At 39.1% G+C, this 60,948-nt stretch overlaps 3 protein-coding genes across 3 annotated transcripts; 2 read left to right on the top strand and 1 right to left on the bottom strand.

Moving 5' to 3' along the window:
• Positions 1-17,442: 17,442 nt before the first annotated feature.
• Positions 17,443-22,598, top strand: CUNH2orf69 (chromosome unknown C2orf69 homolog). Its single transcript, XM_042784319.1, has 2 exons — positions 17,443-17,832; positions 19,173-22,598. Exons 1-2 carry the CDS (start codon positions 17,515-17,517, stop codon positions 20,007-20,009), a joined length of 1,155 nt encoding a protein of 384 aa, XP_042640253.1. The 5' UTR covers positions 17,443-17,514; the 3' UTR covers positions 20,010-22,598.
• Positions 22,599-29,158: 6,560 nt separating this feature from the next.
• TYW5 (tRNA-yW synthesizing protein 5) lies at positions 29,159-38,652 on the bottom strand. The gene is made up of 8 exons (XM_033010829.2): positions 38,519-38,652; positions 37,391-37,545; positions 34,347-34,416; positions 33,476-33,520; positions 32,815-32,952; positions 31,812-31,899; positions 31,265-31,381; positions 29,159-29,552 (listed from the first exon to the last, which is right to left on the bottom strand). Exons 1-8 carry the CDS (start codon positions 38,603-38,605, stop codon positions 29,296-29,298), a joined length of 957 nt encoding a protein of 318 aa, XP_032866720.2. The 5' UTR covers positions 38,606-38,652; the 3' UTR covers positions 29,159-29,295.
• Positions 38,653-38,876: 224 nt separating this feature from the next.
• On the top strand, positions 38,877-45,776 carry MAIP1 (matrix AAA peptidase interacting protein 1). Its single transcript, XM_033010833.2, has 5 exons — positions 38,877-39,228; positions 40,562-40,633; positions 42,399-42,525; positions 43,526-43,676; positions 45,504-45,776. The coding sequence occupies exons 1-5, from the start codon at positions 38,926-38,928 to the stop codon at positions 45,580-45,582; spliced, it is 732 nt and encodes a 243-aa protein (XP_032866724.2). The 5' UTR covers positions 38,877-38,925; the 3' UTR covers positions 45,583-45,776.
• Positions 45,777-60,948: the final 15,172 nt, after the last annotated feature.

Genomic DNA, 60,948 nt, shown 5'->3' with positions numbered 1-60,948 from the left:
ACAAACATAACAGATTAACAGCCTGACTATATGCTTTGGAGGAATGAATGACCTTCTAGCAGTCATTGCTGGCAAACAGAAAACCTGTCTATTTGATAATTGTTATCCTGTTACCTGATATGTTTGACACAACAACTATGCAAAGCCAATATCCAGGTTTCAGTGCACAGTTGGGGATTCCCATTCATACACCCAGACTGATTAATTGGCATGAATCTCATCAGTCCCACTGTCACCGTTACCTGAGTGAAGCCTACTTCATCATGAGCAGTTTGCTGTGTTCCATTCAATAACTCATCTTAAATTATACCAGCATCTTCTTATTCAGAAATCAAACATTAAAAATTGAAAAGCTCTCAGGTGTACAATTTAAATGGACACTTACTCTAAACTGCCATGGGCTTTGAAGCCTCAGTGACTGCTAAATGTGCATGATCTGAAAAATAACACTAATGCAAACCTAATGTCACCCTTGCAGTTCCTTGAGGAATTCAATGTGAAATAGTCCAAGAACAAAGAAAGATCTATATTTCAATTTCATTAGAAATTAAGCATCAAAATAGAATCAACACCAAAACAGCATTAACTGAAGGCAGCATTTCTGAGCATAAGATGAAGTAATAGTTTTCACTGAAGGAGTTATGTTTGAATGTTTGTATGCATACCCATGTGCTTTATATATATACATACACATAAAAAACAAAAGTTCAACTTGTATTACACCACATATTTCATTATATTACAAATCTCGAAGAATACAACCTTACTTATGAAACTATCGGAAAGCTGTATCATACTTTATTTTTAAACTGCATCAGATAAGCATATATTTACTACTGGTAGTCATTAAAACATATAACTGCCTCAGTAACATCATCCTTAGGGAAGGGATAAGGCTTGCATTAGTCATGTAGTAGTACACCAAGTAGCTTATTAAAAAATTAGAATATACCTTATTTCCCTGGTTAAATAACATCTAAAAACCACATAAAAATAGGATCCTGTAATAGGAAAACTGAGAAAAAAAGGTAAAAGAACAAAATATTGCAAACATTAAGTTTTTAAGAAATGTCACGAGGGTCCCTGAAACAGTTGTCCCAGACTTAGAGAATTCCTGTCTCAACTGTATAGTAACTTTTATTCATTAACTTTGAAGGCACTGATTCACTAGTGTATTCTAAAGAACTGAGGGCGAACTGAGGGCTGCATTTAAAAAGTAATTTAGAAAGTTAGACAACTTAATAATACAGTGGCTACCATTAAAAAAAAGAACTTGCAAACTCACCAGGTACTATCCAACAAACCAGAGCTGTTGTCTGTTTCAATTTGGAAAAACTGTTTCAACTGTTACTGTGTGGTAGCTGTTTAAAAAGATTAACAGAAAAGATTTAATGTGACCATTTTATAACACAACGTTGAAGTTGTTAGATAGACGTAAATTTCATATTTACTTCTAACATACACAACATGCACAAAACCGTAAGTCAATGTAAGTTTTACTGTTTACTTCAGCAAAAGCAGAGTTAGATTCAGCCCTCAAACACAGAGCACAAAAGCATTTTAAGCTGATGCTGACAAAAGGAACTAGGAAAGCTCATTTTTTTTCTTTCAAGATGAATGCTTAACACCTTCGGACCCCTCTGAAAATTCGTGTGGTATTTTAAACAAAGTGATTGACCCAGAGACATAAAGAGCCTAGATTTGTTGAGAAACAGGTAGGACTTGGTCCACTGTGCTCAGTGTATGCAGAAGAGAGGCTTTCTACAAAAGCAGGAAGTCTTTGCTTTTCCACATGCTGCAGCCTTCCACATTTTGCCACCAGGTGGCAAAATGATAGCAAAAGGGATTACACTGTATCTGTGCCATTCACCCATTAGTAGCCAGCTGCCACCCTCCAATGTAGCCATGAAAAAAAGCAACAGCTCCTTAAATACTGAGACTCCAGAATGACACACTGCATTTTCTGGGTTTGCAAAACGTTGAGAAGCTGAAAGTAATTAGGGTTCCACATAGCTCTATAAGCCAATTTATAAAATGACTGATAAAGCAGGCAAGGGTTTTGAATTGCAGTCTGTGTTAAAATTGAAGTTACATGCTACTCCATCTTTCTACACATCCTGTAAGTACTCAGGGCTACTTAGTTCTAGAAAAAAACATAACGAGTGAGCAAAATGAAAAGGAGCAGACCCTGGTTTTCATGATCTTAGAAAAATCTAACATACCTAAAAATAACCCAAAGTCTGAGCCAACATTAATTTGCATGAAGATAAATGAGGAGGCATTGAAGTCAATTCAATTACACACATGAAACACAAGAGCAGATAAATGGAAACACAGGTGACAAAACAGAAGCCAAAGTCCAAGATAAAAAAAAAAAAAAATCAGCTTCTCTAATTCTAAAAGCTTACTCCTAGAACGTGGAATTTGACATGAATCCCATATCCATGGGGTGGGATGGGCTCTACTAAGTAAAACAGAAGAAAGGATTTATTGTAATTGTCAAGGAAAGTTTCATCTTTAAAAGAAAAAAATATCTTGTTACTGGAAATTTTTAAGTTATTTTCTTTTAAGAATGATTTGAGGGAATTATTTCAACAAAAAATTCTGTAATACAAAGTTCCTTGTCTAGAGGGCTATATCCCCATCTATTCTTCCACTTCCCAGAACTGTGCAATGTATTATAACAAAAGACTAACTCAAAGACCTCTGCTATGAGTATTGTTCTGTAAGATCTGACTAATTGAGGTCACAAGACCCAAAACATTTACAACAAGTAAATTATATTGTTTCTCAGATGCTTTTATAAAATCTTACCTGTAAACAGGATGGAAGATGGAAGAACAAGGAAAGGATGAATAGATGTAGCCCCTCCAAACAGATGCAAGAGGGCTACTGGCAGTATCGTATTCTTTACTGAAGCAACACAGCATATTGAGAAACATCACTTCAAGTAGTGACCCAGGTCTGATCTCACTTTATAAACCTGCAAAGCAGAAGACAGTTGAGTTGCACTACTGTAACATTGGAATCAAGACTACAATGACAATTTCCATCACAATTCATGATGTGTAGATGAGATTTAAACATATACAAAAGAAAAGAGGATTTGGCAGAGAATCTGAAGAACCATTAAAACTGAGTATCAATAAAAAGAGTGTCTAAACACAAGATTTATTATAACCGAGTATTCTCACTACAATTCCGAGTTAAAAGATGATGTTTAGACTGGGCATATATTTTTCTTCTTCCACTGCTGCCTCTTTAAAAAAAAACCTCTAATTTCTGCAGTTCAGGCTAGATGTACTACATGCAGAGGCCATAGTATTAAAAGTAACCAGCATGCAGAATATGAATGCAACTGGCATTCCTCTTGTTCCTTAAAACCATTTCTTCCATAATGCTAAAGCACTGTTTGCAGTGCAATGTGGTAAACAATTTGCTGCAACAACAGCAAATGAAGGACCATGTTTAATTCAGACATTGTCATTACTTTATTTCCTTTGACCTCTGTGAATCTGCTCCAACTCTTGGTCTAATCAGTATGAAATATTCTAATTATTTCAGAGAGTGCAGGGCTGTGCTCAATGTTTTTCAACTGTTTCTTCCGCACTCCACAAAACTCAAAATTAGTAATCACAGTAATAGGTAGGGTTGCAAATCTGGATGCATCTCATCCTGTGCTGATAAGATACAAATGAGAAAAATAAGCCTTTCCTGAAGGAAAATTAAAGATGTTGTATTGTGTGGAATAAACAGTGAGCCTTTCCACCACAAGGTTTTCCACTTTAGGCCATGTTAGCCCTTCGAGTACTACCACAAACAGAGAGTTCAATATCAAAATACAATAAAATTTCAAGCAAAACCAAGCACCATGGGAAAATGAGTGTTTTTTCTTGTACACATATGGTAGAAAATAAAAATCTGCAGCACTTCGCCATGTTCTCAGGCAATCCATCACACAATGGAGCCACACTCCAGAAATTGCTTGTATGACTGGATTTCACTAGGAGGGTCATCATGAGATGACGACTTTCCATCCTCTTCTGCTCAGATGTAAAAGTGTCAGAAGGTACCCATCTCTGCCTTAATAAAATGGAAACATTAGTCTAATTTGGTTTTCAGTGGCAAAATGACCTGCAAATTCCATGATTCTAAAGTTTACCATACAGATGAAAACAGAGCAATGTTTAACAGTATTTCAACAAAAAATGCAGTTTGGGTCATGGTATCCTTGCTAATACTGCATCCAGCTTGTTTGATTCACTGTAATCCCTCTCTAGTTTAGAGGACTACTAAACACAGGATTATTTCTAACAATTTTTTTGTCCATCAGTACATTCCATACCATTCACTGCAATAGCTAAATGACATCACCACAACGTAGATTGTCCAAAACAAAGCCATATTCTACATGTAATTCTAGGCAAATAAGATTTTTGAAAGAACTTCAGGTCATACAGGGCCTACTTCCACAGATATTTGTATAGAATTCAAAGCTTAATTTTTAGACAGCAACTTGAATTTGCTGTGCAGCAGAGAAATCTGCACTGGTACATAAACTGTAAATAAAGAAGGGTCAGAAACATCTCCAAAAAGCATGGATTTAATGCACTGACTGACAATCTTACATCCCACAAAGCAAATCATCAAATGAGCATATTTGCAGTAGGCGTAACATATGCCTTGCTTTAGAAGTCTTGCTTCAGATAGCCAGAAGAAATGATAAATTCCTTACAAATCTGCTTTATGAACTCTTCCTGGCCACTGATTCCAATTCCAAGACATTAAACCAATTTTTGTTAGTCAAGGCATTCTATTCATGGCAGGAATAACAAAAATCTCCTTTTAATATACATAGATTTTCATTTTGTTAACTTATGGTGATGTTTATTTCCTTCTTAAGTATCAATAAGAAATACCAGTTTTCTTTCAGATTTACTTGCCTTCAAATTTATCGCTTTCACTTCCTTTTCTCTTCCTGTCATCTAAAATAAAAACAAAACCCAAACCAGAAAATCCTAAAAAAGTTACTTACACAAAGAAAGCTCATTGCAGAAAAAATATATACACAGTATTTCAGTTCTGTTGACTGCCTCAGTCACTGGTGAGAACACCATTCTGTAGACTGATCTGGAAAAAATTAGGTAAAAAGAAGAATTGGGAGTCAGGAAATCTGAATGCTCTTGACTACTGACACACTGCTAATATATCTTGAGCAGGTCAATTAACTTCACTGTGTATATTTCTAAAAGGATATATTAATTTTATCCATCTTTGGATACTATTCATCATTAATAACATCTCATGCCTTCAGAGCTGTTCCAATAAGGACTGTGCTCTTATTTGTTACTAAAGCCAAAAGATCATCAGATAGGGGTAGATAAATCCTGATATTCTATGGCAATATGTGACACAGTTCCCTAATTAAACCATTGGAACAAAGCACAGTCATTAACATGAAATGATTCCAGGTTCACACTATTCATTTATGCTTCCCCAAATAGAGCAAGTTCGGATTATTGAAGTTCACTTACTTCATCAATTCAATACAGCAAAGTTTTTCAATGCCGAGATTTAATATACATATGTTTAAGATATATGATTATACATATATACATCTTATAAAATAATATGGAAATTCTTCTAAAATTATCCAGTGCCTTTCATTAATGCACACAATGCACAATGCTTACAGTCTTCTGGAGTGGTTCCAACTAGTGCCATCCCAGAAGTCTTCCTTCCATGGTCATGGGCCAATTCTTTAAAGCATGCCTCTGTTGATTGAGGACAGGCATACAAGAAATATTCTCAATAACATAGTATTAAATATATTCAGTCTTCATGCAAAGTCGGCGTATTGTCATTTTATGTCTAAAGCTTTTTACACCACAAGTTAGTTCAGTTTGCACACTGCGAGGAAAAGTCATCATCCACAGATCCTTCAAACCACTTGTACTGCTGTCTTGTACAGCACTTGCTATTTCTCTTTGTGTTGCCAAGTCTTGAGTGTCCATAGTCACACTGCACCTCATTACACATGAGCTGGCTCCAATACCTATAATCATCAGAAAAACAGATCTGTCAGAACAAAAATCCTCACTTCTACATGTTTTCATATTTATAAAAAACCCCTAAGATTGGGTTCTAGCTTTTCCAAGCCTATCCTGCTGGCATCCCATCTGACTCAGGTAAGAGTTCCTAGACTGATAATACCTCCACTTGTCTCATTAGTATTTATTTTAAGTTCAGTTTGTCTTCATTTCTCATTGTCTACATGTGACTTCTTAATCATAAATATCCACTATGTACACACTCAATTTCCTTTTACTTTTGTATTTCTTCTGTTCCTATATTTCAGTGTGCTAAAAATAAAGGTATTTTGCATGTACAGAGAAAGTAATTTACTGAAAACAGATAAGATATATTTCATTCGTCCCCTTTTATCCACTATCAGCTTCATTGTCCATACTATAAAGTAACATCTAAATGATAATTAATTTTCCAAAGATGGTCCTCCCAGTCTTTCTGTTGAATGTTCTGCATGAAAGAGCAAGAAAAAAAAAATGAGCTGATTTCATAAATACTAAACTTCTTTCCACTATTCAAAAACAGAGCATAAGATATATCTACCCAAATTCCGGTCAGAGGTAATAATTGGTATATACTTTTGTCCAGTCAAGATCAACAATAAATTGATGTATCATTGTATTTTAGAAAGAATCATGAACATGGATTCTGTTTTGATCAATCTCCAAAACTTTAAAGTACAATTAATTAGCACTTAGATAAGTCACCAATGTTTGCTGCCCAAGAAAGATCTTAAAGTTCAGTCTGCTAGACTTCACACTGCAGAAAAAAAGAAACTATTTCTATGGCTTTGGCACAATAGCACATTTAACAAAACTTTCCTAGCTGCAAACTAAATGAAAACATCTTGCATGTAACAGTCCTTTAGCCAACAAGAATCTCTAGTTTATAATCAAACTTGTAACTGAAAGAATGAATGCTAACTCCCATTTATATGAAAAGGGGAACAAGTCAACCAAATCTAAATCTTCTGTTCACTGCCAGCTATATCAGATTAATATTCTCAGTTAAATATATTACAAAGTAATTTAAAATAATTTCAACCATTTACAATACCAACATAAAACAAAATGCTAGTATGTTACAAGACCAGATTTTAAAATGAGAAACAAGTGTATTTATATAGGCCCGAAAATAGCACAGTGAAGTTTTACTTTGTTCAGTCATACAATTTGCAAATACTTGGAATCTCAGGTAACAACATTCCTGGTTTACTAGCCAGAATTCTATTGATAAACAAATTTATAATTCAATTGGCACACAATTGTTCATAGGTTTAAATGATATTTCTTTTATTCTGAACAGTGATTTGATCAGAATCCTTGCTGGATGTTCTGTGAGCACTCCCTAGCACCTAATTCATAATAGGCCCAATTATATTCTTGTTTCTACAAATGAGATCTGACCAAGCTCCTCTACAAGTAATAGAATTTTCTTTGTGACGTTTCTTATCTCCTCTAACATATAAAGAATTTTTGTTTATAGTTCTTTGCAAAGAATAAATGTCTTTACATGAGTTTACTCATGCTGAAGTTCAGCACCTCCCATACCTTACAAGACAGAAATAATTATGATGTAATTCTAGTGATCCATCAGAGAATGATGAACCACAACAGCTTTCAACAACTGATCAGCAATCCAAAGCCTGAATGACCTACATACTTTTTGCAAGTTTTAAAGCTTATCACTAGAAACGTGCTTAAAAATGCCAAGTGGACAGTTCTATTGTGACAGACTAACACTCAATCCATACTCCTAAGAGCTGACAAACCACTCATCATTTGTCTGTTCAGGAACAGGAACACAAAAAGAGGTTATAGTGCAGATCACAGTAATTCTAATCTCTGCTCTAATGCTCAGCCTGCTCAGTCATACTGAATCCCATCAAGAAACCCAAAAAAATGTTTGCAAACAGTCTGAAAATAGATCAACTAATTTTAGTTAAACATTCAATACAAAAGCCTCTCCTAGTATTTTTCTTACAGATAAAGGAATCATACAAAGCTTCAAGTTTCCCTGGCAATTCTGCCATTTAAAAACAACAAGCAAAAAAATGGACAAAACCCCCACCAATGCAAACCATACAGCTGGTGATCCTCATAGTTAAAGACATACAGTTAACTGATAGTGATGTAAGCTCTCTGTGCCAGATTGTTTAAGCACAGAAGAAAGCACAAATGCACATAATTAAGATCTGATGTTTGCTTTTTTCTCCAAACACAAATGCAGTATTTGTGTTTGAGCACTGGCAGTAACAACTGTGAACTATGCTATTAATGTCTGATTTAAAAATGCTTGTGGTAGAATCCCGTCTGGAGGAACAAAAATAAAAATGTATTCAGACAAAACAGCAATGAAAAGTGCATTAAGAAAATTAAAAGCAGTGATTACAGAAGAAAACTATCTATTCTTCTCTCAGAAAGTTACCCACATAGAACTTTTCTTAAAACGGATCCAAACATTGCTAACATTGCTATTCTCAATAAAACTCTAAGTTTCTGAAAGGATATGTTTTTAAAGTATATGAAGTATATGCAAATCCTTGGTTTATTTAAAGGGAGAAAGATAGTTCAGTACCATTTTTGCTTATTTTCCCTGAATATTTTTCAGGTTAAATAAATTGGTACTAAATGGGCTGAGGAGTCTAGCTACATTAATGGCTTCATTTATTAACTTGCATTTAAAAATTTATATCTTTAAAAATCATAGAATTTGGGCTTCTCAATTTCAGTAAGGGATGCAATGAAAATTGCTGGCATTTTAGAGAAGCTGTTCACACCAACCTGGCATGAGGCATCCATTTGCTAGACTGTTTCCTAAATTGATTTCTGGCTCTAAGTCAACATCTGGAAGTGCATCCTTTCACTGACTGTCCATGGAATTTAACTGCCTATTATAAGAGGTTAAAGTAGAGCAGTATGAATTTGTTTTTTTGCCTGTTCCCATTAAGACATACTGTATTGTCTGCTAATGCTATGTAAAACCAGCCCTACCAATTGGTCTTTTTTTGAGATACACACACATAGAAACATTCCGGTGATTATTGCTCCCCATTTTTAAGGACATACAAGACTGAACAGAGCCAAACACAAGGCTTTGGGACACCCATGATCCAGGTATGCAGAAAATATCTATCCTGTTGTCATCTTGTTGTATGGGGGTTTCTGGCAGCACTTCTGGCAAAGCATTCCGACAAAATCTGTCTATTCATATTGCTCCCAGTCACACTGCTTCCACCATTAGATTTAACAAGACTCTCAACAATACACTAGAAATATCTGACTTCTTCTAAAGTGATTTTAACTCATTTGAAACTACTGCACTGCAAAATGATGCTCTTAGCTTTGGATATTTGGGTAATGAGTTCAGTGAGTTTGTTTGAAGTAAAGGTCTAGTTGCTCCACAAAAGGGGAATTTTAATTCCAACATACGAGTGAGATAATGCAGAGTTTGTGAAGTCTCATCATTCATGCAAACATCTTCCATCAAGTTTAATGTTATCATTAAGTATTACCCACTTTGATTAAAAAACATTTGTTTAACACTTCTTACAAAATTATCAGAAGGACTCCTAACTCCTCATTTATTCAGTAAATCTCTGCTCAGGTGTGCAAATGTATGGACAATGTCAAAGGTGTCCAAGAAAGATAAGAAAAAAATAAACCTATCATTAAGTTTGAATTCAATACAGAACAGTTAGTACTTGCAATACCAAAGCTCTGCAGATGGAAAAAGTGAAAACCAATGGCAGATAAATCAGACAAGTGGGAAATAAACCCCATCATCTAGTCAGAAGTTCCTTTTGGGACAAGTGTTAAAAGGGGTTTAGGAACATTAAAAAAAAAAAAAAAAAAGAGAGATCTTCTTACCTAACATATCAACAGGAGTTGCTTTGACTAAGACTGTTATAGGCATTATCTGGAGATGTATTTTGCTACTTGACTACATTCTGCCCAGGGAAGATAAAATTTCAAGATTTCAAGTATGCAGCAAAAACTTCAATTCTCCACATCACACAAGAGTATATATAACTTCCTGCCTGCACTTACTTAAAGACAAGTCCTTCGACATAACTGAACAAAAGCATGTGCTTAAATGCTTTGTTAATGATTTATTAGAGATATTTTTATTTACAGTCTCTTATTACATGTGCTGAAATATTCTGAGTCTATTTGCAAATAAAATGGATATTCCTCATCCACATTATGCACTGACTGCAACAGGATTTGCATTAAAGAGGAATAAAGAAAGGAATGAAAAATTCTCTTTATTGGCCTGATGCTGTAAATTCACACATGTTGCCTGTTGCACTTTCCATTATCATTGACTATTGGAACATATTACTAGACGCTGAAGAATCTGTATCCACTTGAAGTCACACAACTGAACCTATCCCTCACTTCATATAACTGTATTCCACTGAGTAATACCTTTTTAGATCAGCATCCCATAAACAAATGAAGTAGCACAGAGTACTGAGCTTTTGCAGTACTCCACCTAAGAAAATACTGTTATCTGATAAATAACTGATTTCAAATTGAGGACCTATTTCCTTCCCATTTTGTAATGTACCATGCAAGCAGTGTCTCAAAACACTTCTGGAAAGAAAAACTAGAGCAGAGGATGTGGTATGAATTCCAGAATCCCATGGTGCAAAGATACTGTTTGAGGCCAAATTCTGACCTCATTTTTGTGCATGCAGCAATCAAAGTTAATAAATGGGATGGCAGAAGTTAGTCTCATGTTGAACACATTGCAGTACCCGTCCACAAAGCCAGAATATTCTAAGAAAAAGAAAGAGAAGGGAAATTGAGATACAAGCACACAGAAGTCAAATTTTCATAATTCACTGCCAGACAAACCTCAGACTGCAGAAATGGTTAGGGGGCTGAGCTTTGGTCCATCTTTTTTAAGCAAGAAAATCCCCTTCTATTCCACTTCCTGGGCTACTGTGTGTTCATTTAAATCCCAAATAGATTTCCCTAATTATATTGATTTATACCAGACAGCATAGAGCTTCCTTAAGCCACAAGTTTTTCTGGTATGCTTAGACAAACTGCAAAGCACAGAAACTTTCCTTGTCATTTAACTATGTGTTCCATGAACAGCAGAACGACCAAAGCTTTTATGGACTCATGTCCTTTGTTCTTAACTTTTCTATTAAAGTAATTCCAGCCCTTCCTACCCACCATGTCCTCTGTGAATTGGACCAGGACAGAAACAGCACATGCTAGCTCCCATATGCAGAGACAACACATACTGAATTTTCAGTCTATTGCTTTCAAACATGATGTATAAAGGCTGAATTCTCTCCACCTCTCCTTCAGTAGGGGCATTCGTTTGAGTCATCCCAATCTATTAATTCAGCAGTTTTCCCAATACTCCCAGATCCTTTGCTCTGCAACGCCTACTCTTCTCTTAAAGCAGCCAGTAGTGACATTGGAAAGGACTGACAGGTAGAGTACATGATTAAACAAAACCAATTTCCACACAAAAACAGCAGAAAAGAAAAATGTATTTTATACAGTAGCAGTAGTTCCAAATTCTTCATACATCCTAATTTTTCAGCAATAAAAAAAAAAAACAGAAATGAGATCACATATCCTGTTATTTTAGCAGCTTCTCCACATAGCTGACAGAAAAAGAACATGGATTTATTTTTCATGCTGAAAAGCTTTTATTCTCACTTTCACACAACTCAGTAAATTGCTGAGAGTAATTTATTCTCCCCTATGCTCTCCTGAATATCCATACACGCACAAAAGATGGATGCTGGCAGGCAGAGCTGTCAGTAGGAATTTCAGCAGAAGTAAATTGTTTAGTACTTATAATGGAGCATAATAGTTGTAATTTCATTTGAACTTTTGCCATTAATAAGCTAATAAAACTACAAGTCAAGACCCAGTCATTCATCGCTGTGTGGCCGCTGGGAATTTCTCTGTGCACACTTCACCACAGAGACAGGTAACTCAGTCCTTTAAGTGTTGCTATACCTGAAAGAATGATGAGCCAGGCCTGGCACTTTCTCTCAATAGTGAAAGACACAGCTGCTTATCAACTGCAAAGGAGTTTCCTATCATTATTTAACAGGTGTTTCCACAGTTATTCCAATCCTCTGCCAAAATGCAAACTAGCAATTTGAATGCATATGAAGCTGAAAAATGTTTAAAGGGAAATTTAAATATAAAATATAATACGCAAATATGCACACTGCACCTTAATTGGGCAGGAAGCATGTTTTTTTGAAGAGCACTGAAGTACCATGAAATATTACAGTTGCTACATATGAACAGATAGAAATTCATATATATTAGATACTTGGCCAAAGATATTATTGTCACATCACCAGACGGTTGCTCTTCACCTACAATTTCGGTGAAGCATCTTAAATTTAAATGGTATGATTAAAACAAACTACAGCATATTTTATTGGTCTGAGAAAATACACACAACCAGAACTATGTCATATTCTGTGCTGTTTGTGTATGCTCTCAAAGTACAGTATTAGTATACAAGCTATAAAGGCAATGAAACAGTTGATTCCAGGAAAAGGTGCTTTGATTGTAAAACATTACATTTGCAGTGACACCATTTCTACTTAGAAACTGCAGATACAGTTGCTTCTGATAGATTAAACTAATTAACCACTCTGCAGGCTGCCACAAAGGTCTATATGGGAGCTCAGAGAGACTCAAGTGGTGAATAAGCCATTAGTTCTCTCCAGAGGAATTAATTTTGATATGCATGTCTTTTATCACTGCTAATCAACCATGATACACAGTCTTTCTGCCAAACTCCCTGAGATACATGGGCAGACTTCTGCAGAGTCATGAAAAAACATAATGTACTTTGTCTCCCTGTCCAAGTAGGCAGCAAAAGTGAGCAGTGAACTGCACACCACCAGCATGCAGGACAGGCTAGCAACTTGGTGGTTGGCTCATGACTCATTCAGTATATGAGAACAGTGAGGACTGCTGTAGGGAAAGAAGAGCAGACGTGGTAAGAAGAGGAGAATGTAAAAAGAAAAGGTATTTCCTTTTACAATGATAGAGAGCATAGCAAGCAAAAACTTGTAAAGAATAAGAAAATAGAAAAATGGAGGAATGAAGCATCACAGAACAGGACAAACATGAAGGCTGACAAAGGCCCCTGAAAATATAGTATTTCAGGCCTACATCGCGTGATATTTGTAAGAAATGATTCACTCAAGTTTATTGAATCTGCTTACCTATTGCAATAGCCACATGACAACGATTAGAGGCAAGCTCAGAGCAAACACCGCACCATTAAAATTTAGAGTATGCCATGGAAGATTTCTCATATCTTCTTGAAAGCAGGAATAGGTTGGTGCTTTCTATTTTAAGTGGGAAAACCATATTATATATACCATTATTTCCTATAACCAAGAAAGGCCATTTCATTATTTTGGTAGTTGTGTGTATCTGAATTTTGGCTAAGATGTGGACTTATCTTCATGTTCTCCCATAAGGCTCATGTAGCATCTGGGATGAAGGTGAAAGCCTGTGTACCATCTTATATATTAGCTTTAATTATCCAGTAACAGTTGCATCATAGAATAATTTCTAAAATGGACACTTGCATTCGCCTAACCACTTCTCTTAGATATATCCTTAGTAATTCAGCTATCATTAAACATAACAGAGCTCTGCCTGTGTAAACTAACCTTGGCAATCAAGGTCTAAGCAACTAGATTTTCAGAGCACAGGCATTATATTTATGATACTTTTGTGGGCATTTTTTTTTTAAAATATCCACTTCATATGAGAAAAGCAGACCACTTTTTTTTTTTTTCTTATGCTTATATATTTAGTATGTTTTAGCATTTCTTTAGCACAGTGCCTAATAGGGAACAGAAGTGACAAGGTTTCATTTGCCCTTCTAATTAAAAATTTTAGTGTCAGCACAGACCAGAACTGCTCAAAATTTGATTAAGAAAATTAAATAAACAGTTGTATGAGGGAGCTGGAGATTTTTTCCTTAATTTTACTTCATTAGCAGAGGCATTGTGAAAGTTTTCACTAAGATTACAGCCCTAGGGCATGCTCACAGAGAAAAATCTAGAAAACATTCTACAACTATACCTCAAAAACTCTAACCAGAAGGGAAATGAAGATTTGCTTATGGAAATGCCAAATTGAACACCTGAATATTTCTAGCTGGCCCCAGGCACAATAAGATGCACTCCCAACAAATGCAAGTGCCTCACAAGAATTTTTGTAACGTCAGCCCTAACTTCTTTCCTAAATGAATCTTTCTTCCATACAGAGCCCCACTAACTCCAGTGCAGCCCTACCTATCTGCAGGCAATGCTGCTCCAGTCTCTGCCGAACCAAGGGTGAAGTAGGGTCCCACACTTCCATACATTTATTTGATGTGTTTATTATCAATCTTTACTACTGCTGCACCAGATAGTCAAGCTAAGTATCTTTCTATGTGACAGATTTCATAGTTTGATTTCTAATATATACAGGTAGCATGTTAAATAACTCAAAACTTCTTCAGAAAATCAAACTACTGGGTTATGTGCCTAACTTTAGGAGCCAATTCAGGCACCCATTTTTACCTTTTTTTCCATCAAACATAGTCTGAAATTTCATCAGAAAATGTTGTAAGTTCTTATACTCGACTTATTCTTTGGCTCTTCTAAGCACATATTTGGAGTCTGTTATCCTGGTGGCTGTGCAAACAGATTAAACATTGAGATTTCCTACATAATATATGCTACAGGAAAGTGATAAACATGCAATGTAAGTGATAAATATACAAGGCACAACATGTGACGTGCCCTTGCGGCAAAGAAGGCCAACAGCATCCTGTGCTGTGTTAAAAAAAGCTTCACTAGCCCGTCAAGAGAGATGGTGCTTTCCCTCTGCTCAGATGTGGCATCACAGGTGCTGCAGTGCTGTGTCCAGTTCTGCACTTTCCAACACACAGGACATGGACACACTGGAGCAAGTCCAGTGAAAAGTTGACAACATGATTAAGAGACAGGAACATCTGTCATCCAAAGAGAGGTTGAGAGAGCTAGGACTGTTTAGCCTAGAGAACAGAAAGCTCCAGGGGATGTTATCAATATGTATGAACAACTGATGAGGTGAGTAAAGATGACAGAGCCAGACTTCTCAGTGGTGTCCAGTAACAGAACCTGAAGCATTGGGCACAAGTTGAAATACCAGAAAGTGTTTAATCATCAACAAAGCACCTTTCTTCCTGTGAGGGTGACTGAAAACTGGAATAGGATATTCAGAAGTCCAGCTAGAAACAGTCCTGTGCAACCTGCTCTAGCAGACCCTGTTTTGAGCAAGTGAGTTGGTCTAGACCATCTCCAGAGGCATCTTCCAGCCTCAGTCACTCCACACGTCTAAACTGCCCAGAGTTTTAAACTCCTGGGAGCACAGGTAGGAATTACCAGAGGAATTCCAGTTCCAAAGGTAAGACAGTGGAACTGACCAGTAGCTTTGCTGTAAAGGTATTAGAAATATTGCCTATATTGATCAGCTGCTAAACAAACGAAAGCATTGTTGAAATGCACCTCTAATATCAGGCTCCCAAGACATGAAAGCAATTTCAAGCAGGTGGCTGCTCTGATACAGATTCTTCAAACCACACTGCACAGCACCATCTTCTGGTGATCTGAAGTTGGATTTTTTTTTCTTTCAGGCTTTGAGAAAAAAGCACTAACCGTATCAAAGATAACATTACCAGTTCTTGTATGAAAATTAAGTTTTAAAATATGCAATTTAAAATAAACAACATGTTTGGTGACTTCCATGTTTTATATATTTTTTAACCCGTTATCCCTAGAAACACACAAGTGAAAAAAATATACTTTAAAATGTCTTACCCTCTTCATCAAGAAGACCAGGCATCAACCTTGTTCTGATTTCTGAAAGTAAATAAAAATACATACTGCTCACATAATAAGCAATGAAATATCAAAGTATATATCACAATGCAATTTTCTTCTGAGATTGTATGTGGACTCTCAGCAACAAGGTGAAGGTCTGCTTTCTGGAAGAGCCTTTGGATGAGCTTTAGAATATGGGAAGTAAGAACTGTTGAGCTTGCTCTGGCACAAGCGCAAAGGCATACCCATGAAAAATACAAATGTGCTGAGTAGATCATGGACACATTGCTTTAACTGAATCTCTGTGAGCAGGCTGAACAAAAACACGCAAGCTAGAATTTATACTTGGAAAATAAGCCACTCTGAAGTACTCTGCTTATTAGCTTGCTACACCAACAAATAACCTTACTATCATGACATTTCCTTTTTATTTGTTGAACTTTCCATCAAGATGAAACCAGTCAAGAATTTGACACCAGTTACTTGATTATGCAATCACTTTTCAATTACCTCTGCTTTCTTGCAGAACTGACTTAACCAGTAAAAGTCAGACTTAGTATCTGGTCATTTCCCAGATTGGCACACAAGCATTTTTAACTAGACTCTGAAAACAGAACAAAGGAATAAATACACGAAATAGGAAAATTCTAGACAACAGAACCATGAATGCTTTGGAATATAGGAAAGGTTCTAACTTGCTTTGCCATGTAAAATGCAGTTTCTCACAATGGTACATGTGAAAGCTTTCTTTCCAATGTAGTAGCACTAGTGTAACCAAAGTAAAGTCAGTATATCTAAGCTGCTTTTTTTAATACAACCAACACCTTTAGAAAAGAAATGAATCCACATACCTCTTTGTTTTGAAATTAACTGCTCTATGGGGAGTGTGAGATACCCCATAGTGCTGTAACCATGCTACCGCAACACTCTGGGGTTTTACTGCTCTGCAGGAGGCCTTCTGCAGTCACTATCACATTCAGAGGCACCAACTGGCCTAGCTTTCCTCAGGATTTACCAGCCCGGCACTATTTTCAAGCTAAGGCACCACAGACAGAAGACGAGCTGAGCACCGCCGCCTCAACTTTGCTATAGCAAGAGCAGGGTGAGGCGGGTGGGGGGGGGGGGGGCGGCAGCTGCGCAGGCTGCCCTGGGGCGCCGCACGAACCGAGGACGGAAGAGCCTCCGGGCGCCCCGGAGCCCGCCAGCAGCCGAGCCCGCCTCACGGAGCGCCGGCCCCTGAAGGCACGGCCAGAGAAGGCGTGAGGAGGCTTCGAGGAGAGCCCTGAGGGAGGGAGGGAGGGGCGCGTGGGAGCGCGCGCCCACCCCGCCTCCGCCTAACGGCTCCCCGCTTCCCGCCGCCCGCCTTTTAAAGGCTTCGGTGACGTCACGCTGGCGCGGGCGGTCGTTAGACGCGCGACGCCCCCTGCCGGGCCTCTGAAGGGGGGCGGGTGGAGGGCGGGGGCGGCGCGCAGGCGCAGTGCGGGGGCGGGGCGGGGCTGGCGGCGGTCGCCGGTCGCCGGTGGCGCGAGGTCGGGTCCGGGGCCCGGGCCGGTTTCCCCATGAGCAGGCGCTGCCCGCCGGCCGCCGCCTCGCTGCTGCGGGGGCTCGGCGGCTCTGCCGCGCTCTGTCTGGGCAGGAGCATGAGTCTTTGCGGGGCGCCGGCCGCCTGCGCCGCGGGGCCTGCGGGCGGCGGTGGCGGCGGCGCGGGCTCCTCCTCGGCGCGGCTGAGCCCGCCGTGGCTGCGGCTGCCGGACGTGCCGGGCGCGGAGCCGCACCGGGCCAACGACCTCCTCCTGCTGCTGCCGCCGCCGCCACCGGCCCCGCGCGGCCCGGCCCCGCCGCAGCATCACGTTGTCTACTTCCCGGGGGACGTGCAGGTACGGCGGGGCGGGCGGCCGAGGGTGATAGGCGATGGCGGGCGGGGGCGGGAGCGGGGAAGCGGCGGGGACCGCACCGGTTCTCCCTGAGGTGAGGGGCGGCCGGGACCCCGGCGGGGCGAGTCGGAGCTCCGCCCTGGGGGAAGCATCTCCTGGGCGCTCTCTGCCCGTTACCGCCCGGTAAACGTGGGGGGAATGGGCCGTTCTTGAAACCTGACCTGCAGCAGCAGCAGTGGAAGGGGTAGTCCTCTTCTGCAGTACCGCCCGAGGTTGACGTTTCTGGCGGGGACGGCAGTATCTGACACGGTATAAGAGAGTGTCTGTGGAGAGAAGACGACGACATCCTAAAATGGCAAGTTGGCCTCGTCAGGCTTAGCACCGTGTCTCTGTGCAGGTGTACAGACATCCCAGACACCGTCCTGCAGGTCTTTCCCAGGCGCTGACGCTTTCTCGGTGTGTCCTGAAGGCACATCTTGTCTCTGAGGTGACAAGAAACTGAAAAAAGACTCTGAAGTGCTGTCTCTAAGCATGTGGTCGACCTCTGCAGCGTTACCTACTCTGGTGCTCTGGGTAGTCGGCTCATCTCAAAAGCAGGGGTCGTCTTGTTCTAAGCAAAAGGCTTTCCTGTGTGGTAAAGATGCAGCACTTGGTGGAGTTTCATTTTAAGGATTAGGGTGGCCTAAGAAAACCTTTCTGATTACCATTCCTGGGTATGGCTTTATTATTCCTTAATAAAGCTAATTAGTATTCTCTGCTATTCTCTGCCATCATGAATTCAGGGGTGAGGATCATTCATGACTTGGGGGTTAATTTTTTTCCATCTGTGCCCCATATGGATGTGAACAAGTAGAATAAAGACTCCCTGCAGCTGAATGAGAGGGAATCTTTTTATTCCTCTATAAAAGATAGAAAAGTTATTACAAAGTTTTAAGTCTACTGTTGGTTTGTAATAAGATAATCAGTATTTCCACAGATGGAGATGATACAGGGAAATAATGTATTCTGTGTCATACGAAGTTGAGTAATACTGTAATCCTCTCTTGGAGTGCAGTCAACAAAAATTATGAATACCTCCATGTGCTTATTTTTATTGTACTAATTTTGGGGGTATTAAAAATGTGTGATAGAAATATTAAAGTAGAATAAATACATTTAAATATGCCAGTTTCTTTAATGTGTTTGTTGTTTTGGAAGCCTAGCAAGTGAGCACCTCTTTAATGCATCTCTGTTAGTTACAGTCCTTTCTTATGAATGTAAGTACACGAGACAGAGCTGAAACCTTTTCACAATGTAGTAATGGATCTTTTCTATTTTTTTTTTTTCATTTTTTGTTTTTCCAGAACTATCATGACATCATGTCTTGCCACCCAGAAAACTTTCAGTGGGAGCAGTGGAGTTTTGAAAATGTTGCTACCATACTTGCTCGCCGGTTCCCTAATAGCTTTATTTGGGTTGTAAAGTGTTCTCGAATGCACCTGCACAAATTCAGTTGTTATGACAACTTTGTGGCGAGCAACATGTTTGGAGCACCAGAGCACAGCACTGACTTTGGAGCTTTCAAGCATCTCCATGCACTGCTAGTTAATGCATTCAGACTCTCTCAGAATATTCTGCCATCCCAGAAAAGTGTGCATGGTGTCAGCAAGGATGCAAAAATAGCTGCTGGTAAATCACAGCCACAGTCTGTTCCTACAACAAATGGCTGCTCATCCACAGAAGAGAGAGATTACGAATGCTCTAATCATTCTGCTATGAACTTCATTATACCGTCTGCTGTAGGTGCAGTGTCATTTACTTTGATTGGCTTCAGTAAAGGTTGTGTGGTTTTGAACCAGCTCCTTTATGAGCTGAAGGAAGCCAAAAAAGACAAGAATACAGATGCCTTCTTAAAAAACATAAAAGCAATTTACTGGTTGGATGGTGGTCACTCAGGAGGAAGCAATACTTGGGTTACTTACCCTGAAGTGCTGAAGGAACTTTCAGAGACAGGAATTGAAGTTCATGCTCATGTTACACCATACCAAGTGTTTGACACAATGAGGTCATGGATTGGGAGAGAGCATGAGAAATTTGTACAGATACTTGAAGAATTTGGTGTGGAAATAAATGATCAAATACATTTTGCTGATGACGTTCCATCCTTAGATAACCATTTCAGAGTTCATGAAGTATTTTGAGACTGTATGTATCTGAATAGTATATTGATTGTAGAAGCACTTTTAACACTGTAAACGTTGTAATCTAGATTTACAACTTTGAGCAGAGGCTTTCTGAAGAGTATACTAATTCAGTCCTGCATTGCTAATAGATACTATATATAAATTTCAGTAGTTTAAGAAGGAGGATTGGGACCGCATACCTACAACAGATGTTATCAATTTGATTCCTGGAAAACAGTGTTATGAAGAACTGTCCTATACATGTTTTTTTTGTTAAATGTGGACGTTTATTCTCAAACTGCTGGCAAAATGTCTACTGTCGTATACTGCCTTTAATGGGAGTTTAAAGGACTCTAGACTTTCAAATGCCTGGATACTTCAATTTAGTAGCTTCCAGGGCTAAAAGCTTTGATCTTTGTCAGTAACAGAGAGAAGGATGGGTTTTTTTCGCTCAAGGAAAGTGATGATTGTTAGAACAATCTTAGTTATATATTTTGGTGAAAACTGGTTTAGTTAGTTAACTAAATATTCCATTTTTGCAACACTTCTCCTAATTGAAACAAAGTCACAAATACTTACCTTTGGAATAACAGTGCCCATCCATTTTTCTTCCTGTGTGCACCTTGCCTTTTCTGTTTCTGTAAAGTTTCATTAATTCATTGTAAAGTATCAGCTAGTGAATAGCCATTTCACCTGGGGCTTGAAAATTTTGACATAGCTATGTTAAGTGACCAAGAATATTGAGGAGGGTGTAGCTTACTGCTGTTTTAACATAGCTTGCTATTGCTTTGACTAACTTTTATAAGGACCAGCACTAATATCTGTATTTTCAAATCAAGAGGTATTTTTGTCCCTACCTTGGACTGGTGAGGTCAAAATGCTTCAGTTTTTAAAACTATTATCGCCTTTAAATATATTGCAGTAGTGGCTTCTAGAGCTGCCCAAAAAGCTATTTTCAGAGCCTAATTTTTCATACAGAAAAACACATACTCCCAGTTAAATATGAAGCTGGACAAATCAGCTGCAACAGATGTAGTCTAGTTCAGGCCCCAAACCTGAATGTTCTTCTGAAGGAAGTATTACTGAAAGATGGACAAATGAGGGTATTAGTGGAACTTTTCTACGGTTGTAAGTAACTTCCCATTTATCTACAAATAAATCTTAGAATTACTCTTAAAGACAACTTTAGCTATTAACAGTGAACCAGTAGCTTAAAATGGTTTTGGATTTCCTGGAAGTACAGGAATACAAAAGCAAATTAGCAAACCACTGTGAAGATTACACAAAAGATGTGGCTCAGCTCTGAAAAAAGGCATTTTATTCAATTTTGTTTGTATGTTTGATGGTGTAGCAACATCTTCCCCCTGCTTCTTGCTTCCTGTGACTCTTACACTGTGGAAGGAATGTCTTGGGTCATGTTTCTGCTATTGGCATCATTAAAACTTACAAGGTTCACTGGAAACAGTATTTTCACAGCTCTTGCAGAGGTTGTGCATGTGTTAATGATCACTGAAGGATAAGAAAAGTGTCTTGGACTCGTAAGAAAATTTTCTTAAAACATTAAAGGTAGTAGAAAAGATTATGCATATAGTGTGCACCTTGTAATGTGAAAGTGAACTGTATCGCTAATAATAATTAGGCTAATGTACCTGGTTAATCAAAAGGGGGAATAATCTATTTTAATTGATGGAGAAAAGTGCAACATGCAAACCAACTCTAACATTTTATAAACAATCTGAAATATTATTCTGACTGCCATGTGCTTTTTTTTAAAGCTCTTTCTTGGAGACTTTGTTCACCCCTATTTATCAATTACCTTCTTAATGGTGTTGGTATAACTTAAAGGTTATAAGTCCTTAATGGGCTTATAACAACTTGTTTATGTGTTCCAGGGAAGCCTATTTCCCTTCTTTGTCCTTTTGATAATGTGGAATATGCAGTGACTTTTTTCTGTAAAGGAAATATGGGTCATGTAACAAAGTGATTTTAATAGAAGGCCTACAAATTGCTTGAAATACCTTTAACTATTACAAAATAAAGTTTAAAAAAATAAACAAAAAAACCCAAAATGCACCACTGATCTTGCTCCCTCTCAGTTTCATACTGACCAGGCTAACTGGGATATGCTAAAACTTGCCCTATCCACTAACACTGCTGATCACAGACCAATTTCTAAACAATTCTGTGCCAGCCAAAACAGCAGGAGTAGGTTGTTGGAAAAATCTTTTGGAAACAGCTATTAAAATACTGACGTTGTCTTCAGAAGTTTCTGGATGGCTGTCCTATGAAAGTAACATTAACCTGTTTCATGGAGGCTGCTTACAATAGCTTAAATAAAATAGGCTCAAGTGTTGCTGTATGAATTTGAAGAATAAGCACTTTGTTGTAAAACTAATCTTGTTGTGAGACCTCATGTTGTGGAGGGAAAACGGACTGGTTGTTTTTCATTCTCTAAACAGTTGTAGTACTCTGTTGGAATGTGTCTCTGTCATTCAGTACAATGCATGCTAAAAATAAATTTTGCAAACTATGTAGAAAATAAAATATTTCTAATGGGTGAAACCACTTTGTGAATGTAAAACTATTAAACAAGGAATGTGAAGTTAAGTTCTGTGGATTAAGCTTTATCAGGTGTTTGTGGAGACCTACTTTTAAAAAATCAGATTTATTTGATAGCTTTTCTTCACGGAGGCTTTGCATTTGTGTAGTTGGCATCTTTAATTCTAAAACAGCTTACTAGCATATCACATACATGGAAAAGCTGGCACGGAGCACCCAAGGGTGTGAACATTTTTATGTTAGGATGAAATGGGTCATAGTTAGTATATGCCTGTTTTTCAATGATAACTGTAAAGGCAGTTTTTAATAAGCTTTAATGCAAATACCTAAAGTTAAGTGATTCTCATGCTTACAGTGGTTTAGTTCAAGACATCTCATTTTTTAATAGAGTGAGCAACTTTACAGTATCCTTAGTTCAACATAGTATGCAATAGCTGGTATTCTTTATATTACGTTCTTGTTTCTTGTATAATAGACAAGACATTCTTCAGATTTTGAGAAATGCTAAAATGTTTTCATCTGTACCGGTTAAATTCCTTTAAAACAAGGCCTGATTCTGTGAAATTGTCCAGATTCTGTATGACTTGAATGATTTTATTTTGTGTGCATCTTAGAAACTTTGGTAGCCTTCTTCCTACCTAGGACTAATTTAATTGTTTCTCTGTAAATGTTGCTGCATAAATCAGTATTGGCCCCTAATTCTGAAAGGTGATTAAGGGTCCAAGTCTTAACACGCTGTTGAAAGGAGCAATCATTTCTGTCCTCCCATTGATAACATCCTACTACCTCCCTTACGTTAGCACAAGCAATTTATGGTGAGTTGTTCTATCTTACTCTCTTAACATTATTGCTGATAGAGATACCTGACAGGAGTGCTATGTATTTAAATAGTCATAGAAATTACTTCGAATAAGACTGCTAAGTCAGTTCAGGAGTTTGGATGTTACAGCTGTGGATATTCACAGATAAAAGTGATTGTGCATGATCATGTGCTCAAGTTTTCCTGACTGGTTCTTTTTGAGCGATTTGCAGAAAGAAAACATCACCTGTTTTTCCTTCCTTCTTACAGTGCTTCTTAAAATGCTGCCTTTCCTAAGCTAACAGTTACTTCATGTCTGCAGATAAACAATATTTGTTGTCTCATATAGACTGAAAGTTGAAGCACTGAGGTTAAAGTATACTCATCTATTGACCTTGAATGCTTATTTTAAATTACATGGCGTCTTACCAGTTAATATAAGAGAGAATTTAAAGAAGAGTGAAAATTTTGGAATATGTGTGCTCTGTTGTGAGCCACATTTTTAGGTACATCACTGCCCAGCAGAATCCACATAAATGAATTGTGTCTGGTGTCCCTGTGCAATATGAAAGCAAAAGTGGATGTCTCAGATTGCAATCCACAAGAGATAGACTCTTCAAGTCACCTTTGGAGTTACTTTTTCACAATCTTTTGAATCTTATATTGGAATCTCATTTCACTTTTGTAAGGAAGGTAGATTAAAGGGAAAAAAAAATTTACTGGTGCTCATAACCTGATGAAAATTTAGACAGATTTAAATATTGCTGATGGAGACCCTGGCTGGCTTTCTTTTGGTCTTACTGATCTCTTAACTCTGTTCAGATGCAAGGTGACCGGTTTCAACTCAAAAAAAAAAAAAAAAAAATTAAGTCATTAAGCCAGCAATGCAAGATCGTATAACACCTACGTGGCAGACAGGCACTGCTTCTCCCAGTGCCAGACATACTGTTCCTGACTAAATTCATTCTATCAGTATTAGCATAATTCACTCTTCCACTGACAAAAAACACTTGCACAGGATTAGCTGTTCCACATCACTGTGGAAACCATGGAAAATTGATTCAGGCAGTCATTTTGCATATAGTGTAGTGTGGGTTATAAACTCTTGATGGCTTTGTCCTCGTTTCCTGTCTTTAGGGCTTCATTACATGTTTTCAAGTAACCCAAGAAGTGCCAAATTCTACTTAAGCAAATGACCAGAAAAACGTCTGGTGGAACAAAAGGGAAAAATAAGTTCTTACCTATTTTTTCTTCATGTATATAAACATATCATGTACTTGAAAAGGAGCAGAATGTTATTACTTCAAGGTTCAGAATAAATTTTCCTTCTTTTAGTAAGCTTTCAGAGAGCACTTTCAGTCACGTTTCCTTTGTTAAACTTGGCACTTCAAAGCTGAGTTGTTTCTAAAGAAAGCACTGCTGCAAGACACAGAAAACAATCAAGGGACGTGCCACTGCTGAAGTGCAAAACAAGGCTCTTCACATCTCCCACACCAGTTTACCCTCTCAGCAATACTCCTAAGCCTGGGTGTCAGATAAATCTACAGCATCCCTTACAGGATATCTGCATAGCTCTTCCTTCCCATTCCCCATTATGAGAAATACATTGATTTTGTGTGATGGAAGTTTTAAGCAATTCGTGTTGGTTGACCACTGAAATACAAATGTTTTCACAGCAAAAATTGTCCATTACTGTGATCTGTGTTATTATTACAAGCAGTAGCTTCTAAGCATTTTTGTACGAACAGAGCATTGCACGGGGAGCTGCATGATTTACATGGTTGAGCAGTTCTTTTAATGCTTTCAGTCTGCTCTTAAAAATGTTGACTAGGAACAGATTTGAACAACTGGAAAGAAATTAATCTGCTCTTGTTGCTCTCAGGAATCACCACTTAAAAGAGATCATTACTCTCAGGAATTACCACGTACACAGCTCAGAATCTATCCCCACTCCCACAATCTGACTCAAACCAACACAGGAAATCTTAACATGTGACTTCACCACAAATTTAGATAACTGTCCCTCCCAAATTTAAAATTTCATCTGTCCTTCTAGTAACACTGGAATCTTTAGTTATTGAGTGATGCTACCTTATAGAGACCTTTGTAAAAGCTACTGCTTCAGAACGTGTACCTTCAACATCTGTGCTGTCGTCATGGAAGCACCTAAATGTCTCAGGTTTGGGAAGATACATTTTGGCTAGAAGAAAAAGAATCAAGCCTGTACAGGAATCTTTTTGCAGCAGTGAAGTAATGAATCCTGGCATCACACCATATGTAATGTAACCTCTACTATGGTAAAATCATCCTCACGTTAGTCAAGTTAGTAGTCCAGTTGTGAGACTAGCAGCGTGAATGAGGAAAACAGTTTATTCCTGCATATTTAAAAAGGATTGCAAATACATTGCTGATCCCTGCTGATCAAGCCAAACTGTTTCACATTGGGCATTTAACTTGACACTTGTATTAAGAACCTAAAGCCTGTATAGCTCCCAGAGAGAAACATGTTCTTAGGTTAGGTACAACAAATCCTCAGCACATACATGATAGGCAGATTTTAAATGACATGTTTAATAGTTTAACAAGCGAATATTTTGACATCAATTTTTAAATTCGATTCTTTCAACAGCAACCACGTTAAGAAAAATCTATAAAACATTTACCTTCTGAAATTTGACATCCTTTGTATTTCATATGACAAAGAATAATTATTTCCAGGTGTTGATTTGCAATGAATTTACATTTTAAAGCCTCACCAAATTTTTAAGAGTAATTCAAAATTTGGGGTGGGCCACATTTAAACTGCTGATTTCAGATACTGTCTATAAGTATCTTAACTCATCTTTCAGTCCTGGGCAGTCTGTATCACCAAACTCCTCTGTTGAGTCCACTGTTTGAAGTGGCTGTTTTGAATGCTTAAGATGGTCAGTGTTTATTTTTCTAATACCTGTTACCACAACTTCATCTGTTTTACTGTGGCATGATCCCATTTTTCTTTAGGTCACTAAAGGACAAACTTCCACAAAATGTCAGTGGCTCTAATTCTTTGTGTTATTTCAGTAATGGATTTTTAAGTGTGGCTACATATATGTTAGCTGGAAGTTATTCCTTTAATGCTTTCACCATTCATTCATCACTTTATTGCCTGTTTCACACCATGTAGCACAGTGGTTAGAAAGCACCAAGTGTTTTGTTTTGTTTTTTTTTTTTTTTAAACACAGTAACTTCAACATTTTTATCACTAGTTACATGATGCTCAAATTAAGAAAATACATTTTAAAACCGATCGGTTCTTTCTATTAACAGCATTTCAGAACAACAATTTTATAGAAGTTATTACATAAGAAATTGAAGAAACTGGTTCAAATTGAAAAAAGGGTGGCACTGACAGAACAATTGCTGTGCTGGTCTTCCCACTAATCTACATAGAGTATTTTTTGTTGATCTTTCTTGAATATGCACTTACATCACACCTGGTGGGGTTTACTGACAGTCTTAGAGAAGTGAAAATAAAAGCGGTCATGGGGAGGGAAAAAATCCCACCACTGTCATTGCAGAGATTTCTCCCAGAGCACTGGAAGAGAAGCACGAGCAGGGCTGGGTTATCCACCAGCTGATCAGGGTGTGATAACCTCATTTGCTGACATATAAAAATAAAATAAAGGCTTAATTTTAAAGTGAGTAGCGTGCAGAAGGAATAGTTGCACTTGGGCTCACATTTCCTTCAGCATGACCCTCTCTTCCCAGCCAGGTATACGCTTTCCAATCCAAACTTCATGTTAGCCTGAACCAGTGAATTATTGCAGCTTTCCTGCTGGGCTGCCTCAGCACTAGTAACTGCAACTGAGGGATGCAAGGGTTTCATGGGGCCTAAGGTGTTTAGATTAATAATCTAATAGCCTTCCTTAGAAAACAAAAAGCGGGATTGAAAAAATACTCAAAATGACATTCTGAATACTTGTGGCTTAACAGATCGTTCTCATGCTTTTTACATACATACTATGAAACAAGTATTACTGAAAATCTTAGTATCACCATTAGATGGCACAGCAGCGAATGCCTTTGACCCACAGTATTTTCCTCTTACTTTCTCCTCTCCCTGAGAGCCCCAAATGGCTCCCACCCTCCCCCCAGAGCACAGCAGGCACTTCTCACAAGCTGAGACGTAAGCAGATCGCTCATACACCGATTGCTGCTCCGTGAAGCTTTCCTTATTTATGCTTGAGTGTTGAGGAGGCCTGAGAACACCAAGCTAGCACCAGTCTTTTGAGAATGGAGAATCGAGAAATGGCAGAATGAGAGATCATGACAGTACTTCTCTGTACTAGTGTATTGAAAAACTGCTGGTGGCTAGAGCTAGAAGCGATAGCTGTGCAGGCACAATGCTGGAACACAGCTCTGTGTAGCCCTGCAGGCGCTCTGAGCCTCTCCATTTAGTCCTAACACACAAAGAATATACTCTGTACACCTCTGCAATTCAGATAGGGCCCTCAACATTACCAGTCCAACAAAGCCAAGAGGCTTTCCCAGCCTAACAGACAGAGATTCTGTCTCAGCAGTACGTACAAACAACCCTTGTTCGTTTTCAAACAAAAATTTTGGGAGACCTATTTGTGATCCCGAATTTAAATTCTACCCTCAGAAAGTACAATGATGCCCATCAGAAGTGCTTGGCTGGTTCCATTCATGCCTATTCATTAAGATGGCCAGATGCCCATTCACATGGTAGCAGACTTTTTTCACTGTATTGAACTGCCAAGAAGAACAGGTTTAGAAGAATAATGTGCAGTGTTGCGGTCTCCTGCTCTTCTGGAGAAAGTTTTTTCCAGCACTTTATTAACACTACATATCTACCTAGTCTAAGAGCTTTTGACAAGTTACAGTTCTCAAAAAACACTGCTATAAGTAACAGACTGACCTAAGTCAGATAAATGGTGCATTCCCTAAACAGAACAAGTGATAACACCAGAGGGATGTCAAAGGGACAGTGACAACCTACCTTTTCTGTGAGATGCCCATCTTTATTTAACAAGGCTTTTGTAAGCACCACAATCTGCTGAAAATTAACCATCTACAATGCCTGTACCACAGGCTCCATCCCAAAAGGTGCAATGCTACCCCCTTTCACATGGTAACATATGAAAGGTAACATGCATCTCAGATACTGCTCCCAATATATTCTACATCCACTCCAGAACTATGAACTTCATTTCAGAGTCTAGGACTGTAGGTGAATGCATTTGTGGGCACATTAGTTGCAAGTGTTTCACAGCTGCAGAAACAGCAATGCTGCTCGGCTGCACCGGGACAGTGGCAAACGGGGTTTCCTGCACAACACATTATTCAGGAAAGGGGTAAATCATTTACCTTGCTGTCAAGCTGCTGAGCAATTTTAAGCTCAACCTTGCACGATTAGCTTTTGCTTTTTTCCTATGCCCACTCAGTTTAACCGCAAGGAGGAGCAGAAACTCCCCACGCTTATTACTGGGATATTATTCAAAAAGAAACCAGGACTGTACAACCACCACCAGTGGCTCTTCTGGGTCTCCTCAGAAACCACTATGGCTTTCCTGAACTTCAGTAAACGAGCTAGCATTCAGAAAAACGTACAGTTACTTCTAAGCATACATGCTGCAAGCCCAGCCGTAGATATCAAAACTTCTGTTCAGAAAAATTTTAGAACAGAAGATCTGTAAGTGCAGGCACAGCAAATGTATGCCTCATTGTAGAAGAGAGACCATCTCCACATCAAGCAGACTGTACACTCACTGCACATGAAGAAAAACAAGAAAAAAATCTACAAAATAAATTTTGTTATAGATGAATGTTCATCAACATAGTTTTTATTAGTCTTACAGAAAGTGTATGTATGTATACATGGCCAGTTTCCATACTAACATACATTTTCTACTTTCACGGGAGCTTGCTGAATTACAGTGTGTTATTTTATCTATTATCATTCCTATAGGCTTTTTCTTGGATGCGTAACACCATCCTCCGAGCATAAAAATCCCTATATTCCTCAGGCAGTTCTTCAAGTGTTTTCAAGGCCCTGTCCAAGATCTGTATAGCTCTAGAGGCTGCTGTGGGATCTTTATTTCCATAAGTGTCACTCTTATCATAGCACTCAGCAGGAAGGTGCTTCCAAAAGACATTCAATGCCACTCCAAATTCCTCAGAAATTACATTGTGGAACCACAGAGCTGTAGAAAGAAGAATGTCTAAAATGAAAATTACTTTATGAAACTTCCACATGACTCATACCAAGTGTCAGAATTGCCCAAACTAAATCTAGTTGAGGAAAAGCCTCAACTACTGTATTTTTTATTTATAAATATTCATGGCTAAATATATCACACTGTGACAAATTTAAGAAGTTCTTCAAGACATGTACATTGACCCATAACTTCACACAAAAGTAACAATTGCTGAAGTATAAAGAAATGCTCAAATGTAAGCAAACATGTAAGATGAAAATAAGACATCTTCCCTGTTCACCTCACTCAACTCTACTCTGAATGCAGATACCTATTTCTAGAGATTTAGTCCCTAATCTTGCATAGGTTGTCCAAGCATTAACGTAAACCACCAGTGTCAACCAGGTCACCCATGCAAGTTGCTAATCTTTTCATAGTAAAGTCATGAGGCTTTTCAATTGAATCACCATGGCTGTGGTAAAGAAGCAAAGACATTTTTGCCTCATCTAGTAAGTTTTAAAAATAAATTTAATATATTTACCCTATTTACATTTTAAACAAAAAGACTAAATGCTGTGTTTATTGCAGCTTAGTTGTGTGTATGTGCTGAAGACACAGAAAAGCTTATTCTGAAAAATGAACAAGAAGTTTCAGGCTAGGAAGAGGGGCTGCTTCTACCTTCTCCATAATAACCACACACAAATCTCTAAGAATATCTCCTTTTTTCAGTTATATGCATTCCAGAATGCTGACAAAGCTAGCATCATTCTCTGGACTCAAAAATCCATATACTCCCCAGTCATTCTTAAGTGCTGAGTGTGTCCTAAGTTTGGACCAGTACACCTACTGGCAAAGACAAACTAGTTTCTGTACTACATAGAACAAAAAGGAAATTATGTATGCTGACATTAGCAACAGTGTGACATACCTTTCCCTAACTGTAACCAAAGTTTCTTTAGAAAGAAACACAAATGGTAAGTTCAAAATTAAGTAAAGAGTCCAAAGCTAAGAATCTATTGTAAAACTTTCTAACAACCTACTGCCTTCTTGCTTACTGGCCTCTTTATATTGCCCAGTTAATATGTAAAGCAATATAATAACTATCTGCCACAAGCTCATGATTAATTAAAATAAAAGATTAGTAACAAGTAGTAGTAGTTCAATAGGAGTAATTCAAAGAGTAATTCAAATGCCTTTCCCTGATCACCAGAATTTTGTCATCTCAGCCCAGGAAGAAGCTTTATATTTTCAGCTTGTGCAGAAAAATTATTAGAACTTGTCTTTCCATTCCCCAAAGGTGATTACACATTTCTAGAAGGTCTAATAACTGTACCATCCGTAATTCTCATCAAATCACATGCCTCACAGTTCTTAAGTGCCAGAGCTGCAGAAGAACAGAAATGGTACTTCACTTAAACTCTGTCATTAGAAAACTTGGGTCGCTGAAACTAATTTCAGATTTCACAAGCTGATTTTATAGTGCTAATCTATTAAGATACAAATTCAGAAGCACATAGTGCAGTCTTGAGAGATGGTAAGATTTGTAGGTAGATATAATGCCTTTTACGATGAAGTAGACAAGTTTTGCCAATGTCTTTAGGTGCTCCTACTTACAAACACTGAAATGCTTTAGTAACCTCTTACCACCCCTAGAAATGAGCAATTACAAACAAAACTGTTTAAAAACACAACATGGTCAGGAACTATTTGTTACTTACCTGGAATAAATAACACATCTCCTGCTTCCAGAAAACACTCATAGCGTTTGGCTTTCACAAAAAGGGGATATTTCTCTAAGTCAGGGTTATCCACATCCAGCACCTCTGACTTAGTACCTAGGGAAGTTTTCAGAAGTAATGAATAAAAAACGTTCCTACTCTTCTGACAGTAATAAAGCATTATCACATTGCTGGAAATGGCAGTTCCTGAATCAAATTTAATACTGGTTTATTGTTCTGTAACTCTTCTAAAAACCAGGGAAACCTGATGGCACTCCTCATTTACCAGAAAGAACACTGCACTCCTCCAGTTAGGTGCTGAAAACAGAACCAGGCAAAGCTGCTGTGCTCCTTTGCAAATTTCCTAACCCACCCCACTAAAATTATTAACCTTGACTAAAGAAAACAGGATCAGAGTTAAGGGACCAAACAACTTCTTTTACATCAAGACATCTGTTAGTGATTTTTTTCTACATTGCAACACTTGTCAGCTGGAAAGGCAACTATGATCACCAAACTCTGAACTAGATATATATGACATGCATACCTGATAAATACAAATATGGTGCATCTCGAGGACTATACAAAAAAACCCGTTTTTTCCCAGTTACTTGGATTAAGAAGTTATCCATTACCTGGAATAAGCATAGTAAGAGAGATGTCAGCGAAGAGTTAAGAATGAATACATAGCCTTCAACTCATCTAAAATATTATCACCTTAAAGAGGGAATTATTAAAACCTTCACATATTAAGAATTAGCTAAAAGAGCTTCCACATATAGTTAATCTAAAATACTCAAACAATGTGAGTTACTTTACCCCTTAGCTGCACATTCTTGACAAATACGTATCTGAAAACACAATATTGCTTTCCAACAACTTTGTGGTTTTCCTTAAATAGCAATCAAGTTCTTTCATCTTAAAACACAAGGACATACCATACTTTAGACATAGAAACCAGCAATTTATAATACAAAATATATTTGGGATTCCTTTTCTTTTTCAGTGTTACCCCTACCTCATTTTGCCGACTTTCTATTGATAAAGGATTCTTTTTCCTAATTATAATGCAAAAATATATTTTTCTTATTAAGAAATTTATTCAGAATTACACTGCACAATGTTAGAAGACAATCTTATTTGGAATCTACCACATTGCAACAAGAAACTACCATGGTCATTGTAAAATTACCAACAGTCCGGCCATTAGAATAAAAAAACGAAGGTAATCTTGAAGATAAAAATATTGAAAGTTACTGTGCTTCAGATTTTTAACTGAAACTCAAAACAGTGGAAAAAAAAAAAGGGGAACAAAAAATCAAACATAATTTAATCTTACAACTGTGGAATTAGACATAAAAGCAGTGAGATATTATGCCCACACAATACATCTATTTAAAATTCACTGTAACATTGAATGTGATTCATTTCACTATTTCAAAATCTGTGCAGTTTGTCATTAGCTGATCATTGTCGGAGATTCGAACCTCAATATCTCAACTCCATAATGCCATCTGCAGCATTTTATGCTAAACAGGTGTATTACCTACATCATAATGTGTCCATAACTGTAATCCAGCCGAACTGATGCGGAAGACGCTAGAGAAAAACTGTTCCTTCTCAAAATACTCTGGAATCTGAACATCTTCTGCCAAAACAGGAAACTGCTTTCTGATATCTGCAATATCCTGAAGCAAGAAGTACGTAACTCTTAGAGAACCATATATGAGCATTAAAACAAGGGAGGGCTTCACTATCATTTCCCATCATACAAAACACAGGGCTAGGACTTCAGCATTGGCAAATAGCTGAAAAGAGCAATGCTTTTTGGTGGTCATCCTTTCAGCCTTGACTTGATCAACAATATTACTAAGAACAGACGGAGAGCTGCTTTGAATCATGGCTGCTAGAAATCACACTAAAGAATCAAGAAATCACCAGAAATCCTTTAATATTAGTTTACAATAAAAGCTAAAGAATGGGAGGTGAAGAATGTACTCTGCAGGCATTGGCTAAACTCTTGTATAACAGCAACTATTTTAGACACTTAGGTTTAAATATTCTGACCTAAATCCAGCCAGATTCACAGGCCAAGCGACCACAAACAAGTTGTATGCCTGTACTACACAGCCAGCAGATGACAGCAGGCTTTTAAAAGTATTCATAAACTGCAACTTTACAATATTAGAACTGTAATCTCAAGTAACTCACCTTCCTAGCATCTTCACCCACTGATCGCAAATAGTACTTTTCATCCTGAAGAGAACATGAAAATGTAATTGTTTTGTTTTTTTGATAAGAATGCAGGGCTCCATTAAAATATGGTACAAATAAATGGCATTTACAAATTCAGCTACTTCATTACACTGCCTTTACTCTACTGCTCCCTGCTGTTCACCTCAAGAAATGGGAAAAATATGTTAGCTGAGAGTGGAAGAGTAAAACTGTGGGAGACGTGTCAACTGCTTCAGCATTGCTGTTACGGAACAGATTCAAAGCAAGTGCAGATTCAGAACACTGATGCAGGAAGCTATTTCAGTTGGCTTCAAAACTTGCAGCACAAGAGGTGAAAAGTATGTCTGCATTCAAAACTGCTTCCTAATCACAGTTATCTGAAAAATTCCTAGTTTGGACACTGGTATATAAAGATAGCCACACATCTGCTACTCACAAATTGTGTTACAATAAACCTGTATTTGTATTTTGATGGCAGATGTAATCAAACTCTAAAATATCTTAAATAGCTTCATGACATTTTCTTGCAAAACACGTAAATGATCCAGTTATTATTCTAAAGGAAGGTTTGATTTCTAAATTTTATGCTGGGAATTTTGCTCATGTAAGCAGTCTTTATTAACAGAAGCAGGATGACTGAAGTTAACCACACTCTACACACGCAAAACAACTTCTGAGAAAAATTACTTCTCCCCACATTTTTTCCCTTGGCTCTAAGCCACACAAAACAGTTAAATGTAAGATCAAGTGCTTTACTGGAGTAAGAGTTTAAATTACAATTCATCATTTTCCCCTCCATGTACTGGCAAAATAACAACAGAAGAAACTGTGACACTAAAGAAATTACCTCAGAAAGAAAGTACTCCTTGTGTTTGACTTCAGCTGCTCTTTGTACAAATACATCAAAAGGCAGAGTTCTGAAATACAAATATTTAAATTTATATAATGAATCAATGTAACAACACATGGTCTAAATGCCAGGTTTAAACTCGTAAGCTCCCTTACCATATCTAGTATAACTGAAGATGCAATATGCTGCTTTTTTTCCTTTTTTTTTTTTTTTCATCCAATTTAACATGGTGACTAATCAGTGTTTGCAGTGGATGTCTGAAGAGCTCTACCAAGACAGAAATCCTAGACTTGCAAACCTCTCTGCTTTAGTACATTGTTCCAATGTATATCCAGATAGAATCATGTCATTGCTGAGGCTGGAAGGCACCTCTGGAGATCATCCAGTCCAACCCCCTTGCCACGAGCAGAGTCAACTACAGCAAAATGCCCAGGACAGCATCCAGTAGGGTTCTGCATATCTCCAAGGATGGAGACTCCATAACCTCTCTGGGCAACCTGTTCAATTATTTAACCACCCTCACTGTAAAAAGGGTTATTTTAAAATAGTTTAACAGAATTTCCTGGATTTCAACTTGTGCCCGTTGCCTCTTGTCCTGTGACCACGAACCACTGAGAAGCTCCATCTTCTTTATTCCCTCCATCAGCTGTTTATATCCACTTTGCTGAGATCCCCTCCTGAGCTTAAGAGGTCTGAATGGTTTGAGTCACAGTGCAAGAAATTTCTTTACAACCAAATTAGACTCAATCTGTGGCCAAAACCTGACAACACTTGCATAGACTGTTTCTCTAACAGTGTGTCGTTTTTAGGCTTGTTTACTGTACATTTTTATAAATGTGCAGAAAAGCTCAGCATTAAGAAAACTACTGCAGTTGATACACATATGTTTATATCTGTGCATTTTTTGCTATTTGTGCACAAACACAGGTATCAATCTTCATTTGTAGATATCTAAAATTTATTTCAGTTACCTAATTTTCTTTACAGCTTTCCTTTAATTTATTGCACACAACTTCAGAAGATTCAAAAAGAATCACTGGGCACTAGAGCCTGTCCCTCTGAAGTCAGTAAGTGTGTTACATATTTATTTACGTAGTGGGAGCTTTTCATATGGAATACAGAGTTTGGCATCAGTCTATAGCTGAATGGCAAACCAAGAACAAGTAGTAATAGCACATGTATTAATTGTTCTGAATATTGTCTTATGAATTCAATGTTATGTTCATTCAACTCACCATCTCACATTGTCACTGGATAATGAATATATTGCATGTAAACATCAAATTTCAGAGCAACCACCAAGTACCCCAGGGTTAAGAAGAAACTATCCTCAAGCAAAATCTTTCATGATCATGTTATCACTTCTACCAGAACGTGACCTGCATCTGATAGTACTTAGACCACTTCTCTAAACATTTTAGGCTTGTTTTTAATAGTCAAATACAACAACCACGGAAGTCAATGGAAAACCAAACAAAACCCAACTGACTTCAGTTGAACTGTTGTATCAAGCCCATTTACATTTGCTACTGAAGCAAGTGAGAGCACAGCTCCACAACAGCTTAGACTGATGCATGCTGGTGCTGCCACAGCTCTGCCCTTGCAGTCCACCCTAATCACCCCGTCTCCTCCCTTACGCTAGCACCAGCACTCATCTGACCTCATGGCGAACCTGCTTGCAAAGCTAAAAGAGCAGGAAAACATTCAGATTTCTGCAGCACATCACAGTGTGGCTGAATGAGTTCCAGAACCAACACAAAGACAGGGGTAGAACAATGCAACTTACAGCAGGACTGCAGTACTACTCACGTGCATCAGTTTGAACTCACGGAAGTGCATGTTAAGGCCTCAGTGGTTTTATTCTTTTGGTTCTACTTATTCTCCCTTCATACTAGAATGGGGGTGCTTGCTGTGGAAAAGGTCAAAGCTTCCTGAATTTCAAGTGAAGTGGGTGAAAGTCCTAACACCTGCTATAATGAAGCATCATCAGAACACCTCCATATGGCTGTCTACAAACCTGCCAAAACTAGCATACGAGATCAACTGTATGTGAACTCACAGTAAGAGATATTCTAATAAGAAACAAAATAGAGTGGGGAAAAGGAAACATGGAGATAAGGCAAAGTCATTCAAGTACAACCGGACTTCAAATATCCACAAGTTCCTTATGCAGTGAGCAGAATACAGCATGACTATCAGGTGTTTTTTCTCCTGAACAACAGGCTCCACTCACAGAGACTTATAGCTTGTTTACACTTACAGCATATGCTTCAGCCTTCTTAAAAGTTTAACAGACTGAACACATCTTGTTCCCACTTAGGGAAAACAAACGACAACTAAAATAAAGGCATTTACTCTTGAAGAACAACACAGTGACTGAGATTAGATTAACTCTGAAAAAATGTTCTGGCAGCTACAAAAGAGGAACTTCAGGGGAGATCAAGAGTTTACGTGACCCACATCAAAGATTAAAGAGTTGGTGAAACGTGTGATATCCAGTAGTTTGAACATTCTGAGAACTGCACATGCTCACTTTGAAAGGAGCTTGGTTTTAATTAGTAACATCCCTCTAGAGTAGAAAAGCATGCCTACCACATGCCAGCATTCAGAGAGATTCAGACACATGGTGAGTCATAAACTAGCACTTTTCAGTAATAATGCTAGGAGAAAAAGACGCACCATATAATTACAACAAAATAGCATATCATCTAATATCCAGGGAGTTTTGTTTTTATTAATGTCATCAAATGCCAGGCATAAATTTCCTACGAGTGCTCTGTCAAAATATCTTTACAACACTTCTTCATGCTACCACTTTTAAGGCCCTGTTTGGCCCCTCCTTTCACCCTTGTAATATTCATTCAGGGTGCTGATATTTGTGGAATGAAAAGAGGAGGGGGAAATCAAGGACATCACTTTGATATGTAAGGTTTTCACAAAGTATCTTTATATTCTCACCCTCAACTTCAAACAGATGCACTGTATGTCTGAAAGTTACAAGCACGTGCCTTTAAAATACAAGACACCTTGAAATGAAGTACCTATACAGAAAGTTCTTACTGAGGAAATCCATCTGTGGCACTGCAGAAACATGAATCTTTACTTCTTTAGATCCTTCAGCTTGACTCAAGTAATCTACTGTCCATTTGGTTGTGCAAGTGCCCAGTTCCATTCCTTTCAGCACTACTGGCTCCCTCTAAGGAACAAAAGAAAAAAAAAAAAAAAAAAAAAAAAAGTTGAAATGATCATAGCATCCAGTAAGAAAAAATCAGAATTATTTTTTCAAATAAAGGATATGCAAACAAGTCAGTTGAATACCATGACCCACTACCAAAAGTCACACCTAATCTGTGCACAAACAAACAATGTGAATCAGAATGCAGAATGCCGAAACAAAATGCAGTCAATCATGGGCCTGTTTCCCTATTTATTATATCCTCTTTCCTAGCGGGGTAAGGAAAAATAGGGAGACACATTAACACTCACTTTGTGCTGGAGCCATTGAAGAATCTAGCCAGACTGAGGACTAGCTTAAGTCATTCTAGCCAGAGCTTAGCAGAAAACAGACAGAAGACCACACAGTTATGGTGCAGCCTGTGAGCTACAGTGGTGCTGTGTGCTCTCAGGAAAGCAACTCTTTCCACCTATAGTAATGCCCCTTGATGCTGACAATCACGAACAGGTTTGATCCGGCGCACACACAGAAAATCAGTAGAAAGACACTTTCGCTTTGAATCAGGACCTTGGAGGAAAAAAAAAAAAAAAAAAAAAGAAGAAAAAAAAAAAAAGGAAGCAAAAGGAAGCAGCAACGACACAGCAACTCAACCAGCAACCACACCAATTTCAACCACTGCCAAAGAAAATGAAGGCGCAGAGAGATCAGCTGTCAGAGCTTTTCAGCAGCTCAGAAGGGATTTTGCCTGTGGAAGCTCTTTGCCCTTAAACTCAACTTTTCGTGGGTCACGGTACCTCTCAGAAAACACGTAAACCCCAAACTCGCGGTTTCTCCGCGGTAGCCCTGCCAGGTGAGGGGGTGCCTCGGGAAACCCTCTGTCCTGCCTCGCCCCCCCTCCCCGCACCCGGCCGGGCCGCCGCCCCCCCCCCCCCCCCCCGCCCCAGGCGGCTGCGGAGCGGCTCCAGCCGCGCGGGCGCGGGAGGCAGAGCCGTACCCGGGGGTAGATGTCGCGCAGGAACCGCTCCCGCGTGGCCCCGGCCACCCGCGCCACCGGCACCGCCGCCTGCTCCCGCCGCTCCATGGCCGCTCCCGCGCACCGTATCCCGCTCCCGCCGCTCAAACCACCCCCCCGGGAAAGAAGAGCCGGCGCAGAAACGTTCCCCTCATCTTCCCGCCAGGCGAGGGCCGGGGAACGAGCCAATTCCTCCCTTCTCCGGGAGACGGCTCCCCCGCGGTGGCTGCGCGGTCCTCGGAGCCGCCGGTCACCGCGATCTCCGCCGCGCCTCGGAGGACGCCCTGCCGTGAGGGAACCGGCGGCGGCGACTCCGTTTCCCGCGGAGCGGCACCTGCGGTCGGACGGGGCAGGGCCGGGAAGGCGGCGGGGCGGGGACAGCGGCCATCATGGCGCTGCGCGGCGCCGCCGGCCGCTGCCGCTGGCTCGGCCGCACACTGGCCGTGCCGGGGCCAGCCCGGCTCCCGCCGCCGCCGCCTCCTCCCGCCTCAGCCCTGCCGCTGCGCCCCGCCGCGCGGTTCGCCAGCACCGCCGGGCAGGGTCCGGAGGCCGAGGGCCCGCCGCGTCGGGTGGTGGTGGTGAGGATCACCAGCCCCTTCGCCTGGCTCCGCACCCGCTTCTGCTACCTCCTCATCCGCCTCTACTTCGACCCGGAGTTCCGCACCGAGGAGTTCACGCGGGGCGCCAAGCAGGTGAGGGAGGGATGAGCGGGCGGCGGGGCCCGGCGCGGTGCCTGGAGGAGGCGGGAGCGGCCCCTCGGCCCGCCCGAGGGAGGGGTGCCCGGGTCTACCGCCCGCCGAGCCCCCCGAGGGGGCTGCCCCTGCCCGGCCGTCGCCTCACCCGCGGGGTCGGAGCGCCCGACCGCTCCCCGGGTGTAAAACAGATGGAAACTACGTTTGTCTCGGCGCCGGGTGCCGCACTGCCGAGGGTGACAGCAACCGGGCGGTCGCTTCTCTCCCGGCTTTTCTCGTTTTCTCTTCCCAGATTCCGCAGTTAAAATGAGCTGGCGTAGCCATTCCCCGAAATAGGATGAAGGAAGGTGCTTCCGGATGTTTTAGAGACCTTAAGGGGAAATGTGTCATTTCTTAGCTGGTTTGCCGAAAATGACAACGCTTAGGCAGGCACAAAGCTGGTGCCTATATTTGTTTCTCCAAGTTTATGAACCTAATAAGTTTTGTCAGCAAAATGTGCCAAAGAGGTAGTGATCTCAAAACTAATCATGTAAAAATTACAGTTACCTGCTGTGAAACTTCAGTTGTTGTATTTAATTAAAAAAAAAAAACCAAACCAGCAAACAAAAAACCAGCTCAAAAAAACACACCGGGTGGTAGGGGACAGAACATTAAAATGCTTAAGATCAATTGAAGAAAGACCAAAAAACCCCACACCAAATTAGTTGCCATGTGTGCAAAAGCACCTGTTTTACCTTGCTACTTTTTTTTTTGTTTGTTTTTACATGCTGTAGAGTCCTAAACACTCTGCCTTTCACAAGTACGCTATTTGAGTATGTAGAGGCATTATTGTATGTAAATCTGCCTGCAAAATTGAGGGGAAAATGGGAGTTGAGTTTCCTGATGTTTATAAAAGTTATGAAGTTTTTAAATTTATAAAGAAATTTTATAAACTGCAGCTTCTGTTTTGACTGAAACCAGAAGATGAGCTGGGAAAAGAAGCAGGGGAACAAAATATCTACAGGGAAAGACATAGAATTATCAAAAAGAGAGTATATAGATTACTATAATGCTTATTTTTGTTAGCAGGCTGTGCATTCACTTGCCCGTTATCAAAAGGTTTGATGTGTTAAATGAGAGACTGAAAAGAAACCTTATGTTTTCATCAGTTCATGGAATCACTTTTTTAATTCTGGAGGCCTTCTGTTTGGATGATGATACACTTTGCAAACACTGAAATCTTAAATCATGGAATATTTGGGTAGCTTGTCCCATAATGATGGAGTTGTCTGAAAAATAAGCCAACCTAATGTTATTTGTTCATGTATTTCTCTTTTTTCTTTTTTTTTGGTAGGCCTTTTCTGTTGTTTCAAAGCTGCTGTCTCAGCGTAAACTTGACCTCCTGGATGAACTTGTATCAGCAGAGGTAAATGCTTTCCATCTCTTATTCTAGCGGTTGATTTTACTTTATGAAGTAACATACATTCAGCCTGTCATTATCTACAAATACTGCCAGTTTGTTTTAATTTGGAAACAACAGCATAATGCAGAACAGAGCAATTGTTTGTCTTGCAGCTTTATGTTTAATTTCAAGGCATGAAACTTAAAGTAACTGTATTGAAAAAAAAAAAAAATTCGTGCCACTGAGAATAAGGACCAATTGCCAAAAAGGTTGCTGGTGTACCAGAAAGGATGGAAAGGTTTCGGGTTCTGGATGGCAGGCAGACTTGTGTACTTCTGTTGGCATAGGCAGATAGCTGACTCTTTTGGTCTGTGAGCCAGAGTCCACATGAAGAAAGGAACTGGTTTGTGCTCATCCGTGCTGCACTAATACATTCCCACTCCCAAGCAGATCGTACAGCCAGTTACTGGTTTCGTCTGGAAGGCCTCAGTCTTGTGTCATGGTCTCAGGGATATGGCTGGCCTGACTAGTAAACGTTAGTGCAGTGTGTTCTGTGTTTTTATAAAGTTTTAATTGCTGAAGTTGTCTTGGCATTCCCAGCGGACGGAGGTAGCAGATGCATCAAAGTCAAGTCGAGGAGATACTTCAAGTCTATGTCTGCCTTGTTACTGGATGTCAGCTTGGCCTGCCCTATTGCCACCCATGCCTTTGCAGCAAAAATTTTGGTGCTGTTCTAGTGCATCCCCACTGGACAATCTTGCCTCCTCTCTCTGAGCAGAGATAGCAGTAAAATGTGAGTCTGTTTCTTATAGTTGTTTTGAAAGAGCATCTCTTCTTCCTCTGCTCATCTTAAATTCTTCAGGTGATCGGGTTAACACTGGTCCTGAGACCTCATGTAACCAGAGCATGTAGTGGATGAGGCTGTGATACCACACTACTTTGTTGTTGCTTTGGCCACTGAATTTTATACCTGTAAAACATACTAGAAACCAATGTCTTCTAGTGAAGATCACCTCTTGCTTCCATGTGACCTCTGGATTTGTTTGTTAGTCAAAAATGCCAATTCAAGTTAGGCTAAAAACTGAGTATGAGTTAAAAATAAGTGTTGCACAGCTTCATCCTTCCTTGTGATATGTCTTTCTCAAGTGGTGTTCGACGTGATGCCTCTGTTCAGTTTGTGCACCACACCCTTTTCTACTTAACACAGCTGTGTAGGTCTTAAAACACACAAATAGTATGGATGTGAGTGCAGTATGGAACTTAAGTCCCAGAGCAGTGATTTTTTCCAGTCTTTTCTGATTTGCAAGTGTTTAAACTTTTTCTAATGGGAGTGTGGATCACCAAATGGCAAAGATAAACTTAGTGCTAATGGGACTGATTTTCAAATAAATTTGTGAAAGATAACTAAGAAATAATTGAACGAAAAGCTGAGGAATATACACATAGGAAGAAATCATCAGTGAGAAGGCAGAGTGTATGATTGTGGAAGCAAGCTTAATTGGTATTTTCTGGGCTTACATGCCTTGCTTTGCAACTTCTGTTTTGACAGTATCTTTTCTAAACATTTTTTAAAATACTTGGTTTTCATTGGTTTGAGTAAATGGATCTTCTTTAATATCACTGAATTAGGGTTTGGGACTGCCTAAACTTCCTAGTACTTTTTCACTTCTACTGTTGTATATGTTATACAAATGTCTTGGTGATACAGCTCATTTTATTAACTGCAGTAGAAAAGTTTGCTACTCCAGTTTCCTGGTGAAAAATTAAGTGATGTTTTTTCTGAATTTAGGTACTTCAGGTGCTGAAGGAAAAGATTTCTTTGCTCCCTGACAACCACAGGGATGCTTTAGCAGCTGACATTGATGCAATCATGTACACAACAGAAGGAGATGTTCGCATTTACTATGATGATGATGGTATGTTTAGAATTCAAAAACATTTCAGCAGTGGGCAGTCTTATTTCCCGGTTTTGCGACTGAGCAGGCATTTTCCTTATAGATGTGTTTGAGTACTGTTTCTCATTCCTTGTTTTTCTGTTTACAGTTCATCTATATATAATTCCCCGATTTCCTTTTAATCCAGACACTGAGAGATAATTGTTAATAAGTCATGGTACAATTTTGAGTTCTGTTTAGGTTTTGCTCATTACTCTTCTTTTGGAATTTCAGATTTTTACATTATTAGTCTTTAGCAATCTCAAACCACTTAAAAACAATTATTCTACTATATGCAGAAAGCTGTTTGCTTCAGCAATGAAAATATATCTTCCAAGAAGAATAGTGAAGGCTGGATAATGACATAAATTTTGCTGTCTTCACTTTGTTTTCATGGAATATACTTTGTTCTAGGACTTATTGATTTTTTTATTTTTATTTTTTTGTAAGCTAGTCATGAGATCAAACAAGTTTTTTCTTTTGGTTGAAAACCAGCATTATGTGCTGGGTTTATTATCAGACACAGTTGAAATGGTTTGTAGTCTAACCATGGGTCTTCCAATAAGCATTTCAAATTGTTAGACCCATTGAGCTTTTTTCCTGTTTTGGGAGATAGGGATTTTTTTTTTTTTCTTAGATTGCTCCAGAGTTTCAACTACTCTGCGTACTTCTGTAGTGTCAGTAGTTGGCTTTGGACCTTGTGGTAACCATCTCTTTTTCATACAGTTTGGTTATGTACAATGTCATGAAACACTCATGATAAAATACATACCTTTCTACAGAGTATATTTTTTATTGATGCTAAACACCATGAATATGGCTTTAAACAGCTTTATCGTTCATTATTCTATCATGCATTCTTTATGGCGGAACTCAGCTGCCCTTCCAGGGTCTCACTAGAATATATTCTAGGTAGGAAACAGGAGTATTTGACCAATGAGAAACATGATATCTACATTATGCTTTGATTTATTTCCAACAGGAAGAAAATTTGTTAGCATCCTGATGCGTTTCTGGTATCTGAATGGTGCTAACCTACCTGATGAAGTACCAGGTGAAACCAAAGTTTTCCAGATTGTATTTGGAGATGAAAGCACAAAAGAAAAGAGGCATCTTTTAACAGCAAACTATGAGTAAGTTTAGTTGTCCCTTTTTTCCTCTGTGTATGTGGGCTAGCTGTGTGGAAAACAGTTTGGGAACTGAAAGCATTCACACTGTGGCAGTGCAGAACTCCATATGTTTTAATTTACCTTGACTCTAATCTATATTAGTTCTCATCCAGCTTTCCGGTTTTGATTCTCGGGCGAAATTTTTTAAATACCCCTTAAAGTCATTATGTTGTTACCTTGTTTCTGAGTTGAGATCAATAGGAACTCTTTATCAGGGAGAACAACAGTTGGAGCGTTGAATGATGTTTCTGATCCTTCCCTATACTGCTCCTGCAGCTTCGGGAAATAGGCCAGTATCAGTTCTTGTTTCCCATTTCTTGTAGCACAGCTAACAGCAATGCAGTCAAGCCAAGCAGTCAAGTGTGGTACTGTTGACTTGTCACTTCCCGCACAAAAATCAGAACTACAATTAGCTGAAAAAGTAGCTTATAAGAGAGGAAGTTATTTAGCCAAATGCTTTCTGCAGAAAGGCAGAACAAATCAAGCATCACCTGGTGTTCAGATAATTCATGCCACTGTGATTCAAGCCGTCAAAGCACACATTAAGTAGATGGATTTTCATAGGAATGCTTATAAATAACATTTGTGTTACTGTACTGATGTCAGAGCATTGCAGAAATACCTGCACAGTTGGCAAAATGTACTGAAAATAACATCCTCTGAAGTTGGGAACAGTGAGAATTTTTGTGTGAGAAATACAGTATAATCAATGACTTCTACACTCGCATTTGAAATGGAGAGACTATGGGGTCTAGTTGATGTGGAGCTCTAAAACAAAGGAAACACTCCGAGGGCACCAGTGTGTTTTGCCTGGATGGATTTTCCTGTATCCATCCCCTAGGTGAATTCAGCATCATCCTTAGTGTTGGAGGCTTCCGAGGCTCCATTAACCTCAAGAGCCTCTCTTTAAAGGCCTAAATATCTTCCTAATCCCCAGCAGAGAGATCTTTGCAAGTAAGTGTTCCTTCTGCTATTTACGGTGCTGACCTGAGTTCAAATGGGCAAAGATATTACAGGCATTGGAAGCCTGATGTTAAGTATTTGGGTGTTTGGAGAAGAGAGTTTCCAGGAGTGAATTTGCATGTGGTTGCAAGCAGTGAGGTTATTCTGCTCTTGTCCACAATGTGCAGGTTACTCAGGAGTGTGAATATTCAGCTTGAAGCTCAGATTTATCTTTAGATGGCAAGCAGTCAAAACTGACATGAAGGAAGGCTTTAATGACTACAAAAGGAAGAAGAAGACTTTTGAAAATAGGGGTGGATGTTTTCATTTTCCTATCAACAACTACAGAATTTTCTTTCAGGGAGATTCAGTACTACTGTTAGCTTGATCTTTGATGTATTTCTGACAGTATATTACTTTTTAAAGTATAGTTGAGTAAAAATTAAAATTTTCAGGTAGAATGCGTAGCATGTGATTTCCCTCCACGATGCAGTTACCATCCCATTAAATGAAATCCTTTATTTAGAGATGAAGATCTGCCACAAAGCTATATTCATAGTTACTGCTATGAAAACTGAGTGCTTTTTTGATATGAGGGTCTTTACTGTGGCTGCTTGATCCTGTCTGTGGGATCTGAACCAAAACACTCTGAAGTCAGTGCACTTTGTATCTTACTATAGAATTGATTTTGATCTTCTGTTTTGGGGCATAAGCATCAGAATCTAAGGAGCTTTTCCAGGAATAACTTTCAAGTAAAATATTTCTTCATGATTTCTTGTTATTATTATTAGTTCTTTAAGGATCAAATTAGTTTTAAAAACTCTTCACTTACTGTCTTTCCTTTTCCAGGTTCCAAAGAGAATTTACAGAAGGAGCAAAACCAGACTGGACAATAACACGGATTGAACATCCAAGGCTATTGGAATAAATGCCCTCTACAGTCTTTTTGTGTACCACTGTATATGTTCTGATGTAACAGATATCAGGCTTTTTCTGGTCTCTTTTTTTTCCTTTCCTTCCTTCTCATCCAAAGGAGGAATGAATTTTATATGTTTGATCTCCAAAAATTGTTTCTGAAACTTACACTATGCTGCAGCATTACAATAAAGCCTTTTCCCTGGAGCAGGCTAGTACGAGTTCAATCGGTACTAATGTTCATCCAATGCATTTACACAGCAGTTTCGTGCAGGCTGGTATTATGGGTATGTCGACTCCCCTTACATTCTGAGAAGAAATGGTGCTACTTGAAGATTAACAACACTGTCATGGCTGGTGGCCCTTCTGAGTTCTTCTCCTATGTTTCTTTTTTCCCTAGGGACTGTACAATATATAATGAATAATACGCACGATGAAATAGAGTAGATGGACTACTTAGATTGTCTAGCTTCAGCAGTTCATTTTGAGGTAATCCTGCTTTTCAATATATTTGAGATTAAGAAGGTTAGAGCTATTATTAATATTTGGTATTGGACTGGAGTAAGAAAAAACTACTAGCATTGCACTGGGAAAATGGATCAAAGAGATGTGTTCATATATATATATTTTGGAAAATGAAAACAACATTCCTTTCAATTCAGTAACATACAGACAATTGCAAGTTTAGAGGTTTATGAAAGAAAAATCAGTCAAAAACATGATTTTAAAAGAGGACCTGACAGTGAAGCTAAATGAAGTCCTCTGAAATGCTTGTTGAAGTAATGAGCAAATCATTAAAGTTAGATGTTGTAACTGAACAATTTTCCAATTCTCAGATCATATCTGTTTCAGGAACGTGAGAGTCCTGGTGTAAGTAACTTGACATTTTTACGTGCAGATCAATGGGAGATCATCATAACAGATTTTTTTAATCCCCTATCTCAAATTTAAAGTTAACTTTCTACCCAAGCATGTTGTAGAGATTCGTGCAGTGTTTTGGAAGTGCAAAGTATAATTACTGTGATTCCCAGTAGTTGTGATTGAAAGGTATAATTTACATTTTCCGTAGTTCAGCTCTTTTGATGCAGTGATTTAAAGAGTAGAATGTTTAAAGCTTATTAACATGTTTTTTACGTCAAATCTTGGCAAAATAGTTACGGTAATTTGTTCTGCCTTAGCAGCAGCAGCCGCCTGGTCTTATAATGGTGAATTTCTGATTTGTCCTCTGGACAAAGTTCAGTGATGACAGAGAGCCTTGACTTCAGGGGAGAAAAAAAAAAATCTGTATTTAAAATTATATATATCCATTTTGTAAGCAGTCAATCAGTAAAAGTTGATGCAAAGTGAAAAATTTTTGTTATTCTCTGGGCCATTTACTGGAATGATGCTAAATGGTAGCGTGTCCAGTTTGGCCACTGAATGATGTACTGCAAGAAGGTGCAATCAAACGTATTTGACATAGTACGAGGAGAAGCAAGGAGGACAGTAGTGAAGTGTGCAGATGCACTTCTAAAAGAAGTCGTTATTATGGAGCAAAAGAAGACAAAAGCCAGTGAAGCCATCTTTATGTTCAGGAGTATTTGCTTTCACATTTAAGTAACAGGGGTCTATCTAGAAATGCTGGCCTATCTCCATTTTTAGGTTGGGTTACTCTATTAGTATCTTCTTTGTTTGATTGGATATATCAGAATGTAAGTGTCATGACTGATGAGGGATTACCCTTTTACTAGTGAATGCTCCATTTTTAGAAGTAAAGACAGAGTAGACTCTTCTGTATAACTAATAATGAAATTTTTAGTTGGTTTTTTTTCACTATAAAATTATGACTTGATATGAACATGCTCCAAATTGGTGATAACACAGTTTTGCTGGGGAAAAAGAAAATGTCATTGGAAATTTACATGCACTATTTTCTTCTTTTAAAGTTGTGTTTGTCTTGTGGGTTGTGGGGGGAGCAGCTGCTGGATGTGCGGGGTTTTTTCTTCTCTAATCTTCATTTTTAAAATGATCCTGGAGACTATACATCTCCCTCAGGTGCAGAACTACACATGGCCTCATTGCACCATAAGTAAATTGGAAAGGCATGTAAACTACTAAGTTTATTGTACTGGAAAGTAGTTTGCTTTCCACAGTGAATAAAACAGGTGTAATTATACTGGATTTACAGTCCAATATTGGCTTCAGAAAAAAAAAACACCAACAGCCCCCCACTCCACCCAACACACACCCCCCCACCCCCCCCAAGCAATCCCAAACCCAACTTGAAAGGAATGGACAAATATACATCTATCTTATAAAAGAGGACGTGGAAGTTTTCAGGAAGCTTTGACTCCTTTTTAATTGCTGTCCATAAATTCTGTCATAAATCTGATTATCATAGCAATTAATCAGTCTGAAGTGAATGTCAGTGGAGGGCGTTTTTCATCTTATAGCATCCACATTTTCTCTTGTGGAAATACTTTTCTTTCGTGTCACTTGTTCAGGCAAAACGGAATTTCTGGTTTCTACATCACCAGCCAAAAGTATCTACCCAAACCCCCTGTTACCTAAGATAAATGTATTTAGTGTCTTCAAGCTAACTCCTAGTAAATACATTTCTATATACTATCAAGGTTGTCCCAAATTCTCATGGGAAAAAGGATGAATAAAGCGATAAGTTTGCTTCATGTTGATCTAAGACAAAGATGAAGGAGAATATTGTCTTGTAATTCAGGGATTTCCAGTGCTGACATTCGAACACCTTACTCTGAAAAATCATAATATTAACTTAAGTGTTACAGAATTTTAAAAAAGAGCTAAAGGAAGTGTTTTATTAGAAACATCTTCATGATTTGGGAATAATGATGCTGAACAGAGAACAGTAGAACAATGTGGGGATCTCTGTGTCACAGCATGCTAGTGCTCCCAAATTCTCTTGTTGATTTGTCTCAGACATCACCTTAGAAATTACAGTGTGTAAGGATTTGAGTGTGCTTAATTTCCCTTCTATCTCCTTGCCTGATGTCTACTGCTGTTGCTTTAAGTCAGGAGGAGGAGTACGACTGTAATTATGGTGTACAGCCTGTAAATCCCCATACATACCCATCTACAATATTTGCAGTTTTAGCCTACAAACTTCTTCATTCAGACCCCAGTAATTCTTGAAAACAATGTTACCAGGTTTGATAGTGATTTTTAGGGTAAAACTAGTATCTCTACTAGCAGCACTGACATTTCTGATTCTTTTTATACAGAACATTGAGGTCACAAAGTGTCTGGACCACACTTGAACTGGGGATGGATACTCGGAGTACAACATTCTTCTCGTGTGGGCGAAATCATGTTTCTTTAGGTTCACATGAAGTTTGGGATGCCTTTATTTATTTGTTTGTTCATCTGAAACTGTGGTCATGTTTACTATTTACTGACAGATGCTTGGCACAATTTCAGTGTATGTGTGTAAATCCTGACAAGCACTAATTAAATCTGGTCAACAAAAACCACATTAATTTGCACACCCCACTCACCAGTAGATGGCCTTGGTCACAAAGCTATTGTGGCTGGGAAGTGACTGGCATTAATGAGAGTGTAAGAGGGGTAAAAAATAAAATGATAGAAGCGTTGATTCTCATTTAAGTACTATTTAAATCATTTAGGCTTGCCTTATTAAAAAGTCTGGATATTCTTAGTGGCTTTCATCCTGAGTCAGTGATAGTGTCTTGTGTTCTCTCTGGTGTGTACCAATTCTCACTTGGTAATTTAACAGCATTTTTAACATGAGAAAGGTGAGTTGTACATGTGAATTCACACGTGCATCTCAGTGTCTGACAGTAGCAAACATTAGTTTTATATTCACGTTCTAAAGTACATTTATTGTGTTGATTGTGGATCCTTTCCCTCTTGTCCCAGCATTGTCTGATTAATTCGGAGGCCACATTCAATTTTCTCCAATTTTTAAGGCATGTTTGAGCTTGACCTTACCTTTCCTTCAGGTTATGTTTAGTTAAATATTTTCAGATCTTATGACTGGAAAACTGTTTAGTAGTAAAAGTCATATTATTTGTGACAATAGTGATCATACTCTTTCAAAATTTCACAAGTCCTGTGCTTCTCTTTCTAGTTGGGTGGTTAAACTTGGTTTCTGCCCCATGTGCCTTATTGGCTTCAGGTGGGGCCTTTGTGATTCCTTGCAGGCTGTAGTCACATGATGGCTCCCAGCTTATATGAGGTGGGATACAAGTGTTTGTATTGGGAAGGGTTTTCAGCTTTGTTCTTCTTTTATATGTGGATGTGATAGTTGATCTCTAAGCATTGGGTCCTGAGCAGACCTAGGAAGAGGTACTTAGCTGTTAAAAAACCCCAAGCATTGCCTGTAGAGTTGTGAATTTGTTCTTTGGAGGGAAATGTAGCTGAGCCAAATGAGGCTGCACAGTGAGTACTGACCACAGTAAGGGGTTTCCATCCTTGTCTTTTACCTTGTTTTCCCATTGCTAATGTGGTATTCTTTTGGGTTTTTGCAGTCCTGTCAAATAGGATGGAGGTTGAGTAAGTCACTCTGTATATCTACAGCACTGTTGAAAACAAGCCCTTTGTCACGTCTCTGTCTCTTACGTGTGTTTTGCCTGAACTTATTGATACGTGCTTTTCCTAATATAAGGTCCTGCTATTGAAGTTGATGGGGAAACTGTCATGCATTTTAATGGGAGCAGACTGCAGCTTTTTTGTTGCTTTTGAACTTAGTCTGTTAGAAATAGAGGCAAGCTAAAATTAGACTTGCTGTAGTTTCTCTTGCGTGTTATTTCCTCCCTCCTCTGTTGCCACAGAACAAGACTTTTGATGGTGAGCTTGGTACTGTAGTGCTCGGGATCTGTGAGGGAAAGGAATAGGACAAGCAAAGCAAAGTGCGTGTGTAAGCAAGGTTAGATCACAGTAGCGTCAGGCTGTGAAGATAAGATTGTCCATGTGGAAGAATCTGTCTTTTTGGCTTTGGAAATCATCTATTCCCAGTTTGCTGCTGTTGCATCTGGCAGAAGAGGTGGCATTTCACCAAGGATGCAGCCCTTTGCCTTAAAGATATGGGAGATTTGGTGCATATAGGGAAACAAATGGTTACTTGTATGTTCCTCTAAGTTATATTTTGAGGTTGACAGAAACCCACATAACAAGCTATATTTCTACTCTGATTTGTGTATGAGGGAAGAATCTGAGTTGTCAAGATTAGAGATGAAATCCAACCTTAAGTTTGCAGAGATTTCACAGCCTCACTGGGGAGGCATGGGAGAGGCTGCCCAGATAAAGCTATGGTAAATCAGGGCAGCTACAGGCTGTCTCTGCCTTACACTAGTTAGCAGCTGGCACATCCCGAGAAATCAAGAATGGAGAAGGGGAAATGGCTTAATAATCCTTCTCTTCTGAACTTTCTGGAAGCACTTGGCAAGTGTAGCACCCATACTTCAGTTTCCACGCTTTGGCAGCTGGTACTTAAGTTTCAGTGGTGCAGTGAGATTAAGTGGGTAGCCTTGTTAAAGCCCACAGGTCCGTGAGAACATCAAGTTTCTGTGCTTGCTGGTTGCGTTATTCTGTTTGAGGACCTTTATGTTTTCAGTATAGCCAAACAAGGTTATACTTATGATACTATATTTTTTAGTGTGGGTATCATTTTATGAACTGAGAACTAATGAATAAAAATAATCGTTTGGGGCATTTTTGAATATACTTTCAGGGGCAATGCGGTTGAGGGACTGCAGTATAAAGTGAAGAGCAAGCTAATGAGAATGAATTTCTGTAGTCCATAACTCATGTCATGAAAGGCATTGACCGTTAAACAGGTGAACATCTAATCACTGCTGGCTTGATTGGGGTGGAAATTAAGTCATGAAGAGATCTACCTTGGATTGGCAGCTGCCTGACATTTCTCATTTCTTGTTTGTTCAAAGTACATATATTATTAAAATCTGTAATGAGCTTAGTCAGGCACTCTATCCTTTTTAATTACCAGTGGACTGACTGTCCCTTATGTCTACCTCAGGTTCAACCCCCTATAGCAGTAGCTCTGAGCTGTTAGCCTGTTCCCTATGTTTTTGTTATTAGTGTCATTAAGTCACCTTTTTTCTCTAAGATAAGATGTATTCTTCATAAGGTAGAGCAATAGAGAAATCACTGATTCTCTTTGGTGCAGTGTGCACTGCTTTTTGGTATAGGTTAGGATTTCCATTATTAATACACAGAATTCTGTATGGACTTCTGCTGAGAAGTGCTTTGAGAAGGCATGATTTCTGCTGTTGTAGTTCAATCTCTGCCTGTGAAAGCATGGTGCAACCCAGTGGTGAGGGAATTAAACTGTGTGATTTCACTCTTGTCGTAAGGTTCCAGCCCTGTAAGAGGATAGTAAAACATTTGTACAGGTACTTGTAAAGATGGTACACTCATCATGGCTTGGAATATAAACTATTAGATGGTGTATCTACTTACACGTTTCAAAAGCAGATCAACATATCATATTTTGAGTCTGAATTTATATAAGCCTTCAGCTGCATGAAAACAGTAATTATAGTAAAATCTTAGGTAGCATGATTTCTGCTGTGGGTAAAGGAGGGCTTTTTTCAATTATCATTTACATTATTCTGTGGTGGTTTTTGTTTGTTTTGTATTTTGTTTTTTATCCTCTCTTAAACACCAGCAGTTAGTCAGGGCTGAAGAAAGTGTTCCTTTCCTGAGAGATAGTATAGACATCTAAGGGAAAAGCGGATTCTTTATCTGGTCAGTCATTGTTACTTGTTTGATATTCTACTTTCAGATTCTGGATTGGAAAGAGGGGTTTTTTTGAATGCCAGATGGGTAAGGTTCACTACCTTTCTATGCAGCAGAGTCTGTCATTTCCTGATGGAATCATCTGCATGTATTTTGCCCAGTTTTTCTGCCAGTCCAGTGTCCCTGGGTAGATCTTGAGCTGCAGGGTCTCTTGTAGTGTACAATTTAGTCTCTTGTTTTCATTTCACAGAAGTATATGGTTTCATCATGGTAGCTGAGTGAAAGTTAGTGCTTGCTGGAGATCTGCTTAAGTGATACAATAGCTCCTTCTGGCAAAATCTGTGAAATTATAATAGCAGAAGTAGAGAGAGGAAGGGGAGTGAAGGTGGATGGTAATGCAAGATTCATATAAAGAGGAAGCTGTATGTATTCTGACTCTAGAGCAGAAGCTGTAACAGCCCTGAAATGGAAGTAAGTTTAGAAAAACTCAGCAAAATAAAAACATTGTGAGAAGGTCAGTGTTCTGACTGGATGTTGTTCTCTAGCTTCTCATCTCTGCTGAAAGGTAGGTATTATTTTTTCTCAGAAATTCTAGTGTTGTTCTTGTCAGAACACCACCTCAGAATCCTACAAGAAATTCTCTTTCCCACTGGCATATTGGCAACCTAAATAGGCAATAAAATTTGTCTTGGTTGTATGATAAAAATAGGATAATCTCTGCGTTATCAGGAAGAAACTAAATCTAGAGGGTTTACAGTGACTTGTCTCTGTTACGAGGGAAGACTTCAGAAAACTTTAAAATGTGAAGGCACATCTGCTGAAGCCTTCATTTGCAAGATGCCTGGTTACTTCTGTTTAGCAGCAGTCAGTGCCTTCTCATGAGACTGTCTGATATATTCAGTCTGCAGTCAAATGCCCTTCTTGCTTTTCTACTTATTTAATTTCATACAACCCTCTTCTTTCCTAACCTTCTTGCAGATCAAGCATTTGTACAGCAGCTAATTCAGGAGGTTAGCTGGTGATATTTTTTTGCAGATGCATCAATCTCATTGGAATCTCAGAATCATTTGATTGTCTTTTCTCAAACATCTAAGTGTCTCTAATAGCCTAACCAGAGTTGAGCATACCACTGCAGATGAGCCTGCTGTATTTATCTGATGTTGGAATAATTTCCTCTAATTTCATACTTTTGTTTATGTATTCTCAAGCTTGGTTTGCAGGATCTCATTTCTCCTGTTAAGCATAGTAGCAGAGAGTACTTGAGATTTGTCCCTAGTGTTATTTCTGACCCTGGGTGTGACCAGTAAGGATTTCTTTCCTTGTTTCATTGGAGTTTTTTTCATCCAATGACACATTACCACCATAGTCTCTTTTCACTTTGTTTCTAACCCTATGTGTTCCTAGTCTTTACACGATATTCAGTATGCTCTTCTTTCTTGTTTCTTTTTCTTTGTGATGCATTGATGATTTCTTTCATCCTGTGCCCAGAAAAAAAATTATAAAATCTGTTTTTCAAAGATTATGCCCAGAGTTACTTAAAAAAAATAAAAAAAGGATTTGCTGATTCAGACACTCAAAAACTGCTAGAGGAAGGCTAGCATTAGTTTCCTGTTCTCTGATTTTCATGAGCTCTTATCCTGCTACTTTTCTGCATGACTCTGCTGTGTCACCTGAAGTCAAGGCCTATCTGGGTACAGGTGCAAGTGCAAGAAAATTGACTGGAGTACCATGTCACAGTGCATGTTCCTCCTACACAGTCTCTAGTCTTGCTCTTCTTATATAAATACATATCCTAACTCTCAATATGGTTTATTTGATATGTCAAATTTAACATCAAATTAATACAGGAATTTCTGTGTCCACTCAAGCACTAATCCAGCTAATCGTTTGAGCACAAAAGACCTAATTGTTTGCTTTAGCTTATGTGCTCTTAACTAAGACAATGCCCCTATAACTTGTGTTTACATGATCTTTCCTTATTGCTAAAATTTTTCTTGAACTTTCATTAGACAACTACTTAAAGAAGCCCCCCTGTACAGTTTGAGTGTAGAATGAGCTACAAAGCAAATAGGATTTTTCAAGTAATTAATTAGATATGTGTTGCTTGCTTGCTTCTTAGCTGATTTGCTGGACTTTGTGGTTTTCAAGAGCTGTCATGGGGGAGTTTTGAATCGCTTTCTCATCTCTTTTTGACTTCTTGCTTGCATTCACAACAGGCTGCCTGTTTCAGTAGTCTTCTGTATTCTCCCTAGTGGACCGTATTTCCTGTTTTCTTTGTGAACAGCACCATCTGTAATTGTTTTACCATTCTTGCTTTCTTCCTGAATGATTTGGGAACTATTTTTGAGCTTTTATCCAGATACACATCCCTCTTCCAAGTGTGTCAGCTCTCCATGTTCCCAAGTTAGTCCTGAACAAGACTGGTTTGAAATCCACATACAGACTTCCATATATTTCCACTTTCCTTGCCCACTTTTTTGTTGCATTTCTTTGTGAAGTCTTGACAGGACTACGGCAGTGTGCCTTTATCGACTCCACAGCAATTTCAAAGACACAGGCATCTGAGGGAAGTGGCTTGATGCTGTGACTTCAGGTGTTTTTAAACTGGTAGTCCTGATTATCAATGAAGACCACATCTAGACAGGTGGTCTTTGTGTGTCTTGTTTGGGTTATTGTTTTTTGGATTTTGTTTTTGTTTTTCTTCTCCCAAATGCTGCTTCCAGCATAATGTTTCATAAAGTAAATCACTGAATAAATTTGTAGCTTCTGTCATTAGAGCCCTAAATGCCTGAGGTGCTTCCTGTTTCATATTCACAGGGCTGAGGTTTCACATAATTAAAATCCTGTCATTTAAGCATGAATTATTTTATTGAGTCATATTTTATTCACATGCCTTTTCTCATTCAAGGTTCTCTGGTATGCATCAAACACTTGCACATTAGTCTTACAGTCTGCTGTGGCGGATTAGATTAATTTCATATGCTCCTTAGTTTGTGAACCAGCTCTGGTTTTGAGTTTTAGTTTCTGTGTTTTCCACACTTTCTCCACTTCTTGGGGGTTTTTTGTATTTTTTTTTTTCTTTGTTTTTCTTCCCCCTAGAAATTATCCAGAAAGATTGTATTTTCAGTGGATATTTGAATGCCTGTGCCTAAACGCATATCAGAGATCCTAAATAGGAAACACTGTATGTGTTCAAGGGATTTAAATGTAGCATGATTATTATCATTTGTTCAAATAGCTTTTTGTAATTTCCATCCCATTATTCTCAATGCCTTATTCCATCCTCATATTCCTAATGGTGATTTCCACTCATGAAGACAAGAGCAACACCAAATAAATGTGGAGGAAAAGTCACTTAGGGAATACAGTTGTGTTGTCCCTGAGGAGAGAGATGGATTTGTAATTCTTCCCGTTTTGGTTTGTCTTCCCAGGCAAGAGCAGACTGTGCTGCATGGAGTTTCTTCAGACCATGTGCAAGCTACTACATGATTAATGTACTCAGATGGGTCTGCCAAAATTCTTATAGCATGCACTGTAGGGCTCTGTGGGGGCATCCACAGGCAGCTTTTTAAATAAAAGGCACCAAAGGAAGTCCCCATGTGGCATAAGGCATAAACACTTCAGAGGGATCAGAAGACACGTGTAAATATATGACATGCTGGCAAAATAATCCTGGTGTTTAAATTATTGTTTCCTTTTTGCTCGCCTTCCTCATGCTTAGTTCTCAGGTGCAATGAAATTCCTAAAGAACAACTCTCCTTTATGCTTGCTACACTGCTTCAGATTTTCCTGGGTATGTGTCTGTTTAACCAGCTCACAATCAGTGGTTTAACTGTGCATATCATGTACTAACCTATCAGTGTGTTGGTAATAAGGGTAAGGTACAGAAATCTAAGCTATGTATCACTCCTAAAAAGTCGCTGTATACATACAGAAAGGCTAATGTATGTGTGCCCTATAAGCCAACCATTGTAACTCTTCTTTCTAAATCACCGAGAATTGAAAAACCCATTTTGCATGCAGTGTTCAGAGCATTTTACTTAATATGTTCATTTACAGATGGATGGAGGGTGAGTAGAGGAGGTCTTGAATATCCAGGCTCACTTGCTGAGCTGATGAAAGAACGCAGTTCTCCAGTCTCAGCCTAGTGCAGTTTCTGTCAGGTCACAGCCTACCTCCGCTATTTGTGCTTCTTGAGCATGTGCTTTTAAAGCATGTGTTTTGCTTGCTTGAGGCCTGATGGCTCTATTTTTCCAAAGGCCTGGGTAGCTAGGGTTTTTCAGTGGCTCAGTAAGTGGTATTAGGCAGTTGCACTGCTGAAGTCAGCTCACATGATGTGACTCAAAACTTGTTCAGTCTTACACATTACTCGCTTTGATTTCAGTGTGCTTCAGAATAGGCTGCGAATCACTGATGAGCATGGGCACTCAAGAATAAACAATATAAGATGCTGCTGAGTACAGTAGCCCCAGTCCTACCAAATATTTCACAGAAGTACCATGAATCGCATAGTTTTAGTCTCGCTTTTTAAGTTTTGTGGATTTCTATGAATTTTGGTTTGTGGGTTGCTTGTTTGTTTTCAGAATTATGACCAGAGTGCACATCACACTGCAGACTTTATCATTTCAGTTGTAGATTCCTTTTCTAAATCTGACTCTCAGTTTCCTACTTTGTTGAGTTTTCTTAAGAACTACATGTAACATGTTCTTCAGTCTTACTGTGTGTGTTGCTTTGTCACAGAGCAGGAGCAGTGACTTCCGTCACCTCACTGAGTGCAGTCCAAAGGCCAGCTTTGCATGAAACCAGAACTGTTATACCCTAGCATGGGCTTGGAACAGTAAAATAATCTCTATGGTGTGATGTGGGGGACAGCCTGGCTGCCCAGAGCAGCTATATGCTGCTTTCCTCGGAGCAGCAGAGCTCTCTGAGCCAGCCCTCACCATGAATTAAATTGCCCAGTGTTTGTGCTTCAAATACTTCCCTGACCTATATACCAGACTAAAGCTTCCTGTTCTAATATTGATTTAAGACTTAAGTATCAGAGGCTTATTTTCATACATTATAATTCTCTTTCCTATTTAACAGTCCTCTGGGATATGCAGAGGGCCAAAGTCAGACCTTCCTGGCAGCCAAGAGGAAGGAGGGGAAAGGATGTGCAGGACACTTATGAAAAGAGACAGAGCTTGAATTACAGCGCAACACATAGAGTATTTTGGTTCAGCAATCAAATTGTGTCCTGTACTACTTGCCAAAATAGAGGAAACACAGGTCTCATTCTCTTGCCAGCTCTCTCCTGTGTATGTTAGCTTACCTTAAAGCTTCATTTCATAAATAAGCTCTGACCCAGACTTTTCATTAGCTGTTCTTGAAACACTAGAAAAATAAAGTAGAAGGTAATTCCTGCTTCATGTAGCTCTGTGGTTAACAGCTGTGCCTCTTGGAGAAAAAAGAACATAGCCAGTGGTGATAAAAACTCACCCTCATGAGTAAAGAATATTGCCACAGCATGTGCTGCTTCTCCCCAGGATCCTCATATGGCAGCAGTTGACACAATGCTCTAAAGTGTTCCACACTGCAAACAATTTAATTGTGGGCAAAGAAAGGTTTACTCTTTTCCTTTCCCCACGGTGGCTACCTATCCCCTCTGCTACTTCTCTGCTGGTTTTAATTTTTAAGAAAACTGTCCTGGACTGGGCTCCCAAAGGAGTACAGACTCCTCAGAAGTCACTGGGTTCTTTGCTCAGCTATCAGCCTGGTCCAACAGTTGTGAGCTTTGTGAAAGTGTGGGAAATCATTTCTATTCCATATTTGGATCTGATCAGCCCTGCAATACTGGGTTGCAGGGTTGTGCTTTCTGTCAGCAGCAGTTCTCCCTTGTGGAGCTTAGTCTCTGCAGCTGAACCAGTGCTTGGGGCAGCACACTGTCCCCAAATGAACCTTGTTACGTTAGACCATCATCTGCATAGTTGTTGGCATCCTGGTATTACATACTAATCTTCCCTCTTCTGGTCCTATATTGCTTACCACAAGCAGTCAAAAGTGACAGCAGTGGCTTAATATTTGTAAAACAAACTAAACTCTCAGATCTGATTGCTTTTGGTTTGTTTTATAGTGGCTTTCTGAGATTGAATGCTCGTTATAGGCATATTTTGTGAAGCTTTTCTCTGACATTGAAGACTAGGAGTGTGTATCTTCCAGTGCTACCGAGACTGTCCCCAGCTCACACGTCTCTAGAAAATGGGGGTTTAGAATCCATGTGAGGCATAAGTCACAGGAGTTAATAAATAACAGTGCTTACTCATGTTTGCAGGAGACGATACACGAGCATGAGCTAGTTGACCAGCCCTGCCCCTGAAAACAAAGAAGGACTTTAGATCTCCTTATCTATGTGTTGGCATCTGAGATTCTCTTTTCCTTTTCATAAGTGGCATATATCTTTAAGGATATTTTCAGTCCTATTTAGGAAGGGAAATAATTTCTAATTCTCCCAACCCAGAAGAATTTAATTGCACTGGGAACACTGACAGTCTCTCAGTATTCCTCTTCAATATGTATTTCATATATATGTAGCTATTAACAAAACTTCCCAGTGCTTACTAAAACTACATCTTCCGTAAGGCCAGGATTTGTAATAGCCCCTTGGATATAAGCAGGATCAGCACCTGGCCATTGCTTTTTCTGGTAGGAAGCTCAGAATGCAGGAGACTGTTCGTGTGTGGCAAAAGGTTCCTAAAGCTGTTTGATGTATGTGCAGAGGGGAAAAAAAAAAGATGCCTTTCTATTTAAATTACCCAGTTTGGATTCTTCTATCTAGAACATTACAGACAATTTTTGTAATCAGTAGAGAATTTACTTCTCGCTAGACAAAAAATTAGGCTACGCAATGAAACCGGATCACTTTTTCAATGAACAGAAAATCCTCTTGACCACTTTAGTTCCTGCACTAGAGTAAAATCTGTATGATTCACCTCTATTCATGCATGTATATACTTACACACATCTGTGGAAGGTTGGAGGACTCAACAAAGATTCTGAAGCAATACAGGGAATTTTTAAGAATAAATACCTAACCCTCGGCCTGCCTGTTACCTGGAATTTGTTACCACTTCTAGAGATTTGACTGGAAGAGGCAGGCCCTAAATTGAAAAATGGTTTATTTAGGATAGCTTAAGGTAACTGGGATCAAATTGTTAAGAATGTTGTTATTGGTTAACGTAACTGTTAGAAGATCTGGAAGGGGGTTATCTTGATGACTATAAAGCTCTGCTCCTGGCTGCCTGAGTAAGTAAATATCCATATGTGGAGGTTCATGTGTCACTGCTTTAGTTGTAATTGAACTTCCAGTTGGTAAATCTGTTTGGTGTCTCTCTTGAAACTGCCTTATCTTTATTCCTTTAAAAAGAATAAAGCCTCCTTTTATTTGTACAAGACATAAGCTTTTTTCTGGACGCTAATTTTAGCATTATTAATTTAAGATGCTTATGGGAAGGATGTTGCAGAGAAACAGTGCATGGTAGTATGATTTGAAGCTATCAGTCAGTTGCAGTCCTAGGTTTTGAGATGCAAAGTTTCAAGCTGTGCAAGACCCAGAGTCTCTTCTGACCCCTCCCAGCCAGGTCATCAGCTTGTCTAGTTGGTAATAAGGCAGGTCAGAACAGACATGGTGTATCTCACCTCTTAAGTGACTGTATTTCACATTGTGAAGCAGCAGAGGCAAGGAATGGAGCAACAGTGTTTCAGGCAAACTAGCTTGGCTTAGGGAACCTTTCCTGGAAAAATAAATGCATCACGGAATGTAATGAGCGTAGCTCATTGTAAAGGAAACTGCTTCAAAATGCAAGGAACGAGGCGGCATCAGCTGAGGCAGATGTTTTTGCATGATTTTCACAAATGGCTCCCTATGATTAGACTGCATTGACTCAGGCTGAAGAAGGGAATCATGAAAGACAGTTTTGGAAAGTTTTTATTGTTTCTGTATGGAAAGCATATGCTTTTCTGTAGCATCACAGTTACATTTTGTGAGTCTGTGTGTGCCAACTTGAACTGACTGTTTACAAAGAATATGAAATGCTCCCTGGTGGTGGTAGCTTTTATCCACTTCCTGTTTTCTTCCAGAGAAATAAATTGCCTTCCTAGTAAACATTGTTCCTGGAGCTGGAAGTATCAGGGAAAAGGAGTTTGTGGGTGGGCTCTTTGTTCCCTGAATCTGCAGAATAACTTTGTGCCATGTGTCTAAAAGATTCTGCTTGCATTCTTGCTCAGAAGGGAAAAGGGAAGTTTTACTGAGGGGCAAGGAAGAGCTTGGACAAGGATGAGGAAAATACCACAATGTAAAATACCATCTAGAATGATGATCTAGAGCTGGCAATGAGACACTGGGGTATTTGCTCTTTGTAATGTCATGGTTAGTTGCACAGGATTATGATGTAAAGCTGAAGTCAATCCTTCTGCCAAGGTTTTTTCTAAAGTAATGCTTTTGATGTTTCCAGTACTATAGCTGTTGCTACGAATGCTGTACAGACAGTCACCCATCACTTAAAAGACAACTGTGCTCCTCAGTCTTTTGTTATAGTTGTGGGCAAAGATGTTAACATTATGAACTGTCCAATGCTAAGTTGTTTTGTTCATTTGCTTGCTTACTTGCATTACT

This window comes from Tyto alba, unplaced genomic scaffold (genome assembly GCF_018691265.1).
Source record: "Tyto alba isolate M040663 unplaced genomic scaffold, T.alba_DEE_v4.0 Super-Scaffold_7, whole genome shotgun sequence".
Classification (NCBI taxonomy): domain Eukaryota; kingdom Metazoa; phylum Chordata; class Aves; order Strigiformes; family Tytonidae; genus Tyto; species Tyto alba.
The sequence above is the reverse complement of the archived record's forward strand: the minus strand, read 5'-3'. Positions and strand labels throughout refer to the sequence as shown.

What these genes read in the sequence shown, in the direction of transcription:
- CUNH2orf69 (XM_042784319.1), top strand. Translation starts at nt 17,515, where the DNA reads ATGAGCAGGCGCTGCCCGCCGGCCGCCGCCTCGCTGCTGCGGGGGCTC. An exon ending in ACTTCCCGGGGGACGTGCAG is followed by an intron (nt 17,833 to 19,172) that starts GTACGGCGGGGC and finishes TTGTTTTTCCAG; the next exon opens with AACTATCATGACATCATGTC.
- TYW5 (XM_033010829.2), bottom strand. Translation starts at nt 38,605, where the DNA reads ATGGAGCGGCGGGAGCAGGCGGCGGTGCCGGTGGCGCGGGTGGCCGGG. An exon ending in AGTTATGGACACATTATGAT is followed by an intron (nt 31,900 to 32,814) that starts GTAGGTAATACA and finishes TGCTTATTCCAG; the next exon opens with GTAATGGATAACTTCTTAAT. An exon ending in AGATGTGTTATTTATTCCAG is followed by an intron (nt 29,553 to 31,264) that starts GTAAGTAACAAA and finishes TTCTTTCTACAG; the next exon opens with CTCTGTGGTTCCACAATGTA.
- MAIP1 (XM_033010833.2), top strand. Translation starts at nt 38,926, where the DNA reads ATGGCGCTGCGCGGCGCCGCCGGCCGCTGCCGCTGGCTCGGCCGCACA. An exon ending in TCACGCGGGGCGCCAAGCAG is followed by an intron (nt 39,229 to 40,561) that starts GTGAGGGAGGGA and finishes TTTTTTTGGTAG; the next exon opens with GCCTTTTCTGTTGTTTCAAA. An exon ending in CATTTACTATGATGATGATG is followed by an intron (nt 42,526 to 43,525) that starts GTATGTTTAGAA and finishes TATTTCCAACAG; the next exon opens with GAAGAAAATTTGTTAGCATC.